Here is a 69998-nt window from a genome sequence, read left to right as displayed (position 1 = left end):
GGGCAAACAGAAATGAGGATCTTTTTCCTCCTCTTCTCTGCCCAGATCCCTGATTGGTGTCCGCTCACCCTGCTCTCGGAGGCGCTGCTGGAGTTTCCCCCCACAGCTCCGCATGGTGTCTCCCAGCTCAGCGGCGAGCCTCACTGACGCCCTCCCTCTTGTCTCCCCTCCCGTGTCCTCAGGCTGCGGGGTCCGGGACGGCGTCAACCGAAGGTGCCCCAAGTGCCACGGCACCGGCATGGAGTTCCACGTGCACCAGCTGGGGCCCAGTATGATCCAGCAGATCCAGACCATGTGCTCACAATGCCAGGGCCAGGGCGAGTGGGTCCGACCCCTCGATCGCTGCCTGGCCTGCAACGGCAAGAGGGTGATGCGCGAGAAGAAGATCCTCAACGTCCACCTGGACAGAGGTGAGGCCGGGGCGATGTTTGGATCCTGGGAGCTTGAGAGAGGGTTGACGGCAGCGTTTGCCGTCAGGGGAGAGTCAGGTGCCCAGGGGAGACGGCAGCTGCCCAGGGGAGAGTCAGGTGCTGCCCAGCTGATTCGCAAAGCGCCCGCGGCTGGCAGCATGTTCCTGTTGGTGGTTCACATCCACACGTCTTGGTGCACATAACAAAATTTGTTCTGCACAGGGATGGTAAAAATATTGGCGGGCGCCCTGGTTGGCAGTGTCCAGCCGTCTGGTCTAGCACCTGGCGAGCCAGGACTCCTGGGTTCCGTTCCTGCCTCCACGCATTGGCGTGGTCCCGTGCCTATGACCAGTGTTCCCCGTAGGCTGAGTACTTGGGTGGCTGCCCAGGAGAGATTCAGGTGCCGCCCAGCTGATTAGCAGAGAGCCCACAGCCAGCAGCGTGTGTTTCTATTGATGGTGCATGTCTGCATTTGCTTTGGTGCACATAACAAAATTTATTCAGCACCTGGATGGAAAACGTTAGATGGAACACTGCTTATGGCACAGGACTCCCGTCTTCTAGCTTCTGCTCCAGCTCTTCCCTGCGTCCTCCTGCTGTGAGGCTGAGCTAGCCCTTAATCCCCGATGTGCTTCAGTCCCTTGCTCTGGCGCGAGTGACGCCTTTGTAACATGCTTGGAGATCCCCAGATGAAAAGCCCTGTACAGTGACCAGTAGGGTTATTTTATTACTGTCACGCTCTGGGATCCCATCTGTCCTTCCAGGTTTCTTGCCCAGTGCTTGAAACAACGTCTCGATCCCAGAAAATCACGTCAGGGGTGTGGCCTGCCTTGGTCTGTAAGAGATGGAGCCTTAAGGTCACGTCTTTCTGGTTACCTTCCGCTCTCCCCTCGCTTCAGTGCTAACGTCGTTCTTACAGCGCCTCCCTTGAGATGCGGATTTCCAAAAGGTGTATGGTGTAAGCCCTGTTCTTTGTCCGCTCCCACTGTACGCTCACCTCAGTTGTTCTGGAGCCAAATTAGCCGTCAACATGTTAGCTCAGTGAGCGGCGGCAGTGTGAACTCATTGGTTCATTAACTATCTGTCATTCTACTTGTATTTAATCAGTGCAACAGGGCAGTATTACTTTTTGCAGTTATCTCTGTGTATCTGATATTCTCACTGCAGGTAAGGTAATAATTTACTGCAAGGTGATCACTTAATTGGTTAATAACATAGTAAGAGCATCCACATTGGCTAATAACCAATGGGTTATTAATTAAATCCCACTGTTTTAACATCATACAATGCAAAGGACTGCAGAAGATGCATTAAATAGCCATTTGTTGCTCACATGGTGTAGTCCAGGTATTTCTGATCTGCTCCGTCAAGATTTTTGGGTCCCAGTGTTTTGACACCTCCCTAGATTCCTCCTGCAGTGTCAGTCACATGGGAGAGTACCTTTGGTTTCCTGGACTGTGCAGTTACGTGTGGCTGTGAACCAGTGCCTGTGTTCCACCCCAGAGGTGGCCGCAAGTCAGTGCTGGCTGAAGTCAGTTTTATGCCAACTAGCCCGTGGGTCGTCGGGGTTGGTTTTGCAGGCATGCAGGATGGGCAGAGGATCACGTTCCACCAGGAAGGGGACCAAGTGCCTGGCCTAGAGCCAGGGGACCTGGTGATCGTCCTAGATCAAAAGGAGCACCCGGTGTTCCAGCGCATTGGCAGCGACCTCGTCATGCACAAGGAGATCAGCTTGGTGGATGCTCTGTGTGGCTTCCGGCAAGTCGTCCGCACTCTGGACAGCAGAACCCTGCTTGTGTCCTCGCAGCAAGGTGAGCCAGCGACCTGGACTCCACTCTCCGTCCAGGCAGGGGCGCGCTTAGAGCAGGGTGACTGGACACCAGGTCTCCTGGGTTCTGTTCCTGCCTGTGCCACTGACCTATGTGTCCACTTCTCCTCTTTGTGTCTCATTTTCCCTACGTGCAGCAGGAGGGTGATATCCACCCTCTCTAGGGAAATCTGACCCCTATTTATTGGTGGGCCCATTACCAAAGGTTCTGGTCGCATGACTCAGGTTACATGCAACCGTGTAGGATCAATAACATACCCTGTAGCCAGTCCAGGAACGGCCCAGCCCCCAGCACATGTTGATCCCAAAAGATGCCTGCTTTGAAGGTCACTCAGGCAAAGCTCTGCAGCTGGGAGCCTGCACCACAGAGATTATTGTGCGGTCTCGTCTAGGGCCCTCCAAACTCCCCAGCCCCTTGGATGTCTTGTTGCGGACGTCTCCCATGCACGTTAGAACAGCCACGCTGGGTCAGACCAAAGGTCCAGCTTGCCCAATATCCTGTCTTCCGACAGTGGCCAATGCCAGGCTCCCCAGGGGTAATCTGCGAGTGATCCATCCCCATCGCTCATTTCCAGCTCCTGATGAGCAGAGGCCAGGGTCACCATCCCTGCCCAGCCTGGCTAATAGTCACCAAGGGACGTGTCCTCCCTGAATTTTTGGACCGCTGTCCTAGGCTTGGCCCTCACAACCTCCTCTGGCAGGAGATGGGTTAAAGAGCCATTTATAGCTTATGAGCTGCAGTTTTCATGCACCCAGGAGCCCAGTAGGCCGGGGGACCTGCCAGGAGCTGCCCCACCTCTGCCAGGCTGTGGGCATGTGGGTTTCCTACGGAGGGGCTGAAACGCTGTCTTTTAATCCCCCATTTTGCCCCCTCTTCCTGCTCAGGTGACATCATCCGGCCGGGCTCGGTGAAGTGCATCCCCAACGAAGGCATGCCCATCTACAGAAGCCCCACCCAGAAGGGCCAGCTCATCATACACTTCCAGGTGGGGGACATCTTCCTAGGAGGTCCCGGGTTGGTCCCCGGCTGGCGTTAGTGGCCCAAGCCCCATCGATGGCCTCATGCCAGGTCACACCACACCCGTCCCTCCCTTTGCCCCGTAGCACTAGAGTGACCAGCCACTCCCAAGAGAAGCCCTGCAAACGCTCTCCGGCTTGAGCGTGGTCAGCCCTGCACCGAGCAGCAGCCTCCAGCCAGGGGCTGAGATGCAGGGCTGGGGACTCAGGAGATCAAGGCTCTGTTCCCAGCTGGGTTGGTGTGGTGCTCTGTGCCTCAGTTTCCCTCTCGGCACCATGTAGCTAATATTACTTCTGGCTGGGGGTTTGACCTCCCCTTTGCAAATGGCTCAGAGACCCGGGGCGGGCAGGTGCCACAGCAAAGCCAGTTGTGCAAATCCAGGTGCTGATTCTCTCTAAGAATTGGTCAGCAGTCGGTCGCTCGCTCCCAGTCGACGTTGGCCTGTGGGTTCCCTACCTGCCCCAGCTCCACCTCCCGCAAGTGGCCAGCCTGGCCCTGCCGTCTCGTGTCTGGAGGCAGAGGCAGGGGGGAGCAGGAGGGTGAGTGCTGCTCCTTCCCTGCAGCGCCGACTCCTCCCCCCCCAGCTCCCACTGGCCAGGAGCGGGGCACTGTGGCCAGTAAGAGCTGAGGAGACGGTGTCAGCAGAGAGGGGCAGCGTACAGGGCCATGTGACCCCGCCCTACCTCGGGCCACAGGGGCACGTTGGCCCCGTCCAGGAGCAGCACAGGGCTGGGGCAAGCAAACAACCTGCCTCGGCCTCACTGTGCCACAGACCAGGAGCTGCCATTGGTGAGAGCCGCCCAGCAGGAGGCTGCACGATAAACCCCCCCTCCCCGTCTCCTCGTGTAGCCAACCCCCGACCACCTCCTGCACCCCACACCCTGCCTCAATCTGACCCCTCCCAGCCAGCCCCCCACCTCCCCCTGCGCCCTAAAGTCCAGTCTTGAGTCCCCTCCTGCGTCCTGACCCTCACACCCCTGCCCCAGAGCAGCAGGGGAAGGGGAGGAAGGGACAGAAGCTGAGCCAGCCACTCCCTGTTTACTTCTGGGGGCTGCAAGTAGCCGGTGACGCTCGCCGACACTTGTCGGTTAGTTATCTAACCAGATCCTCTGTTACATCCCGAGTCCAGGAAGTGATCTCGACCGTCCTCTCGCTGCTCTAGACCCCTGGGTTCAGCTCCGCTTGCCAGCTGGGATACTTGAACTGTTAGAAAGCACCCGCCCAACTTGCCCGGGGCTCTGGCTCATGAGGAGCCCCTGCCTGGGGGGACCTGAGATCCAGAGCCCCACCCGCAAGGGAGCATCCTGCTCGGAGCCTCTGGCGAGAAGCAGGTGGCACCCAAGAGAGAGGGGAGGTCGGGGCTGGGCAGAGCTGCAGTGTCTGTGGCTCAGGGCCTGTCTACACTTCGGGAAGATGGACCCAGTCGAGGTTGATCTTCCAGAGTTCGATTACCGGTGGCGATGCACGAAATGGAGCTGTCACCCTCGACCTCCCTCTGTGTGGACAGACGGTTAAGTCAGCTGCAGAGACGTCGATTCTAGCTGCACAATTGCCGTAGGTGGAGTCGCATATCTGCAGTCGACTTAACTCCCCGGTGTAGAGCGAGCCCCTGCGCCGAGGCAGGTGGGCGGTAGCCCAGTGACTCTGTCTCTCTCTAGAGCCCGCTTCGCGCAAGAGGCTCACGAATCAGCTGCTGCCTCCAGCAACGGACTTCAGGGCTTTGGCTGGGTCAGGAGGCTACGTCCAGGGTTCATCCTTCGATGGGGGGGTCGTTTCCTTCTGGGGGGGGGGGATGAGGGTGGAGCTGGGGTGATGGTGATTGACAGCTCGTGCTATCGGGGAGTGTTCCACTCTCCCCGCACCATTGTCCTGATGGGCCTCCCGGTCTCCCTTTGTCCCCCCAGGTGAAGTTCCCCGAGCCGGGCTGGCTTTCCCCTGAGCAACTCCGCCAGCTCCGAACGTTCTTCCCGCCCCAGGAGGAGGTCATGGCTACGGAGAACATGCAGGAGGTGGAACTGAGCGACTACTTCTCCCAGCCGGGACACTGGTGGCAGCCCCACGCCGGCGACGGCTACTACAAGGACGACTTCGAGGATGCCTCGCACCCACACGTCCAGTGCCACACGTCCTAGCCGCCCGGACGGCCCCCCCCTCCCTGGAGCCGGGGGAGCGAGAGGGCCCATTTGCAAGGTCGTGCGGTTCAGGGATGTAAATAGTTAACATTGCCACTGTCAATCCGGCTGCGCCCGGTTGCTCCTCTAGGGGGTGCCGCGGAGCCCCTGGGGTGGGAGGTGTCCCAGCGCGTCCCCCCGTCCTCTGCCCATGCTCGAGGGAGGTGGAGATTGTGTAAGGGCTTACGATCCAGCCTCCCAGGAGTACAGTGGGGTAAAAGGGGCCCCGGGCAGGATCCACAGCTGCAGGGATCATTCAGCTTGCGGGGCCCGATTCTCAGAGAAGTGACTCTCCCCCACGCCCCGGGAAGCGTTGTGCCGCCAGAGTGGCAGCACAGAACCTTAGTGTCATCGCGAGTCAGGTCCTTTGGCTTACGCCCCTTCCACATTCGCCGCTCGGCCCCAGGGGCCACCGACTGGCTTTAGTTTGCGCCGAAGCTTGATGCAAAATCCCGGAAGTTTTGCTTCCTGGGCTTCGTGCAGCTGCTCTGCACCCGCAGTCGCTCACGTTAGAGAGCTTCTTTGGCACGTGTCAGCGAAAGGGGCTGGTTTTCCAGAGAGGGAACAACAGGGACTTGGTAAAGCCGCTTTTCCTCCTCTCGGGAACCCCAGCAGCTTCGTATGGGTGCGTCCGTCCACCCGTCCCCTTGGGTGTCCCATTGAGTCGTGTCCCCTTCGCGAGCCAGGAATTCTGCGGGGGCGTGATTGGCACTTGGCGGGTTGGGATTCCAGCAGTGGGTCTCGAGACGTGGGTCTGCCTCACAGCTACCTACTGCTGCTGCCTTTGATGGCGCCAAATCCCACACCTGGCTTCCTCATTGCCCTGCCCTGCGCTCAGCAGCCAGTGGGCACAGAGCCAGTGTCAATGTGCGCGGGGCGTAAGGTTGCAGCACAAGCCACTGGTAGTCCTGAGCTATGCGTGGCCCCCGAATAAAGCACAGCTCTGCTGGGTCATACTGCTGCACTTGCTTGGCACTGGCTGGAGAGGGCTCTTGACCCTGCATTGTTTTAATCTCCTTCCTTTCTTATCTGTCTGGGTCATGGCGCATTGTGCTGCTCCCCCTGGGGTCTTTCTGATTGGCTGATCTTCTGACGATGCATTGAGCTTACTTAGCGCCCCGGGACGGGCTACCAGGAGTAAAGGGCTTAGCTTCACTCCCATTGTGACGTGTCCGTCCCAGGCTACCACCCCCTTGCGCCAAAGGCTGCTGTGTGCTGCCCCCGTCTGGCTGAAATGGAGGGGGTGATAAAGGCGCCAGCGTTCACAGGTGGGGCGAAGAACTGGGAAGAAGACCGGCGTTCGACGCGCCGGCAGGACCTGGTGGCAGAACACGAGAGTGCGGTTGAGTGGTTAGAGCCGCCATTTGGGAGGCAGCAGTTGCGGCTTTTGTTCCCAGCCGAACTGTGACTGCGGCGGGGCCGTGCCTCAGTTTCCCCAGCTGTAGAGTGGAGATCATGCCCACCTTGCAGGGGTGAGCTGAGAGCCGGAGGTGCAGGGTGTGGAATCTTACGAAACCTCCCTGCCCGGCCCAGGGCTCCCCTGAACCTGGCCTCATGCGTTTCCTTCTGCCGCCAGGGCTGATCAGCCGAGACATCTGTTTGCAGCAATCTATTTCCTGTTGTCGCCACCGCTTGAGTCATTCTGGGAGGGCCTTGCACCGGGCCACGGTGCTCTGGCCCCGCAGCAGATGCGGGCTGGGAGCGAGCAGACGGCTTCCGGGGAGAGAACAGCTGTGGTGTCGGTTTTCTGACACTGTTGCCAGCAGGTGTGGGGAACAGAAGCACCGGAACATCTCTTCCCTTGGAGAAGCTGCTGGTACTGCCTAGCTGCTGTGAGAGACGGGATATTGGACTAGATGGATCCTGGCTCTGAGCCCAGCTGGCAGTTCTTGGGTGTCCTGGGGCAGGAAGTGAAGGCAGCATCTACATTGAGGGTTTAAACAGTCCAGCGGCGTCACTGTTAACAGCAACTCCATCTTCTGGACCAGGGGGTTAAACCTCCAAAATACGTTGGCCTGGGGGAGGCACACTTTGAAAGGGGACAGCTGCACGGCTCCTCTTATCTAGGCCAAGGTACATACTGAGCCCTGCTGGTTAGGAGCTGCAGCACAGCAGTGACTCCATTTGGCCCGCTGGAGCTGGGGCTTTGGTTCCGACGCTGAGCTCTCCGTCTCCATGCGACCGTTGTGGGACTCGCTGGCTGGCTGCCGTACCAGCCAGGCCCCCTTCGTGGGTAAAGAGGGCGGCAGCTTTTCCTGACTGGCAGCCCAGGAGGGATCTGAGAGTCAAGCTGGGGCACCCACCCATCCTGCACAGAGTCACCCCGTAGCGTCAGCCACCTGCTAACAATCTCCCCACGGCGTGTGACGCCCACAGCTCTGGAATTGCATGTTTCCTCCAGAGAGGGAGCGTTCACTAGTGGTTAGAACATGGGCTGAGCATCCTGGTCTCTCGCCCACGTCCTAGAAGGGGCTGGGTGAGTGTTAGTGGTTAGAGCAGGAGACTGAACTCTTATCCTAACAGGGCCAGGCCAGATCCAGGGATCAGTGCTGGAGCTCAGCTGGCCCAGCCGGATGGCTCTTCTCTGGAACCGAAGCTGCTTGTGTGGGATGCCCTGGGCCAGGGTGAGCCCTCATTGGCAATGCAGTCTCACCAGGCTGGGAACCAGGCTCCCTGGGATGCAGGTGATGAGTGCAGGCTGCTGCCGCTCCCTGTAATTAAATGGGAGCTGGGGATGTGCACCTGGTCATGAGCGGGGCTGGGGGTAGGTAGGAGGTGGAGTTCTCCAGGCATCAGCTGCTCCCAGGGCATGTGGAAAGTGGGGTCTGTTCTCTGTGCCTGGCACAGCAGGACACCCCCACCACAGTCATTCGTGTCCCAGCCAGGTTTGTTCTTAGGCGGAGGATACAGGGTTAAGAGCTCTGCTATTCCCAATGCCCAGGGCCCTTTGGCTCAGCTCTGACTGTACAGGGGCTGGGGGGATTCATGCGTGCAGCCTGGGCTGCCAGAACCGTGGGGCAAAAAGAATCCGGTCCCTCTGCATCGTTTGCTTCACTTCAGTCCGTTGCTTCGCTAAAAGCCGAGGTCTGGCTCTAGGGGTGGCTGGGGAGGAGAGTGTCTTTCCTTGGTGCGCACAAGGGAGATTTTAAAAAGCCTAATTTATTTTGGAGAGTGTTTTAAGTTGGGGTCTGGCTCTTCTTTTCTGTGGGGGAACTTTGTACATGGCATTAAAAGCAAACCTGGGTCTGACGGGGGCAGTTGTCTGCTGCTTTATTTCAACTCAGGCAGCTGTCAGGAGCTGATCTTGGGAGGAAGCAGGGGTTAGATCCTGACCGTGGACACTTCCTTTGGTCAAAGGCTCACAGGGATGGAGCCTGAGAAGCAGGAGGGGAGACAGTGACCTGCTGCAGCTCAGGTTGTACCTGCTGTTTATTGTTGCTGACGTAAGACCCCAAAATGGCCCTACCGGGTCAGAGCAAAGGCCCAGCTGGGCCAGGATCCTGTCTGCTGCCAGTGGCCAGTGCCAGGTGCCCTAGAGGGAATGAATGGGTCAGACAGCCATCAAAGCATCCATCCCGCTGCCTGTTTCCAGCTTCTGGCGTGCATGTGTGACTGGTGGCTGATCCAGTAGGAAAAGTGGTTTAAAAGCATCCTGAGCGCTCCAGTGCAGCTCCCCATTGGTGTTTTAGAGGGAGGGGAGGGGAGGCAATCGACAGCCACGACTGTCCCTCTACCAGTGACCCGCCTGCAACAGCTCAGGTGTTTCCTTTCGTTGCTTAGTGGTCAGCGCGCTGGTCTGTGATCCAGGACAGCGAGGCTGTATCCCCTCTCACCCATTTGCCTACTGAGTGAGCTTAAAATGGTGCCTCAGTTTCCCCACCTGTCAAAGGGGGGCAATGATAGTGCCTTCTCTGGCAGCACCCTTGGAGATTTTAACAAAGAGAGTGTTTCTCCATAGTGTGCCCTGGGCATTTGAGTTAAGCATAGATCACAAGAAAGAGTTTTTAAGCCAAGAATGGGTCCAAATCCCTGCCCTTTGCTGTCAGGTTTCAGTTAGTTCTTTGATGTCAAACCAGTTCTCCAGTCATCCATAGTCCTTTGGGTATCTTGGGTCACTTCTAATGCAAGACCAGATCTCCATGACGGAATGCAGCTTCCAATGTGCTTGGCCTGGCTTGGCTGTTTGGACTGCAAGGTCTTTGGCACGGAGGACTCTGAACACTGCTAAAATCATCATACCTCCATCCTAAACCTGCCATCTACTACTCTCTGCTAATGCTGTTGGCAGCTGCAATGACTCACGCCCTGTGTAGTAAACCTGGGTGCTCTTAGGAAAGGAGGTGTGATTTAAGAAGACTGACAAAATGTTGTAAATCTGACCTGCTGGCTTAATCACCATCAGGAAGGTGCTGAGGCTGGATGAAGTATCTGGAAGCCAGAGGGAGAGAGAACTTAATTAGAGTGCAGGAGGTCACAGGAAGGGAAGATACCTCCGTGCTTTTAATTCTGGAGTGGATGAATAAAAGAATATATGTAAGACTCAAGGGGTAACTCGCCTGCACCACTCAACGCTGGCCAGGCCCCTGCTGAAGAACCCGAGCCAGTTCAGTACCAAGACAGGTGTCAGCAGACGGAAGAGTCCAGAGCAAAGGAATAAAAAGGGGGAGTTTAGAAAGCAGGCGCTGGGAGGCTGGGTTGAAAGGTGGGGGTGCTTGTGGTTAATCTAGAGCAAAGAAGGGAGGTGGTGGACAGTGTTCGCTGTCAGCTGAGCACTTGGGCAGTGGCTCAGGGGAGATTCAAATGCTATCCCAGTGATTAGCAGAGCACTCCCAGCCGGCAGTGTGTTTCTTGGGTGGGTACATCCGCACATGTTTATGTGCACATAAAATTTATTCTGCACATGGGTAGGAAAAAATTGAGGAAATATTGGTTGTGGGGCATGTGGTGGAAAGAGGGTTATAAAGAGGCCAGGGGCCCATTGTTCTCCACTGAGGGGGTGGGAAGGAAGCAGCTCGCTGCATGGCAAGGGAGATGGAAGTGGGAGAATAGGAAAATGTTTCCACCTCTGGGGATAATGAAGGAGGAGTTATGGAGTCCCCGTCCCTGGAGGTTTTTAAAAACACGTTGGACAGATACCTGGCAGGGATGTGCGCTGGTTACTTGTTCCTGCCGTGCTGTCGGATGGGAAGGCGGGGTCGGACTGGCTGACCTCTCAAGGCCCCTTCCAGCCCTGTGTTTCTCGGAGACAGCGTGCTCAGACCCTGCACCCCCCTTCTACCACTCACATGCTCTGTGGTCGGGAGCTCTGCGAGACAGCATCACAGCTGGGCCTGATTCCTGTTGCTGCTGGTGGGAGCTTGGCCATGTCACAACGCTATTCTTTGCCTCAGTTTCCCCATATGTAAAATGGGGATAAAGGTACTAGATGGGGTTAGTCAGTTTCTCTTAAATGGCAGAACCCCACTGCCTAGGCTATTTAAAACCAGACAGGAGAGAATGAGCCACTCATGGGCATACGTCTGCCCTGGCAGGGGCTGCTGGGGGTGGATTTTTGATTCTGGGAGTGATGGTGGATGGAATTTCTGGCTCTGGGTCAGATGATGCTATGAAGTTCAGGTCTAGCAGCATGCTGGTACGTTGCACTGTTTTTCCATCTTTAGCAGGAGGGTGGCTGTAACCAGATGTGTGATTCTTCTTCTCTGGTGACAGCAGAGTCTAGTTAAGAGGATGAGCTGGGCCTCTGATTTCAGGTGTCAGGCCTACTGCATTTACCCCACTCAGCTGGGCTGACTGGGCAGGGCCCAGCGGGTTCTGGGGCAGCAGGGCACTGACCGAGCAGACAGATGTTTTGACCCAAAGTGACATTTCAGCTTCACAAGACAAACAAAGTGGAGAAAAAGGGATTTTAAAACTGGAAGCTACCTACCTGATTTATTAGCTCCCGCCACCCCCGATAGCCCCAGCCAGCTAAGTCGCTGAACTGCTTCAGACCCCTCCGAGGGCGATGGGCTGTGTAAGTCGCTGCGCCCCAGAACCAGCTGCCCATGTTAAAGTCCCACTTTTTACCCAGCCGGTGTTCTTTGTTCTCTTGGCTCATGGGCTGGGGGCCCTGCTCCATGAGCTCAAGGGCTAGGAAAGCCAGCCTCCCCCCACCACCTGCAATAGTACCATTGACCTATAGCAACCCACTAAGGTTAGTGCAGCGATGGGCAACCTAGGCTAATGAGAGGGCCACATGAGTATCCCTCCTTTCAGTGGGGCATAAGCAGCATTCCCTGTAAGCTGAGCACTTGGGCGGCCGCTCAGGAGAGATGCAGGTACCACCCAGCTGATTTGCAGAGCGCCCGCAGCTGGTAGCCTGTGTTTCTATGGTGCACATCCACACATACCTTGGTGCACCTAACAAAATTTATTCTACACATGAAAAAATTAGAGGCTCTCCACTGGGAGAGAACAGTTTTGCCAACTGTGCTGGCATAGCTAGATGCTGCAGGGAGTGCCAGTTGAGCCGTAGCAGCGCTGTGATGGGATGCAGCAGGAGCACACAGCATTCGCAATCAATGTGTGTAATCAGCACATACCTCACGTCACAGGCCCTGACTTTACGTGTGTCACTTTAGTAATACCAGTAGGGAAAAAAAATGATGCAGGCGGAAAAACCAGCAGAATTTGGCAACCCTCCATATGGGCCACACAGAGACCCCCTGGTGGGCAGCATGCAGGCCCTGGATTGCCCACCTCTGCTGTAGCCAGCCTTGCCTGCAGCCCTGTGTCGCCTTCCTCTTTGGGCCCACAGAGCAGCCCCACAGCTGTCGCACTGGGGTTTTATTATTCATCGTCTTCGTTAGTATTTGCGACTCATGAAGTAATGCAGCCCACCGAGCTCCAGCAGCTTGGGTTCAGGGAGCAGGAGAGGCACAAGCCAGTGACAGCGCGCGCGCACACACACACACACACACACACACACACACACACACACACACACACACACACACCCCCCACTGCCTTGGAAATGAGTCAGCGCCCTTAGCCTTGTTGCACAGCTGGGGAAACTAAGGCACCCCCCCCGCCGCCCAATGGCTGTCCTGAGTGACTCAGTGGCCGTGATGGACCTGGCATCCAGGAGGCCTGATTCCCAGGCCCCTCCCGCCGTACAAGAAGTGTGGCACAGCCACGGAGCACTTGAAAGCCGCCCTACGGGTGTCCACATTGACCACCTGCCCACTTGTGGGGCGGGGTAGCTTGCAGCCGCCGGCGAGGCCCAGCACGGCCACCAGAGGGCAGCATTGGCTCAGCAACGCCACCCGGCAGCAGACCCTGGGACTGCAGGTGCTGGGTTGTGGGCTGGTTTGGGGGTGAAGCGGTTTAGCAGGCAGCTGGGGCCAGTGGTTACACCCCTCCCAGCTCATGGGCGAGGGGATTCTGCGCTGGACAGGCCTCGTGGCTTGTGAGAAACCCCCCGTCCTTCCTGCCCCCCAGCTGGAGTGGAGCACCCTAAAAATCCTGCCTACTGCACCCACTTGCCCCTTCGGGGACGCCCCCTCTGCCACAGCAGCATGTAGGGTGGTGTTGTGCCTCTGCTAAGTTTGGGGACATGGGGGGGATGGTTTGCAGATGCCTGGAGTGCTTTGCCTGCGCGCAGGCTGCTGCTGCTGCCTTCTGTGGGGTGATGCTTTGCTGGCCTGGACTCACCCCATGTGCGCATCACTGGGCTGGCGAAACCCTGTGGGCGGTAGCAGAGCCCTCGACCAGTGCTGGGTCGGAGGGACCCCTGACAGGAGGCTAGCCCCACGTGCTGAGGCAGAGCCATGTAAACCCAGCTCAGCCTGGCTGCCCTTGGCCAGAGCCTGAGAGTGAGCCAGAGCTTCCTCATGCACCTGGTCTGTGGCTTGCCCCTGACCCAGGCCATCCTGGCTGGCCCCCTGTGGCCAGGCAACCCAATGGGGTATCAGTTCACACTGTAGGAGCCCCACCCAGCATCTCTCTCTCTCTCACACACACACAGGGTGGGGACAGGTTGGAGCTCAGGGGTTTTGGGTTGGGGGGGGGGGGTTGTAGGACAGGCCCGAGCCGCTCTGGTAGAGCTGAGCCACTGGTGGCAAGAGATGCAGCCTGAGAAGCAAAGAGCCGGACCCCATCCCCCCACGGCTTGCAGGGCGTCGTGCTGCAGGGACAGCAGCTGGCCAGGTGGGGAAGAGATGGCTCATCTCCCTGCCAGGCTCATCTCCCGGCCCACAGAATGGCTCAGGTCCCGCCCTCACCGGTCAGTGCGCCCCCTCACTGGGCCTGGGCATTCTTGGTGTGCGGGTGGGCTGAGCACCCCGGGGTGTTCCAAATAACAAGGGCTGCCCCGTGGGCGAATCCCAGGCTCACACAGCACCTCGCCCCCCCAGCAGGGGCTGGCGGGCTGGCAGCCTGGCACTGGCACTGAAGGTTGGCCGTGCATGCAGGCGCTGGCTGAGCAGTGTGCTGGGTGTACGCACAGTACCAGGGCCAGCAGCTGGCATGGGGCAGGGCAGGGCAGTGGGAGGCTAGGAATGGCATAGCCAACAAGGCGGGGCTGCAGGGGTGGGACTGAGGGGAGCAGGAGTCGGGGGGAGTCAGCCAGGACCACGGGATCTGGGGGTTAACGGGTGTTGGAGTGGGGCAGTGGACTGGGTTTGGAATTGAGGGGCCCAGGGCTGGACGTGAGGGGCATTGGTGGGGAGGCAGGCCTGGACCAGCAGCTGGGGTTGGGGGACGCTCCCAGGAGGGCAAAAGCCAGTGAGTGGGAGGCAGGCAGCCAGCCAGGGACAGTGATTGACAGCAGATGCTGCGGGGGGAGGGGCAGAAAGACCCACAGACTTCTTGCTCCCAGCAGCCAGAACAAAGCTGGCTTGGTGCCCGGGCCAGGAGCAAGCCAGGTGGGGCATTACCCTGCCAGCTGGGCTGGCTTGGGGTTGGGGTAGACCCGATATGGGGCGGAGCAGGACCCCTGGGTTCTTGTCCTGGTGGGGGACCAGGGCAGGGAATGGGGTCCGATGGCTACAGCGGAGGACTCAGACCCAGGGGTCTTGGCCCCATTGTGGGAGGACCACGGTGAGCAAGCTGGGCATGGAACCCAGGCATCCGGGCTCCCAGCGCCCCTCCCTCCTGCTTTAACCCTTGTCCAGAGCTGGCCCTGGAACCCAGGAGCCCTGGCTCCCTGCCTGCACCTGCGCTAAGCACTGAGCAGTACTGTCGCGCTTCGGCTGAGCAGCCACCGTCGCACTGCCAGAGCTGGGCCAGGTGCCAGCTCCCTGCTGCTGCTGCACCCCAGGGAACCCAGCTCGCTTTCTCCCAGCGAGCAGGCTCCGATCTTGGGCAACCCGCAGGCTCCCCGCTTCCTCGCCAGCCCAGCCCCCTGCTGTGCCATGGCTGACTGGCAGCGTGGCAGAGCCAGCTCGCTGTGCCTGATCCCACTGCTGGCCAGGCACTGCACAGCGGGGTCACCCAGCTGCTACCAACAAAGGCTCTTCCCTGTGGGCTGGGGACAGGTGCTGGGCGGGGAAACTGCCCCTGCCAATCACGTCGTTTGGGGGTTGGTGGGGGGGGAACTGCTCAGCAAGCCATTAAGGGTGCCACACATGCAGCGAATCCCACGTTCTCCATGGGAGGGGACTGGATGTCGCTGGGAGCTGGGATGGGGTAATGCTGGCGTGTCATGAGTCTGCCATTCTCAGCGGGGACAGGCTTGGCGCTCGCCTCGGCAGCAATGCCAGGCTCAGCGATTACTCAGAGGGCTGACGTGCTTGAGGGCTCAGAAACCAAACCCAGACCCGGGCCCACCGCTTTGTCCCCCTCCCAGCCCAGATCTGGACACCCCCGAACTTCTGCCGCGTTCACAGCCTCGAAGTCTGGGGAGGAGGAAGCCCAGGATCAGGGTTCTTCAGCTGAAGCTCCCAAAGAAGACACCAGGCCTAGCCCAGTATCCTTGGTTAAGTGGGCGGGTACATGATCACTTTGGAAGGGCTCGGCCCAGCAACTAGCAGACATGCCAGAAATCCCTGGGGCAGCGAGTGCTTACAGAGCCCCCAGCATGGGGGGCAGCAGGCATAGGACATGGGTCCCCCTGCACACTGGCTACACAGAGTCATCCCCAGTTCAGAGCCTCCTTTTCATTCATCCCTGGGGACCAGCACTTCTGGGGCTCAGCCCCACACGCAGCAGTCACCTGGTGCCCCTTCCCAGCTCACATCCTGCTCATTGAAAAACCAGTATCAGCCTCGTCCAGGAAAGTGGCTGAGCAGGCTGTGGGTGCTGGTACGCTGGTGGACGGGAGGCGTTTGCCTCTTGGCCAGCCGACAGCAGGGGCGCAGCTGGCCGTGGGGAAATTCGTGGCCAGTGACTCACTGGACTGGACCAGCCCTGCAGGCAACTAATCCAGTCACCTGCCTCCCACAGTGGCCAGTGGCAGTTGTGAATATCACACAGCTTCAAGCTACACACGCCCCCCCCACCCCCATGCTGCCCATCTCATTTTGATCTCTAATCATTTAAGCCCTGAAACATGACAGGCAACATGCCCTATAAAACTGTGTCATCATGAAGTAGCAGTCTGCAAGATCTTGACATTCTTGTAAATGGCCAGCCCAGGGTCCCCTCCCATTTTTTCCAGCCATGTGCAGAATAAATTTTGTTATGTGCACAGAGACATGCGTGGATGTGCACCACCTGCAGAAAGACCTGCTACTGGCTGTGGGCGCCTGCTAATCAACTGGGCGGCATTTGTCGCTCTCCTGGGCTGCAGCCCAAGCACTCAGCTAATGGGAAATGCAGGTCCAATCCCTTTTTAAAGTCTCGTTAAGTTCTTCACCTCGATCCCACCCAGTGGCAATGAGCTCCCCAGGCCAATCGCACATTGGGTTGATGGGGTCTTTCCTTGGTTTTGCATTTTCCACCTTTTCCTTTCCAGGAGCATAAATGTTCCACTTTTTCCCCCTTTTCCTACCCTTCAGATGGCATAAGCCCTTCAGCTGCTTGGCTTCCCCGGCCCATAGCCAGATTGCTTGTTGGGTCAGTTCTCTCTGTCGTTGGCCCCACTCCCAAAATGCCTGGGAAAAAGAATGATCTGAAAAGGTCACGGGGGTGGTGAGGGCTCACAGCCCCTTCCAGGAATGCTGGCCCCATGCATGGCCAGGCCGCGTGACCGGCAGGACAAAGGGAGAGGGGCCACGAGACGGAGACATCAGAGACAGAGCCCCCGCCAGCGGGACCGTTCTACTCCCGCCTGCCCCAGCTGAACTCCTGACCCTCCTGCCCCATCCCCGGCCCTGCCAGGCTGCCGGCTACTGTGTCGTCAGAAAGCGTTCTCTGGGCTGCCCTTTGTCTGAGCGGCACCTTGAGTCATGGTGGCATCGCCCGGCCCCGGGGCCCAGATTACAGGGTGTTGCAACCGCGTGGCTTCGATGCGGCCCACACAAAGCCGCCGCCCCACCGGCCCAGGGAGGGAGGATCCCACGGGAGCTAGCAGCACCCCTCAGGGCAGCCACGGGCAACATGGCCGACCCAGGGCCATGCCAGCTAACACAAGCCCCTGCTGGGAACCACTTAGCATGGCCGCTGTTCACCCCAACGAGGTGTGAAAAGACCCATGCAGACGAGACCTTGTGTCTGGACCCTTCTCCTGCAGACCAATGCTGCCTCAGGGAGTCAGGCACCTGTTTCCCATTGCCTTAGGCACCTCACTCCCCTAGGCCCAGCCCGGCCCTTGTCCCCGCTGGCACGGCAAAGCCTTCAGAGGCCAGCCTAGCAGCCACGAGGACAGCGGGTGAGGCTCCACAGGGAACGACGCTCTCAGCCCAGGCAGGCTTGAGGGGCCCCTCCGGCATCCAGAGAGGCCAGGGAACAAGCCCCACCACGCAGCCAGCCCCTCTACGCCTCCTGTCAATCCCCCGCTCCGGGCGTCAGCCAAGCCCTGTAATTAGCTGGGGGAAGGACAAAGTGCTGGCTGTGTGGTTTGGCAGCTGTCCCAGCTCCCAGGGCTTCAGGTTGTCAATCTGGGAGCCTCCAAGGCCTCTCTCGTGAGCCTGGTCTGGAATCGGTGCCACCCCGACGCTCGGCAGAGATGGAGGCTGGGCAGAGCTGGGCCAGTTCAGAGGTCGGAGCCATAGACCAGAGCCCACAAGGGAGAGGCCAGGCTGGTCTTGGGATCAAAGCCCCAAGCTGGGCTACAGGAGTCCTTGGCTAATGGCCCAGCTCTGCTCCTGACCCCATCTGTGTCCGGGGGCAGGTTATTTCCCCTTTCTGCAACCCCAGGTGTGACGCGGGGCTGATGAGGCCACATAGACTTCTGGGTCTGATTACCCAGGACTGATGGGCTGGGACACCCCACCCCATCTTGTGCTTGACTCCCCATCTCTAGGGGCCCAGATCCTATTTAGGCCCCTAACGCCTGTTGAAATCAATAGGAGTTATGCACCTAGACGCCTCAGAGGACATGAGGCCCTAACTCCAGAGCTAGCCCACCCCAAACTCTGGGCAACTCAGACCGCAGATGGTAAGCCATGTATACAGCCCACAGACAGGGAGCTAGACACCCTCCAGTACAGGAGCAGGCACCTTTCAAGACATTCTAACCACATGCATCTGAAGTTTGACCCCAAAGCAGGAGACAGGGCAGAGAGACCATGAAGTCCACTAGGTTCCGGGCTTCTCTATTGACATTCATGTTGTTAAAGACATTACACTAGTGAATGATTGTGCAAAACTCTCCTTGCTGGACAACGCGATGCCCCCATGGGGTAGAAGGATGCCTGAGTTACCGAAGAGCAGAGCTTGGTAGGTTTTTTTGTTCTGGTGAAAACAGCGACGTTTTCATTTCCATCAAAGAATCGTCAAATATTTTCAGTTTCTGGTCCGACACCAAAGCTCGACATTTTCAGATCTTGGCACAGGGATGACTGACAGGCATCATCCAAAGCCAGAACATTTTCAGTCGTGTGCTTGGTCTCAGCGTTCTCGGCCGGAGTCGAGAAAGGCATTTTCAGCTCACAGCAGAAACCCAGGAATTTCTGTTGAAAAGACTCTCAGGAAAATGCTCATTCTGCATAAGAACAGCCACACTAGGTCAGACCAAAGGTCCATCTAGCCCAGGATCCTGTCTTCCGACAGTGGCCAATGCCGGACGCCCCAGAGGGGGAATGAACAAAACAAGGAATCATCAAGTGATCTGTCCCATTGCTCATCTCCAGTTTGTGACAAACAGAGGCTAAGACACCCTCCCTGCCCAGCCTGCTAATAGCCATTGACAGACCATGAATTTCTCTAGTTCTTTTTTTAAATCCTGCTATAGTCTTGGCCTTCACAACATCCTCCGGCGAGGAGTTCCACAGGTTTACTGCACGCTGTGTGAAAAAATACTGCCTTCTGTTTGTTTTAAGCCTGCCTCCTGTTCATTTCATTGGGTGACCCCTAGCTCTTGTGTTATGGGAAGGAATAAAGAACTCTTCCTTACCTACTTCCTCCACACCAGTCGTGAGTGCACAGAGCTCTCTCCTATGGGCTGGCTGGCAGAAAGCCATTTTCCATAGAAAAACATTATGAACAAACAATTTCCAGCATCTCAGGAGGAGAAAGAGACAGAGATAAGCCTGTGAATGGAAAGGCGAGAGAGCCAATGCACTTCACCTTCGTCTTCCTACTCTCTTCCATTTTTCAATAGCTCCCTACAACGCATAGGCTCAGATTGTGGGTTGGCCACTGCTCCGAAGCCGTTTAGCCCCACGTGTGGGTGTCCGTCAAAGGGGCAGGCTGAGGCGTGAGGAAGTGTCGCCTTTTCTAGAGGGAGCAAATGTCAGGAATGCCTCTCGCCACAGCCTGGAGAGCCTGAGCCATGAGACACTTTCCCCATTTAAGCACCTGGCCAGCTGGCCCGGGGACGTGCTGCTGAATCAGCTCTCCAGGGTATTTCTGGAAGGCTGAGGGGAGGAAAGGGCTGACCCAGGAGGAATCAGTGTGTACATGTGTCGCTCACACACACACACACACACACACACACACTTGCTGGCTCACACAGAGAAGGGGAACTGAAGAGCAGCTGGCTTGTGTGAGGGGGATCTCCAGGTAGCTCTGACTTCTCATGCCAGAGAAGCAGGTGGAATAGGGTGCACCAGCGTAGTGCCTGACTTGACTGCCCGAGCTGGCGGGGTCTGGGCTCGGCTGAGCCCCTCATCCGCAAAAGGCCTGGAGGAGGTGGAAGCAGGTGTCCCAGCCTTTACCACATGACAGCAGTGGGTTCAAGTCCAGCTCAGCCTGTGTATGACCAGAGCAGCGGATGATCTTCAGAGGCTGAGATGCATTGAGTTTGACAGGTCTCAGCCAAGGCAGGAGCCCAGAAAACCCCCTGGCTGGCATTGCTAAAGGACTGAACTTGTTTCTTCCGATGCTGTTTCACAACAGCAGGCCCAATCCTTCCCAGAGCCAGCCTTGCACCATTCGTTCCTGGCACTGGTTTTCCTGCCACTCCTAGCTGGTGTTACCTGCTCTTGCTTGCTCCATGTGAGGTCAAGGAACATGCAGCCAGAGCAATCCAATGGCAACCAGCCAATGAGGAAACCTGGGTAGCAAGCCCCAAAGCATGAACTCAGCTCCATCCTCTTCCTCCATCTGGTCTGCCCAGCATCAAATGGCTACAGAGCCTTGAGCCATTCACCGACAGTGGTGCCAGCTGGAGAAAGGGTTCGAGCCTTGGCATTCCCGACTTGGTGGGAAGATCCCAGCCAGAGTCAGAAGGACCGGAGCAGCCAGCAAAACCAGCATTCCCTGTAAGCTGAGCACTTGAGCGGCTCCCCAAGAGAGAGGCAGGTGCTACCCAGCTGATTAGCAGAGCGCCCACAGCCGGCAGCCTGTGTTTCTGTTGGTGGTTTACATCCCCACAGGCCTCACTGCACATAACAAAATTTATTCCTCCCATCGATGGAAAACAAATTAAAGGGAACACTGAGCATGACCCCAGCTAATGCGGCACAAGCAGCCATACTCACGTTCAACCCCTGTCTGGAGTGTTGGTAACAAATGGCTCACCACAGGCCTTCCCAACACAGCACCCCCAGGCATCAAATCTGGGCAGAGCTATCTGGAGGGAGAATTGAGCTCATCTGGACCCAGGAAGAGAAGATTTGACGTGCTTTGACTGCAGTGGAGAGACACACGGACACAAGCCGAGGGTCTGATGCTACTGAGTCTGAGCAGGTGGGATTCACACCAGCCGGGCATTTGGCCCATGTGTTGTCTCCCAGCTCTTCCATCCCCCACCGAGTGCACCCTCCCACGCCTTGCTGTGGACACTGGGAGCCACCACCACCCTCGGCTGACCCAACTCGCTGCTGGTGCGTTTTTCTTGCAGCATGCGCCAATATTACTGCTGATTTTTTTTCCATCCCTGTGCGGAATAAATGTTGTTACGGGCCCCAAGGCCTGTACAGATGTGCACCAATTGTATCAACATGCTGCCAGCTGTGGGCACTCTGCTAGGCAGCTGGGTGGCATTTGAATGTTTCCTGGGTGGCCGCCCGGGCGCTCAGCTTACAGGGAACCTGGGTGAGCAGCAAAGCTGGAACTGGAATCTGATCTCAGTCACTTTGGGGTAAACCGGTTCTGACTCCATTGCAGGCAAGGGAGCCAGGCCAAGGCAAAAGCCAGGGCAAGTGACAGCAAACTCAGGCTCCGCAGCAGCGGGGAGATGGTGGCTGCGTTGTCAGGGCGTGTGCATGCTTGTTTCCTGGGTGGGAGGGTGTCGCGCCTGCGGTTGGGAGGATTGCAGTGCAGAGGGCGTGTGTCTGGTGTATAGTTATTTGAATGTGAGTTTTGCACCCATGTGTCTGTTGGGATGTGCAGGGCGTGAGCCCATTGTGCAACTGATTGTGTGTGGGACTTTGATGAGGGCTGGGGTTTGGAGGGGGATGGGACAGCATGTGTGTAATTGGCATGTGTGTGATGTGCAATATGCCCACAGGAATGTGGGTGTGCAGGTTGTGGCTGTGTATATATTTGCTCCATGCGTGTGTGCCTACACAACCGTGTGTCTTTATTTTTGTGTGTTTTGTCTGTCCAGCCCTGTTGTCGACACGTGTTTGTGTCTCTCTCGCTGCGAGGCACGTGCCGCGCCGGGGTGCGGTGTGTGTGTGTGTGTGTGTTGCACACACTCTGCCAGTACTCTGTGGGCGCACACGTGGGATCGTGCCCTATGGGCCTGGGTGCATGTCAGGCTGGGAACACGTAGGCAACTTTTGGCCACCCTGGCTCCAGTCACAGCCCACCCACCACCGTCACTATCCGGCTCTTTCACCTGTCCTGGGTTGGAAATTCCCTGGATTCTGCCATGCATGACCATTCCCTTGGCAGGCCCAGTCCCCCAGCAACCCTGCCTAATGAGGGACACCCCCCATCCTTTGATTACACAGCACGTCATTAACTTACCTTGCCGACCTGGAGCACGCCAGCAACTTGTGCCCATGTTCCTTGCCCGGGCATTTTCCCGCACTGCTGAACTGGGCCAAGACACAACTCTGCAGCTGACACATACTGGGGCTATTATTCTCACTGATGCAGGCTGGCTGGTGGAGCAGGAGCCTGATTAAACGGATCGACACTGTAAACCTCAAAGCACAGCTACGGTCGTGCTTTGACCTGGCAGCACGGCTAAAGCAGAAGCACTGGTGCTCTAGGTCAGTGTTTCTTAAGCTATCTTGAGACCACAGAACACCAAACAATATTTTTAATGCAGAACACCTATGAAAAGTGTCTTTAGAAAATTGTTGTCAGACCAAAAAACCCCAAACAGCAACCTAGCCAGCGAAAACCAAATGAAGCCGTTCACTCAGGTATCGTAACCATGAAGTAGTACCATCGTTTCTGGCTTTAATAACAGAAGCTATAGACCTGTACCTCAGGGCCCTGCTAGCTGCTACAATGCCGAAGCAATAGACGATTAGAGGAGGGGGACGCTCGCACAATGTTAGCCAGCCTTGCTGTGTTGCCAGACTTCTGCTGCTCTTGGGGGACGTGGAAGTAAAATCCTGTTGTGATATTTTCCATGACTGTTATCACCGTAAAATGGTTATTTATTGTAAAACTTGGTATTATTTTGCCCAATGCTTGCGGCACACCTGCGAGTTGGTTGCGGAGCACTAGGGTTCTGTGGAACATAGGTTAAGAAACACTGGTCTAGGGTGCATTAGGAGGAGCATTTCAAGCAGATCTAGAGAAGTAGTTATTCCCCTCTGTTCGACACCGGTGAGGCCACTGCTTGAATATTGTGTCCAGTTTTGGGCCCCCCCCCAGTATAAAGAGGACGTGGATTTGCTAGAGCAGCTTCAGCGGAGGGCAACAAAAGTGATCAAGGGGCTGGAGCACAAGACCTATGAGGAGAGGCTGAGGGATTTGGGCTTGTTTAGTTTACAGAAGAGAAGACTGAGGGGTGATTTAATAGCAGCCTTCAACTTCCTGAAGGGGAGCTCTAAAGAGGAGGGTGAGAAACTGTTCTCAGTGGTGTCAGATGGCAGAACAAGGAGTAATGGTCTGAAGGTGAACAGGGGGAGGTTTAGGTTAGATATTAGGAAAAACTACTTCACCAGGAGGGTGGTGAAGCGCTGGAATGTGTTGCCTAGAGAGGTGGTGGATTCTCCATCGGTTGAGGTTTTTAAGTCCCGGCTGGACAAGGTCCTGGCTGGGATGACTTAGTGGGGTTGATCCTGCTTGAAGCAGGGGACTGGACAAGATGACCCCCTGAGGTCCCTTCCAGCCCCTAGGATTCTGTGATCTAGGTAAACCACCTCCACAAGGGGAACGTGAACAGCACAGGGCGTGTGGTTCCCAGCACTGCACCTGAGTTACACTGGTGCATTACATAGCCTGGGAAATTGCTGTGCTCCGGGGTGGGGGCAGGGGGTTTCACACTCTCGAGACAGAAAGTTACTGTGCAGTAAATCGTCAGTGTAGGCTTAGCCATGATCAGTGGTGTCCCTGGCCTCTGTTTGTCAGAGGCTGGGAGTGGGCTACAGGGAAGAATTACTCAATGATTCCCTGTTCTGTGTATTCCCTCTGGGACACCTGGCATTGGCCTCTGTCGGAAGACAGGATCCTGGGCTAGATGGACCTGTGGTCTGACCCAGGGGGGCTGATCTTAAACTGGGCTGTGCCACCGGCCCCTCTGCATGGGCCCAAAGACGGGAAGGCAGAGCAGGAGCCAGGGAAGGACAGCACAATGAGGCAGGGCAGGGAAGCAAACCCAGGAGTTTGGGTCACAGAGGCTAGCCCAGGAGGGCTGATGGCCACCATAGGTCCTGGGGCTGGCGGGAGGGTAGCTCTGTGCCCTGGCAGGGGAGGGGCCAAAGGTGAAAGGGGTGGGACATATGACAGTCAGCCCTTAACACCACTTGGACCACGGGGCTGGCCCTCCCCCAACCATGCAGAGCAGTGTGATTGCAGCATTTCAAGGGCCCTGGAGCTCCAGCTGCCAAAGCAGCAGTGGCCAAGCTCCAAGTTCTGGCCCCTTTGAAACACCAGGCCCTGGGGCAACTGCCCTCTTTGCCATCCCGCCTCCCCCATTGGCAGGCCTGGCCTAGCCCGTATCCTGTGCCATTGGGGCAGATTTGTGGGGATTCTGTTAACATCTCAGTGCAGGATGGAGAAGGGACCCCAACATCCTGCACCCCAAAAACAGACTCTCTGTGATCCCCTGAGTCTCAGTTCCAGCCAGCACCCCAAAAGAGGAGTCACAGGCATTCCAGGAGCCCTGTTTTCATGACATGGTGCAATGCTGGGAAGGGAACCCGGGTGTCCTGATTTCTAACACTCTGGCTCATGAATCCTTCCAAGCATTTGCAGGTTCAGATCCAAAAAGCTCCTCAAACTCTGAGTGCTGCCCCTCACCTTGAATCCCTCTAACAATTGGCAGAATCCAGCCAGTCTCTCCCAGGAGAGTTGACAACTCCTATGTCTTCTCCTTTGAAAGCGAAGAGAAGACATTACTTGCATCACAAGGGCAGGGGCGAGTTAACCACTCTGTGCTCGTGAGTCCACAGAAATATTTCAGAGTCATTTTGATTGGAAGTCTGGGACAGGGGGAAAATTCTGATTTCATCCCCACTGGTTTTCCCAGCCTTAACTTTGCCCCCATCAGGCTTGGGTCTCAGATGGCAGCATGGACTAGTGGTTAGGCAGTCAGACAGTTCGGATTCTATACTAAGGTTTGGGAAGATCAAGGGGCTGGGAGACAGGGCTGTGCCTGGCCCTGCCACTGACTGGCTGCATGCCCTTGGGGCAAATAGAAGTGTCATCCTCTGCCTCAGTTTCGCCATCTGTAAAATTAGGATAATTGTGCTGTTGGGCCAAAAATAGCCAGGATTCCCTATAAGCTGAGCACTTGGGTGGCTGCCCAGGGGAGATTCTGGTGCTGCCCAGGTGATTAGCAGAGCGCCTACAGCCAGCAGCCTGGGTTTTTATGGATGGTGCACATCGAGACATACCTCAGTGCACACCACAAAATTTATTCAATGTAGATGGAAAAATTAGAGGGACCGCTGGACACAAGATGAAATTAGTTAGCTCTCTGCTAAGTGGAGCAGGTCTTGTGCTTCCTGAGGTGCAAACATTTTTCCATCTGCATCTCAGCAGGTGCCAGTCTCTTGGGTATTAGGGGTGTCTTTAGCAAGGCAGCAGGTTCTTAGACCTGTGTTATCAGACAGATAGTACCCCCCAGGAATGCATCTCCTTTCACAGGCCCTGCCAATCGGTGAACAACCTGTTAAGGAGGAATGGGTTGCAACTGGGGAGTGGCTGTTTACAGAGCAATCCCCCCACTTCTTGCAAGGGCCATGCCAGGCGGTGCTTACTGAAAGCTGATTTGCACTTCCTGCAGGAGGGCAGCGTTTGACCCAGGTTAACGAGCCAACAGGAGCTAGGGGACCATTCACCTTCGGAGATGGGAGAGGCTCAGAGCCCCGTGTTGTTAGCTGGTTGCTACATAGGTGGGGAGCAATATCCCCCCCCCCCTAATTTTTTTTCTATCTGGGGAGGAATAAATTTTATGTGCACCAAGGCAGGTGCAGATGTGCACCACCCATAGAAACACACGCTGCCGGCTGTAGCTAGCTGCGGGCACTCTGCTAATCAGCTGGGCAGCATTTGAGTCTGTCCTGGGTGGCTGTCCAAGCAGCCAGCTTACAGGGAACCCTGGCAGGGAGCTGGGCTCAGAGAGATGCTCTAGACTGGGACTGGGACTGGACAGAGTATTTGCATTGAAAGCGGTGCCACGTGGGGCCAAAGCGACTTGGTCACTCTAAAGGGGCGTCTGTCCATCCCCATGCACTGAGGCGCAGGGAGAGCTAACGGAAACAGGGGAGGTGCTGGTGATCAGGATTCAGTCCCAGTGTACGAGACGGCAGGGCTGCCAATGGCGACCTCCCACCAAGAATATACAGCTGGGAGAACCGGCTGATGTGGCTTCACTTTAGAGCACCCCCCTCCCCCCGCGCGCCTCCACATGGGAAGCAGTGATAGATCAATTTCAGAGTGAAATTTAATTAAAATCTGGGGGGAGGAGGGGGAACGTTGTAACTGATCCACTGAGCTTTGAAGGGTGGGGGGGGGGGGGTGGAGGGCTCCTCTGACACAGGCGCCTGGGAGAACATTGTTGAAACCCATTCCCATCAGGGCGGGAGATAATTATGGCCAGGCTTTGTCTGGAAGGGATGAAGGGGGCGTGGAGGGGGCCCCAATGCCCCATCTCCCTCCCTCTCCTCTGGCCGGGAGAACAGGCCTCTGTCTCCTCAGGCTCCTGCGGGTCTAAGGTCACCGAGGGAGATTAGATTCAGATTCACCGAAAGGCCCACTTCACCCTGCGTGAAAAAGCCTTTGTCGCCGCAAAGGGAGGTGGCCCCCAGCTCTCAGGAGGCAGCAGAAAGCTCATTCACTCTTAGGAGGCAGCTCCGTCACTTACAAGCATGGAACTGGAGGCAGGGCCGGAGAACCAAGAGCCTCCCTGAGGAGCATTTTGTCCAACCTATTCTTAAAAACCTCCGTTGATTGAGACTCCCTGCTCCCCTCAGACCCTCTCCCAGAGCAAAACTCCTCCTGGGCTGGGTCCACACTGCAGGGTTTCTTCCACAATACTTTTGTCCACATCCCAAGGTTGAAACAAGTAAAGTAGAACATTCACGTTCACCAGCCACAGCATGGGGAAACGTAGCGTTCTCACTTACAGCCACAGTTCACAGGCACAGCATTGCAAAGGCAGCGTTCCCAGAAGCCGGTAATAGCTGTGCTTTGTTCATATGCATTCAATTTCGACCCCAAAGGGGTTGTCAAAAGTCATGCATAGAATCCTGGGGCTAGAAGGAACCTCACGAGGTCATCGAGTCCAGCCCCTTGCTTTGAGCAGGGTCATTCACAGAGCTGGAGTTGTTATTTCAAGGGAAAAACCCACTTATCTCGACATTTCATGCATGGCAGTGTAAACGCACCACATTCTGTTTTCTCAGAAAAAGATTTTTCCCCCCCAAAAAAGCCCCAAGAGTAGACAAGCCTTAGAGTTAGAGAGACAAGAGGTGTTATACTTAGAATGGTTTTCCTACAGCAACTAACTACAATCACCCTGGCTTGGGATTAACACCATTCTCACAAAACGAGGTGACTGGGCAACAAAATGGCAGATGAATTTGAAAGTTGCTAAATGCAAAGTAATACACATTGGAAAACACAACCCCAACGATCTGTATAAAATAACGGGGACTAAATTACCTCTTACCACTCCAGAGAAAGAGATCTTGGAGTCATTGTGGATAGTTGTGTGAAAACATCCACTCAATGTGCAACTGCAGTTAAAAAAACAATGTTAGGAATCATCAAGAAAGGGGTAAAGAATAAAACAGAGGATATCTTATTGCCCCTAGGAAAATCTATGGTATGCCCACATCTTGACAACTGCATGCAGAGGTGGTCACCCCATCTCAAAGAAGATGGCTTGGCACTGGAACATTTTAGAAAAGGGCAGCAAAAATGACTCAGGAGGGATGAGAGAGGTCTGTAAAATCATGACTGATGCGGGCAAAAGTAAATAAAGAAGAGTGCTTTGCTCCTTGCCATAACACATGAATTAGGGCCACCAAAAAATTTAATAGGTAGCAGCTTTAAAACAAACCAAAGGAAGTATCTCTTCACACTATGCAGTTAACTTCTGGAACTCCTCACCAGAGGATGTTGTTAAGGGCAAGACTATCAGAGGGTTCAAAAAAGAGCCTGATAAATTCCTGGACAGGTCCCTCAATGGCTATGAGCCAGGCAGGGCAGGGATGGTATTTGTCAGAAGCTGGGAATGGGCGACAGGGGAGGGATCACTCAATGAATACCTGTTCTCTTCATTTCATCTGGCGTTAGCCACTGTCAGAAGACAGGGCACTGGGCTAGTCTGCTTATGTTCTTCTTGTTCTACCTTTAAGTAGAGAATGAACCACTGTCTTCTTTAAAATGGTGCCTTCATATCCAAGAATACAAATCTCTCTGCCTGACCCACCAGACCATCCTGTTAGCTACTTTTGATACCGTTGGTCTTCAGTCTATTCTCAGTCTATTCCCAGGGGCTGCAGCACATGACCTATGAGCATAGGCTGAGGGATTTGGGCTTGTTTAGTTTATGGAAGAGGAGGCTGAGGGGTGATTTAATAGCAGCCTTCAACTTCCTGAAGGGGAGCTCTAAAGAGGATGGAGAGAAACTGTTCTGAGGGGTGGCAGGCTCCAGAACAAGGAGTAATGGTTTGAAGTTACAGAAGGAGAAGAGTAGGTTGGATATTAGGAAAAACTACTTCACCTGGAGGGTCATAAAGCACTGGAATACGTTGCCTGGGGAGGTGGTGGATTTTCCATCCCTAAAGCTTTTTAAGTCCCGACTTGTCAAGGTCCTGGCTGGGATGACTTTAGTGGGGGTTGATCCTGCTTGAAGCAGAGGGCTGGACTGGATGACCTCCTGAGGTCCCTTCCAGCTCGATGAGTCTATGATCTGTGAATGGCTCCAAGTGGCATGAAAAAGACAGCTGGCCTTGCAAAATGTTAAAAAACACTCTGGCACCCTTCCCTCTCCAAGGAGTCTTGCAAACAGGCTCACTCCCAGCCAGTATTAACTCAAACAACCCAGGGGAAGGAATTCTCTTTTGTTTAACAAACAGCATGATCACGGAGCCAAGGTTGAATTCAGCTGTGCAGCCCTGTTAGCAGAGGAACCTGACTCACGCAGAGGTTGGCAGTGCTTTTCTGCATCGCCTGGGAACCCCTAATGGGAGCTTGGAATGCATCAGAGATCTGACCATCTGTCAAAGAAACCTCGGGCTACTAATTTATGCCGACAGCACACGCCCTGTGGGTCTGATCTGCCTTATGCTGCAGGAGACCCAACGGTCTCCATCAGCTTCAGTGAGCTTTGCATCAGGGCTTGCCTCCCCTGAGGAAAGTCCCTGGGCCTCTGGAGGCGGCATGAAGGATACTGGAGAGGCACCTGATCAACACCCACGTACGTCAGAGCCAGATCAAGCCCTTTGGATTAATGCTTTCCACACAGCAGAAATATCCTCTCAAGCAGCACCTCTGGCGGGCTCCATGGCACATGGCAGTACAGACACATTTGAAAGATGTGCCTTGGACCGGCAACTCACAGACCCAGACCGGCTCCTACCCAGAGTCCATGATAGTTGGTCTATTACCCAGAAGCCCTTGGGACCCCTGCTCAGAGCATTCTCCATTACCCAGCCCGAGGGGGGGATGAGCCCTCCCACTTTTTAACAAAAAATTACACGTGCAGAATTCATGCCCTCGCAGCATTTTGTTTCCCCGCCAAATAGTCGGTGATGAAATTCCGCCTTCCACCCGCCAGGGGCTGGCACAGCGTCAGAAGAGAGGGCACCTGCCTCTCTTCCGGAGCAGCCAGCCCCAGCGCAGGAGGTGGCACTTTGGCCTTGGCTCCCCACACATACACTTCCACAGAGGTTCTAGTATCTTTGCCCGGAAGCTGCCAGAGCCTCTGTCCAACCTCACCTCTGAATGCTGTTGCTCCTCAGGACTCCTGCGCCAAGCCAATGCCAGTGCCATGACAGAGCAAGAAGCATGAGTTGGGACGCTCCTTAAATCAGCTTTTAAGACTTCTGGGGATGGTTTTAAGTTTCTTGCAAAACAAATCTTGTCCAGCTCCAACTTTTGTAATAAGTTGGGCGATGCGCGTGGAGGGAAGAGTTTTATCTGCTTCCAGATGTCCAGTTCATCAGCCTTCCAGTGGGCACAGTAAGAACACTTCACGTAGCAAGCAATGGCCTAATCCAGTAACCCCCCTTTCTACACTCTGAGAGTCATGGGGCAGGACAGTGAATTTTACAGGCTCAGCAGAGTCCCACTGATCTCAGTGGAGGTTCCTTGGGGTAAATAGGCTCCCAACCAGACCCTACGTTTAACCTATGCCAAGCATTTGCCTGGGGGAACAAGTGTGATTTTTTGGTGAGCATTTCGGTGTAGCTATCATCGTTATTACCTCTTCTGGCGCGGTTCATCTGAGGGTCTCAAAGTTCTTGCCTGCGTATTAATGACACCCCCACCAGATACGATTGCACCGCTCATGCCACTAAACACCAGGAGGCAAAGGAACATTCCCAGGACAATGAAGAGGAGAAAACCGAGCAGTCCCTCCCTCTCCCCAGCCACTCACAAGACCATCTCCTCCTCCAGAGCTGGGAACAGATCCCATGGTTCCTCAGACCCCTGGTCTCATATGCAGATCATGCTCGGGGGGGTTGGGGGGGGGAAGAAAAGCCAAATGTCCTGGCTCCCAGTCCTCAGTGCAAAACTCATAGACAACACACCTCTCCCAGCCCTGGGGAAATAGCCCAGGTGTTCTGGCTCCCAGGCCTTGCACTCTTGTTATGTTCCCCTCTCATGTCAGGACAATGGCACTCAGGAAATCACCTGGGCTTTATTTGCAGGGAAGTGCAGCTGGCACAGACCCTGGGAGCCAGGCGAACCTCCCTGATGTAATCTTGAAAGGGCTGTTTTCCTGTTCTTCTCCAGTTTCTCTGGCATAATCTGGATTTGATCTAACTAAACATGCCTCCGTGCAAAGACAACATGAAGGCTGATGCAATAATGCATGGCCATTCCCTCTCTGCTCTGACCTAAGCACATTCTACTGGGGCGGAATCAGCAAACCACAGAACCCAGAGCCCTGACCTCTCCATATCTCCTGACCAATGTTCCCTCTAATTTTCCTATGTCGGGGCAGAATAAATTTTGTTCTGTGCACCAAGAAATGTGTAGATGTGCACCACCAGTAGGAAACACATGCTGCCGGCAGTGTGCACTCTGCTAAATATCTGAGTGGCTTTTGAATCTCTCCTGGGCAGCTGCCCAAGCGCTCAGCTTACAGGGAACACTGCCTGACATAAACCTATAAAGCCTTTTCTGGAAAATGACCTGAAATCACATTTCTATCATGAGAGCTTTCCCACCTGGTGGGAGAAGACAACTGGAGCCACGGTTTTGGTTCTATTAAAGCCAGTAGCAGAGAAACCTCAGAGCCAAGCTGCAATAAGTATTTGTTATGGGGAGTCAACAGATGGCACTGTTGCTCACTGTCTTACAAATTTGTTTTCTGGGCGAGTGTGTGAGAAAGTTTTTAGTTTTGGAAGACATGCAGCATTGGGGTTAATTCTGTGATTTTTCTCTTCTTCTAGGGGAAGTTCTTCCACTTAGCGAAAGAGTTTGCTTTTTGCCTTTGTTACTCCGATGAGCTGAAGAAATGGGTCTGGCCCACAAAATCTCTAGTTTTTAAAGTACTACATGACTTCTGAATAGTAACAGAGAAGGAGCCGTGCTAGTCTATACACCATCAAAACAAAAAAGCAGCCAAGTAACACTTTAAAGACTAACAAAATAATTTATTAGGTGATGAGCTTTCATGGGACAGACCCACTTCTTCAGACCAGAGCCAGACCAGAACAGACTCAATATTTAAGGCACAGAGAACCAAAACAGTTATCAAGTTGACAAATCAGAAAAAAAAATTATCAAGGTGAGCAAATCAGAGAGCAGAGGGGCTGGGGGGGCGGGAATTAAGAATTAGATGAAGCCAAGTATGCCAAAGAGCCCCTATAATGTCCCAGAAAGTTTGCCTCCCGGTTCAAACCACGTGTTAATGTATCGAATTTGAATATGAAAGAGCGTTCAGGAGCTTCTCTGTGTAAAGCATGACTTCTGCTTTGTTTGATTTGTTTCTCAATTAGTGTCAAAATTTTGGGGCGCAGAGATGCTCTCTGGATACCTGAGTGGGATTTTGGAATGAAGGGATTGCCCGAGTTCATTTTGTGACCGCCTCTCTACCAGGGCTGAGATATGAACTCTGAACAAACAAGTTTTGCTACACAGATCTCCAGATCCCACACCACAACCTTCTCCTCCAAGAAACTGGGAGGCAAGGCCACCCTCTCCACGGCCCTGCTGCAGCTCAGCAGAGGACAACAGTACAGGAGGAATTCTTGGCCAGGTCAGGCTGTAACCCAGACAGTCTGGTTTCCCAATAGTTTGGCCTCTCTCCAGGACTGGGGCTGCAGGATGCCATTTTGAAGAGCACACTGCTCTATCCCCACTGACTTGACCTTGCCCTGCATGATGTGTGCCAGGTTGCAGGGGGATGAATCCTCCGGACTGCATGACCTCAGAGGCACTATGACCTCCTGTGCCTGCAGGACACTGATGCTCCCCACTCAGCTCCATGGAGAATGCTATTACAGTCACCTGGAGATGCAGTAAAGCAGCTTCAAGAGGGGTGAACTGGCTCTTTAGGGCTCAGTTCCCCAAACTGTGAAACATGTTTCCCTTAACTCCTTTCAACTGTCTGGCTGCATTGCTGCAAGATGCAAGAAACCCTGTGGGTGGCAGCTTTAAAATAAATTAGCCAAAGAGCAATTAATTCCTTACTCCAGTTAGAAGTAGAAGTGCTAATTCTGCTGTTCTAGGTAAAGTCCAGTTACGATACCTCTCTATCAGAATAAGCCCCTCTCATACCAAAAGGAGCATCCACACACTGGTTTAAGAACTGCTTTGAGGGCCAGTTTGCACAGTTTCGGTCTCAGTTTAAGGACACATGTGGATGAGTCTGATGTTAAATTGATGCCATTTGTGCATGGAGACCACATCAGGCCTTAGCAACCATGGTGGCAGATGCATCAGGCCTTGATCTGTCTCTCTTCATGGGATTAAATCTTCCCCATCCAGACTTCAGGCCATGCCCTGGCAAGAGAGGGCAGAAACCAGGTGCAGGGACGCTTACTGGATTAAGTGGCCAGGACATCAGGAGCTGCTACAGCTGGTATTTGTATTGCAACAGTGCCCTTCATTGCACTCACCACGAGAATGAGCACAAAACCGCAGTGCTTTGTTTTATACTCCACAGGGGCTCCCATCATGCCCTGCTCTTAAAGAGGAACCCACCCCTGCCAAATTTTGCGTTCTTTTCCCTCTACGTAGCACCCACTGGTAAAAGGTTACTGCCAACACGCCAATGGGCAGAAGAAAGACCGGGATCCTCAACAGGTGTAAATCAGCCTTGCTCCATCTGGGTCAACACTGATTTACATCAGCTGAGGATCTGGCCCCCTGTCAGCCGACGGGCCAAAGACCGGCATCGTTTCAGGGAGCCCAATTTGCTTGGGCATCAGGGCTGGGGCTGCAGCCTCCTTCAGCTGCAGACCATGGTGTGGCCTGGCCATTCTCAGCAGGGAGCCACACTCCGTGGCTCCCACTTTGGCTGAGGTGGAGAGCACACAAGCAGGAGCAAAGGCCCAGGCTGGAAAAGCCACGGAGAGGCCAGCGAGCTAACAAAGCAGGAGAGCAATGAGGGAGGATGGAGACAGATCCTCAGCAGTGCAGCCCTGCCAGGAAATGAGCAGCCAGGCTCAGGCTCACTATACAAATGGCAGTGGGGCCGGGCTGGTGTTGACTGGTGCCTCCGGACCGCTGCATGGGCTTACGCTTTGCACCAGCCAGGTTATTTCATGCTGGGCTGGAAGAGCTTGTGCTGGAATGAGGCTTGCAGAGGCCCAGCCATACCCAGTCCAGGAGCTGGGGTATGAAAGGGGCAGGAGGAGTGGGAAAGTAAGATGGAAAGAACCTCTTTTCCCCATCGCCTCCGTTTCAAACCAGGCTCTAGAACAAGGACACTGGGCAGCAGGACTGTAATTATGGGAGTTCTAGTAGCACCCCCGCTGAGATCAGGAACCCGGTGTGCTAGGGGCTGTACAAAAGTCCCTTCCAAATAGCTCCCAGGCTACAAAAGAAAGTGTTATATTGTCCCAGACACACAGGTGAGGAACTGACCAAGCAGCACGTGGCCCTGGGGCACAAGACCACCTTGCTCACTGATGGGGATGGCAACATCTTCCCTCCCCCCATTGCTTTTCTCACAACAGCTCAGCACAGGCTTCCCCACTCTTAGCAGGTACATCAGCCCTTCTAGGTCCAGCACACCCCAGGCCTTGGGTGCTGCCCTCCCTTCTTGCTTGCCACCTGCAGTCCAGTCCCCTTCCTTTAATTCTACCTGGTTACAAGCATGCACAGGGGAGGGATAGCTGAGTGGTTTGAGCATTGGCCTGCTAAACAGAGGGTTGTGAGCTCAACCCTTGAGGAGGCCATTTAGGAATTGGGGCAAATAGATGTCAGGGTTGGTGCTTAGTACTGCCAAGAGGGCAGGGGAGTGGACTGGATGACCTCCCATGGTTCCTTCCAGTTCTAGGAGATGTGTATCTCCATTATTTTTTTAAGGCTCCAGTTGGAGTATTGTGTCCAGTTCTGGGCACCACATTTCAAGAAAGATGTGGAGAAACTGGAAAGGGGCCAGAAAAGAACAAGCATGATCAAAGGTCTAGAGAACAGGACTTATGAAGAAGGGCTGAAAGCACTGGGCTTGTTTAGTTTGGAAAAAAGATTAAGGGGGAAACATGATAGTGGTTTTCAGGTATCTAAAAGGGTGTCGTAAGGAGGAGGGAGAAAACTTGTTCTTCTTGGCCTCTGAGGATAGAACAAGGAGCAATGGGCTTAAACAGCAGCAAGGGAGGTTTAGGTTGGACATTAGGAAAAGTTCCTAACTCTCAGGGTGGTCAAACACTGGAGTAAATTGCCTGAGGAAGGTTGTGGAATCTCCATCTCTGGAGATATGTAAGAACAGGTTAGATAAATATCTGTCAGGGATGGTCTAGACAGTACTTGGTCCTGCCATGAGGGCAGGGGGCTGGACTCAATGGCCTCTCGAGGTCCCTTCCAGTCCTAGCATTCTGTGATTCTGACCTGCTTCCTCTGTCAGGGGGCCCTGGCTCTTTAGATTCCCAGGACTGTTTCTCTCCCACACCTTAGTACTGCTGCTGAGCTGGGCTAGGTCCACACCTGGGGCTGCAGCTTTGCCTTCATCCTAGCCTTGAAGCAGCATTAAACTCTGTGGGCTCTCATCTGGTGCAAATTTGAGCTGGGGCTGGATCCTCAGTGGCAGGTGCAAATTGGCTCAGGCTTTGGCAAGTGGGAAGAGATCAGACCTTAGACCCTCCCACAAGTTTCCAGGCCTGGTCACCTTGGTGCCAAGGCCTAACTACACCACCCCACTAGCAGCAAGGTAACACTACCAGTGCTGCTACCTGAGCTGTGGAAAGAGAAAGTAGAGCTTTGGGAGAGAGAGGTGGCAGAGCTAGTGAATTTCACCACTAGGGGAACTTGGCTAATTCCCAGGAATGAGCAGGACAGACATATGTTCATCAAATGTTTATTAGAGGGATCTGGGTCAGGAGGACATTGTGTTCCAGGCAAGATCCAATGCTGAGCAGACCTGTGTGAGATAGGCTTGTCCTCAGTTTCCTTTTTAATAAAATATTAACAAATAAATACTCAGAAAAAGCTGCAGCTACTGAGAGAGGAGAGAGAGAGCGCGGGCCCTACAGGGGCAGAGGAATGCATCTCAACTACATTACAACTCCTTCCCATGGGAATATGAAAAAATATTCTGTATTAAAAAAAAGCCAGTTTAAAAAAATGCTCTCCACTTTTCATCGCCAAACTTGAAACTATCTGTGCAGAAGGATGCAAGAGGGAAGTGTCAGAGGCGGTGAGTTACCCCAGGCACAGGCCTGTGCATAAAGTCACCCAAACTGCAGCAGTGTTGATTTTACCAACCACAGCCTTCCAAAGGACCAGCTATACAGACCAAGCGAATAAGTGAGAGGGGTCACCGTCTTAGTCTGCATCTGCAAACACAAAGAGAAGGCTGGTGGTGCCATAGAGAATAACAGATTTATTTGGGCATAAGCTTTCATGGGCATATCCCACTTTCACCAGACACATTGGCATTGCCTCTGACGTGGGTTTTCCCCATTACATTTTATACCCAAATAAATTAGTCAGTCCTTAAGACACCACAGGGCTCCTCTTTGTTTCTGCAAGTCAAGGAAGACCAAGTCCCTTCCCAGTCTGATAGTGTCAATGCACCAGGAATCACTATGCAGTGATCTGCAGGACAACAAGAAAGCAACATTGGCTGTGCTGGAAGTAGAGAGAGAGTGGAGTGTGCCCGCTAATTTTTTCCATCTGGGGTGGAATACATTTTGTTCTATGCACTGAGGTATGTGTGATGTGTACCACCCAGAGAAACAATCTGCCAGCTGTGGGCACTCTGCTAATCAGCTGGGCAGCATTTGATTCGCTGCTGGGTGGCTACCAAAGTGCTCACCTTACAGGGAACACTTGTGTAAACCCAGCCAAGATTATCTTTAATTGAGCAGAATCACTAAGGGGTGCTCTTTAAACACCTTACCTGGAAGCATCATCTTTGTTAATGATAGACACCTCCTTCTCCTCCCCCTCCCCCCAGTGTTTTCAGGCCTCTTTAAGGTCTAGCTGCATTACACTATACTGTAGTTTATGCACCAGGCCTACTGCCAGTTGGAAGATGCTCCATTTTACAAACTTTTCCATTTTATGGGTTCCTCAAATTAGTTCAGTTAGAGGTTCCAAAAAAAAAAAAAAAATGCAAATGATTTTTCACTAAAAAATTGGCCATTTAAAAAAGGCCATTTCCTGATAACAAAAATCCCTTTTTGTTCCCCAAATTTCAAAGTATAGCAGAGGCCATGCTAAAATCCCTGTCCACCCAGCATAAAAGTACCTCTGAAGACAAGTCCGGCTCAAAGGCAACGCGCCAGTTCACTCACCGACGCTCCACTTGGAATGGTGTTGGGTGTGGCACATATAAAAAACAAACAAGCGATCACTGAAACTGATCATTTTCCACCCACCCTGCATAAAGGTTTATTCAATGCCATGGCTACAGTTGTGTGTGTGTGGGGGGGGGGAAAAATGTGAGATTTTATTGAAAAATAATTTCTTTTCATGAAAACCTGAAATGTTGTGTCTATCACTATTTTCCCCCTGTGGAAAAATAAAAATAAACCATCCTCTGTAGTCCTAGGTATTGATCAGCCTAAATAAAAGTCACACAGTGGAACTAAACCCAGAAGCAGGAGCCTTTGGATTTTGCCCCAGTCTAGGAGGGATTCTGATCTTCTCAGCAGGTGGCTACTGCACTGTTTGTCCCATGGGAACTAAGATTTTTGTCTACATGGGAAAGCTGTGCCAAATTTAACTTAGATTGGTTTTAAAAGCAGTTCACTTTAATCTCAGCAAACCGCTGTGTGTGGATGTTCTTCTTCCAGCTTAAGACCATCCACTAAGGGGTTTGGGCCAGTTTAAATTCACCCCTCTAATTAAGCCCAAGGAAGAGTCTGGGGTCCTGCTGAGCCAGTGTGCAGCTGGGGCAAGGGCACTCCCAGAGAATAAGGAAGCGGGGGGGACACTGCAATACAGAGTGATACTCCCTACATCCGGGAGGCCAGGGGCAGCAGAGCACACAGAAGAGCAGCCCTGAGGCTGCTCTAACTCACAGCAACGGTAGGGTGCAGCAGTGGAATATGAGGAGGGCACAGCCACCTTAACCCATCCCTCCTCCTCCCTGTTCCAAAGGCAGGGATTGGGAAACTCAGAATCAGGCCTTTGGAATAAAGCTTGTGGACGGGCACACGCCTGCTGGAACCGCCAAGCATTTCAGCAGCTGTTGGATAAATTCCAATCCGTGTCAAGGTTACTTGTGGCCCCCACACAGCTCATATTCCAGGGGCCAAAAGTCACTTGCAACTGGCAAAGCAGACCCCTCAGCCCAGCAAGTCGTGGTTGGCTAATTCACGGCTTGATTCCTTGGACTGCAAGGGACGGCTGGGTTTGCTGAGCACAGGAGCCTGGCCGAAGCCCAGGGAAGCTGGTGGTAGGCAGGCATTGCCTCAGGGCCACATCCCAGCAGAGCACAAAACAAGCTGGGTGTCCTCCAGGGCCTTTGGGAGCCAGCTAAAAGAGGGGTCCCTTCCCTATCCTGGTGCCAACCAGGCAATCTCCCTGGCAGGGAGTTACAGCTGTTACTGTCATCTGCAGCAGAGGGGCGGGTAGTGGTAGTGGTTCACCTGTGCAGATGAAGGGCTGGGAGAAGCCCGCATTGCTCTGCAGTTGGCTTTCAGCCATCTGTGCATGGACAGAGAGTCCGTGGGGGCAGGCTGGAGGTGAGGGAAGGAGACTGGCTGATTGAGGAATATGAACTGGAGCGGCGCCACTGGCCTGCATCACGTAGACGGGATACTCTGGAGTCGGTGGAGGGGTCACTAAGGGTTGGTGGAAAGGCTGCTATGGGCAAGGGGGGCAGGGCCAGGAGCAGCCACTGCTGACCAGTGGGGCACTTCACTCCCGGACGTAGACCCTCGTGCAGACCACATCGTCGGCTGTCATGATCTGGAACAGCAAGAGGGGAAAATGAGCGACAGGAGCAGACTCCGGTGATGACGGCTCAGCACCAGGTCACAGAGGCTCTGTCTACACTGCAACATCTCTGCCCAAACCCCAGCTTCCATGCGCACTCCAATCCCTCCGGCTCAGAGCAGTTAAGCAAAGTGGGATTTCGGTGCAAACCCCCATCATTTTGCTAGGCGGGAGCCCAGACTTGTGTCCTGGATGCGTCTCAAACCAATGTTCCAATTTTCTTCCATCCACAGGTGCAATAAAGTTTTGTTTTGTGCACCGACACGTGTGCAGACATGCACCACCCCTAGAAAGCGCACACTAATGTGCATGCATGTTCTGCTAACCAGCAGGGCTGCATTTGAATCTCTCCTGGGTGGCCGCCCAAGCATTTGACTTCCAGGTAACACTACCACCAACCCTATTACCCAAGCCACTGTTCCTGGACCTATCCCCAAACTAGCCAATTGACCCCTAGGAAATAGAAGCAACCTCCTAGTTTAAGTACAGCTGCTCAGCATGAAACCCCGCCATTTTATTCTGACTGCCGAGCTGTGGGCAGGTTCTCAGCAGACAAGCACATTGGCCCAGACCATCACAGGCTCCTAACTTCCATTGAAGGCAACAGGAGCCTAAACACCTGTCCTGCTGGGAAATCTGCCCGGGCTCCTGCACAGCAGCATCAGCCTGGCCAAGTCACAACCGGCTGTGCTCTGCAGCAGCATGACTGGCCTCGAAGCAGCAGGCATCACGGCTGACGTGGCACAGAGCAGCCCTGTCTCTCTATCCCGGGAAGTCAAAGCGCCGTGGCTTTGCCAACAGCTGGAATCAGAGCAAATTCCCACTTCGGGCCAGACCACGGGTGGCTTTTGTGTGCAGGAACCCCCCAGCACCCCAGGCAGCCATTTACACCAGGGCCAGCTGGGGTCATGGTGTAAATGACTGCACACGGGGCAAGGTGCTGGAGTTAGGCCTTGCTCAGATGCCCTAGCTGAGCATGACCCCGGGAGTGAGTCTGAGGGGGCAGTAGGTGGAAAGCCGTGGTGGTTCGCCACGTAAGCGGGACCCTCTCCCAGTACAACCAGTTTCGCTGGGCCTCCTCCTTCCCACGATGCATTGCTTCAGGCCCTATGGAATCACTGCCCAGACTTTCCCAGAATGCACCACTCAGGCAGCCCACCCACAAACAGGGGCAGCCCCAGAGGAGCTGCCCTCTGGCTCCTGCTCAGAAGCCGGTTCCAAAAGCAGCTGTAGTGCAGACAGGGGCTTTCACTCCAGGGGAACCCCTGCATTCCCAGGGCTAGCTCAGCAACCCTACGAAGGGGGGGGGCGCAGCCACACAGGGTTAACCCTTTGCATGCTGAGACCAGCCTACCAGAATAAGTTCTCCATCATTGGTCATTTCCCGGGACCAGCTGGTCTTGGGCCCTTCCCCTTTCAGCAGCCTTTGTTCACAGACCATTTTGTTCTCACTTTCCCATTTGGCCAGGCTCTAGAAAGAAGGAAGAAGATAAATGCAACCGCCAGAGAGAAAGGCGTTTTGAATAAGAGCCCCTGCCGTGCCATTGCTAGCACAGGCAGAAAGGGCTCATCCGTCAGGCCCTCGGCAGGCCTGGCCCTTGTCAGAGACACGCTGGAGCAGCCTGACACTTGCATGGGATCATCAGTCACCAGGAGAGATGCGATGCCAGGGGAGGGAGGATGGCAAGGACAAAAGGAACGTTTGTCACGTCGGGGGAGGGGATGGGCTGCTTGCTGCAGAGGCAGGGGTGTGTGTGGGTGTCGCAGTGAGCAAATGCAATCCAGAGTTTGTATGGGTGTGTCACAGCAAGCACCTGCAGTCCAGTGTGTGTGTAGGTGGGTGTCACAGCGATCAAGTGTGGTCCAGAGGATGTGCACGACAGTTACCAACTGCAGTCCACAGTGTGTGATGTGTCGCACATAGAGGTGGAGTCCAAATTTGTGTGGCTGTTTAACACTTAGACCAGGTGTGGTGTCATGTCAGGTGACTACAATCCAGAGAGAGAGAGAGAGAAACGGAGCGTGTGTGTGTCAGAGAGAGACACACACACACACTGAGTTGAAGTTCAGAAGTGAATGCATGTCTGACACTTGGTCCGTGTGTCTGTCTCACACTGAGCTGGAAACTGAGACCCAGGAGCTGTGACCAAAGCCTCCTTGGACCTCCCAGCCACGGACAGGGCAGCCACCTGGCCAGGGTCTGTCATCCCAGATAAAGAAGGCAGGCAGCCAACAATGGAGCAGGGAGATAAGGAAAGAACAGTGGGGAATGCCTGTTGGTTTTGGCCTGGTAGAGAGCGCACAGATGGGTCTTTGCGTACAAGAAGCAGGACCGTGCAGGGTTACAGCGGGGGGAGGTAGATACCAACAGGCCAGGCTCTGGAGGGTCTCCCCGCATTTACCTAGGGTGCTGCAATATTTATTTGCATCTCTGCTTCCAGGAGCCAGGAGGATCATGGGATGCAGCACAAGGAGGCCTCGGCCAAGCTTGCCCGGTGCCTTCTACACATCAGCTTAACACCCATCATGCTCCTGGGCAGAGCTCTTGTCCTCCACTGGGATGCCATCTTGAGACACATCAGCCTAACCACAGATCCCTACCCCACTGCCATGGATATGCGAGGGACTATTTTACCCCCTCTCTATCAGAAGTGAAAGCTGAGCCATCAGAGGAGGTGGCGGCACACATGGGACAGACTCAGCCTTGCTTCTGAGGAGGTGGGATGCCATCTTGTGACTCAGCACTCACCACGGGGTATCCCTGCCCCATCCGCTGGGTTGCCAGTGGGACTGTTTTCTCCCGCCCCATTAACAGAAGCAAAAAACTGACAAAGGCTGAGCCACAGCAAAGAACATGACCTTCATGCTACTGGCACAGCCCTGAGCGTCCCCGACTCCCGGGGCACCATCTTGTGACTCATCACTTACCATAGTTATCGCTACACCACTGACCGGACACCCAAGGGGCTATTTGACTCCTCCCCATTAGCGGGAGCAAAATGGTGACCCATGGGGCAAGTGTACTCATGAGGGTCTTGCCCCCCAGAGAGAACAGGATCAGCGCTTCAGCCAGGGCCTCAACTGCCAGGGGGTCCCTCCAGCTCCCCCCTCACATACAATAAAGGGGGATTAACTCCAAAAAAGGGACAGTAGAGCCCATGCTGCCCACAGCAGCTCACCCTACCTTACAGGGACGCCCATCCACGGTCTGCTCCTCGAATTCTTCCCCAATCTTGAAGTTGATCTCGGTGGTGCGCACCGTGGTGGAGGTCTTGATATAGAAGGTCTCGCCATCCTGTTTGATCTCCACAGCTGGCTTGGAGGCCGCAGCCACGGCGATCTTCCTCAGCATCACGTTGACGCCTGCAAATGAGATGGCATTGTGCCACTTAACGTGGGGCTTTAGAGGAGAGAGGAACCAGGGGTCCCCTGGGAGGTGGGGGTGAGCTTCCAGTTTCACATCTCTCAGGCAGCTGTGCATAGCAGGGATAAGCTGGGCTAGGGATAAAGCACCTGACGGGGACTCAGTGCAACAACATACAATATCCCACTACTAGCACCAACTGACACTTCCACTTGCTGCGTCTCAGTTCCCCACTTTGTAAAACTAAAGCTGCTCATTCTTCCTTGCCTGGTTAGACTGACCTCCTCAGGACATGAGCGGTCTGTATGTGTGCAGCACCTGACATCAATATTTTGTGAGCTGTGCGCTTGTGTGGTGGCTCTGGAATGAATCCAGTGCCACCCAACTGATTGGCAGGGTGCCCGAGAGCTAGGTTTGTGTGTCTCCAGGTGGTGCACATCGGCATTGTCTTCAGAATCACAGGGCTGGAAGGGACCTCAGGAGGTCATCTAGTCCTGCCCCCTACTTCAAGCAGGATCAACCCCCACTAAGTTATCCCAACCAGGACCTTGTCCAGCTGGGACTTAAACCTCGAGGGATGGAGAATCCACCACCTCTCTAGGCAATGCAGAGAATTCCAATGCTTCACCCCCCGGCCCCCGGGGTAGTATCTAACCTACACCCCTCCCTCTTCAACTTCAGAGCATTGCTTCTTGTTCTGCCATCTGACACCACCGAGAACAGTTTCTCACTGTCCTCTTTAGAGCTCCCCTTCAGGAAGTTGAAGGCTGCTATTAAATCAACTCTAAGTCTTCTCTTCTGTAAACTAAATGAGCCCAAACCCCTCAGCCTCTCCTCATAGGTCTTGTGCTCCAGACCTTTAATCATTCTGTTGCCCTCCGCTGAACCGGCTCCCACAAATCCACATTCTTTTTATACTGGGGAGCCCAAAACTGGACACAATATTCCAGATGTGGCCTCACCAGTGCTGAATATAGAGGAATAACTACATCTCTAGATCTGCTCAAAATGCTCCTCCTAATGCACCCTAGTATGCTGTTAGCCTTCTTGGCTATAAGGGCACACAGTTTACTCATATCCAGCCTTTCATTCACTATAACCCCTAGGGCCCTTTCCATTGTACTGCTGCTGAGCCAGTCAGTCCCCAGCCTATAGCAATGCTTGGCACACACAGGACAATTTATTCTGCGCATTGATGAAAAAAATCTGCACATGGATGGAAAAGATTAGAGAGAACATTCCCTGGCATGATGGGGTGTAGGTCTCAGCTGGGGCTCATAGGAGCAATTGTAATGCAGATAGTTAGTGGGGACAAACCACCTGCAATGAAGGAGAATATGCAGTCGAGGGTTTAGGACACACTATTGAACTTTTCCAACACTTTCCACTAGGAGCCAGTGGTAACATACACAGCAGCTGCTGTGTTACAGTAAACGCCTCACGAACAGTGGCATTGTGGAGGAAAACAATGTGGTAAGAGACAGAATTCTTGCAGCCACATTACTTCATCTGCCCAAGAGACAGAGGGGGAAACCTGAGACAACTCCTGGCCTGACAAAGACATCAAGGAAGAGCTAGTCCTGCAGAGAGATGTCACCTTCCTTGGGGACCAGCTTGCCCTGCACAATGGGAGAATGAGGCCTTTGTTAGCCCATGTCCAGCAGAGCTGGTGATGGGAATCCACCCAGCTGCTCTGTGCAGCTTGCAGGATGTGGGAGAACATGTGCAAGTCAGGCACCTGGCTTCATATCCAGGCAGGTAGCTAGGGATTGCCCACCCACATCTACATGGGGAAAGCAGGAGTATTTTCTCCTTCCCCATCCAGACAGGTAGGGGCTGGTCCTTGTCTCTGGCGCCTTCATTTCCAAGGCAAAGAGGAAAGATGAACTCTGGGATTTGTTCGATTCTCTCCCACCACTCACCTGGGCTACAGCCTGCTGGGGATCTCCGTGGTCAGATTTAGTGCTTTGGGGTTTCACAAGGTGCTAGCTCAGGCCCCCTAGGGAGGGGCATGACATTTCTTAAGGGGAGTACAGCATAACAGGCTGCTGAGACTCAGGCTCATTCATCTCATTGAAAACAAACAAACTCGGTTATTGGTTTTGTGTCTGTGTATTCACACGGCTACACAGCTTCATCCAGTTAAACGCTACACACTTAATTTTCTTACACGGGCTGAAAAGGTTCATATGAACATCACTGATAGTCCCACTGGTTTGGAGGACATTAGACAGGTTAGCCAGACTCTGCTACTTGCAGGGATGAAAAGTTTGCTCTCCCCTGCGCTAGTTGAATCAAACCACTATTAGCTGGTCATAAAATGGACTGTAAGGTCTGGCCTCCATTCAAACAGCAGCATAATCGCACTGACAGTCACAGGAGGGATTCTACCCAGGCTATGCCAAACAATGTCTTGGAGGAGGGGAATGCTTCACAGCCTGAGCAACCACCAGGGCAAGCTAATTTTGTTGGGCAGACCAGGCCTTAGTATAAGATGTCACGTAAGAACTGCGGAGTCACACCCGTTTTATGTACAAGATACACGGTGGCCTAGTGGACAGCATGTTCGCCTGACACACCAGACCTGCATTCTCTTCCTGGCTCTGACACAGCCTGTCATGGTCCTGCTCTGTGCCTCAGTTTACCCATGTGTAAAAGATAATGATACTGACCTCCTTTGCGAAATGCTTTGAGCACTCCTAGTGTTAAAAGAGAGGAAATGAGGTTATTGTAACAAACCATGTCATCCGATCCTAAGTTCTCCCCCTTTAACAGCAGGGATGTTCCTTGGGTGTGAACCCAGCACAGAGGTTAAGTGACTCTTCTCAGTGCGGAGCAAGGAAGTAATGATCTCTCCCACAGGGAATGTTTTATTGTTTCTGAAAAGGCTGTTTTGAAACCTGAAGTTGTTCCAAGCATCAGATGCTGCCAATTCTCACTATTTGACTTTCAGGCTCCTTGATTGCTTGATGCCAACAGAGATGGTTGATTTTATTCAGGGCGTGGTCTGGTTTAGACTTATAAAAATTGCTTCATGATGTGAGATCATAAAAATAACAGTTCTGGCATGTAACAGCATCTGGTATCCAGCCTGATCTCATAGTAATGGCTATATGTGGATCATTTCACTTGCCCCCGTGCTGGGACTATGTCTGGGGTGGAACATGGCAGCTGTTGAGAAGCAGTGCACAGCAGTTACTCAACTAGAAGACCTCCCAAGGTCCCCTCCCATTCTAGGAGATGTGCATCTCCAGTTATACAACTATAACTCGCACAGAAATGCAGCCACTTCTGGGGTGGACCATGCCCACACTAACAAGGCAGAGCAATGTTACCTTGTGCAGCCATTGAGTGGAAGTGAAGGATGTTCCATGTTGACAGAACTCCAGGGGGAATTTAAGGGACCCCTAGTGCAGCCATCATGACTGGAATTTGACGACAATATTGAGCAGCCAGACAGTTCTTGTTTTACATCTCATCAGCACCCCAGAACCCATGGGAGCACAGCACCCCTTAGTGTCAACTGGGAGCATTGGGGTCAGCACTGACATACAGTGATATGCAGTCCCCTCCTGACCTGTCACCCCCCTCCCCCCCGCTTCCTGCTGCACAGCACCCCTTAGTGTCTCTAGGCTCATTTGCAACAAAGAAACCAGAAAAAAAGCTTCTGACATATTACATTAACCCTTTTCACCTAGCAAGGTAGTGAAAGAGTGCGATCCCGTTTTATAGACAGGGAAAAATGGTGGCAGAAAGCAGTCAAGGCCCAGATTTTCAGAAGCAGCCTCTTACCCAGAGTACTGGGCCCGAGATGCACAGGGCCTGATTCTGGGAGATGCATAAAGCAGCAGGTGCTGGGCAACCTGGATAGAACAGGAGTCTCTCCTTGGGCACTCTACAAAAAGAGACCAATTCTTGGAGCTACACCATGGCTTCTGATCAGCCACACAAGCCTGGAGTCAGCCAATGCCAGTGAATGACCAACCAGCACAACCCCCCCGCCCCCTAGGACAGGCCAGGAGATGCCCAAACCTCAGCCCAAGCCAGCAGTCCTCTGGTTTCCTCTGAGGAAGATACTAAACTGGCCCTGCTCAGTAGGTCTCAGCTCTTGGGAGCTCTCCCAGCAAGCAGCCCGCAAGGGAAATAGAAGATTTGATGTTCCAACAATTAAGCTACAGTCTCCTCACCTCACTGATTGGCCTGGGTTCCTGCTGCAGCAGCAAAACTACCTCTTTGCATGCCTGGGACTTGTCTACACAGACATTGACCAGCAGTGACATCCTAGTCCAGCACCAAAGTGATTTTAGTCCAAGATAATTTCTGCACTTAGAGTGAGTTAAATTAACCCAAGTTAAAGCCAGTTTTATTCTGAAAAAGAAACCTTGCAGCAGGGCTTCCTCTAGTTTAAATGGACACTTTGGTTAACCCGCATCAATTTCCCCATGCAGATGGGGTCACTGGGCAGGCACTGACTGAGATTCTCTGGCCTGTGTTGTGGCAGTGGCAGGTTCCAGGGCAGTTGTAGTTCTGAAATCCCCAGCCCCTGCAGTCCTGCAATACCATGAGTCTTGGATATTATCTACATGCAAAACTTAGCACAAGCTACCTAAGCTCTAGCATAGAAGAATGCTTCCATCAATCTAGCTACCATTGTCTGGGGAGCAGGGTTCCCTCTAACTTTTTTTAAGAGGTGCTGCCAGAGTCTATGGTGGGGGAGGGGGAGAAAAAAAACCAACACAAGGGGCTGGAACACAAGACCTATGAGGAGAGGCTGAAGGATTTGAGCTTGTTTAGTTTATGGAAGAGAAGGCTGAGGGGTTATTTAATAGCAGCCTTCAACTTCCTGAAGGGGATCTCTAAAGAGGAGGGTGAGAAATTGTTCTCAGTGGTGTCAGATGGCAGAACAAGGAGTAATGGTCTGAAGTTGAAGAGGGAGAGGTGTAGGTTGGATATTGGGAAAAACTTCCCCAGGCGGGTGGTAAAGCATTGGAACGTGTTGCCCAGAGATGTGGTGGATTCTCCATCCCTCGAGGTTTTTAAGTCCTGGCTTGACAAGATCCTGGCTGGGATGACTTAGTTGGAGTTGATCCTGCTTGAAGCAGGGGGCTGGACTAGATGAACCCCAAGGCCCCTTCCAGCCTGATGAGTCTATGAGCTGCAAGGAGCCTTAGAAAGGCCCTTGTTTATCACTGTTTGCACTTAGCTGCGGATGGGGCCATCATCTTCACAGCTCCTCGATCAGGCCCTTAGGACTCAATGGATCTGCGAGCCACAGCCAGCCCCATTGTGGTCCGCTTTAGTTCAACCAGCAGCGCATGGTCATGCTACAGCTGCCACGAATCTCAGGCTTGCAAAGATCTGGGCAGGAGGCCTTGTTCACATGGAACAGTTGCGTTGTTCCTAGTCTAGGCAGAAGTCTCTCGGCACAGAAGCAGGGCTAACCTTTGGGTGCCAAAGGCCGTGTTCCCATTGAGGGAACTTTCTCCTCCTGAAAAGCCCCAGGCACGAGCCTTGGTGGAAGAATAGACACCCCCCCCCCCCCCCCACACACACACTCTGCCCCACCACCACGCACACACTTTTTTCAGCATTCCTATCTCCTCACAATAGGGGCCTGGCTGGCTGGCTGCCCTCCTCCATAGGACATTGTTCTCAATGCATTCCACATATTGTGCTGGGGCATTGGGTTAGGGGCTCCCATGCAAAGTGGGCAAAGCACTTTCCCCAGAGCAAGGAAACCGAATGGTGGGTTCTTCTGAGTTGCAAATCCCACCTCCCCCTGGTGGTTTGGTTTGCACCCTGGCCCCCACCTCTTCTAGGGGGAGAAACTAGATGATCTCTGCAATGCCATATGACCCATGGCCATGCCCATAGAACTCTTGGCTATAACATTCTGCCATGGCCAAGGGTTTAGCAGCATTCAGAAGTCTGCACACATATGATCATGAAAACATCCAGAGTTAAGGGAAGGATTTAAGGGAGGAAGCCAGGAGCTTTGGATATAAAGCCTCAGGGAGGCATGTTCCTCTGTGGGTGAGCCATCTCTTCTGTGTGTAATAGTTTTCACTGCAGCTGCCAGTGGTGGCCATGGCAGACAGGGTCCTGGGCTAGATGGATGCACTGGTTTGGCCCAGTCTGGTAACTCCTGTGTGCCTCTCTCAGAAAGCTTATCTGCAGAGTAATTGATTGTAAAGCCAGATAGGACCTTTAGGATCACCCAGTCTGACCCTCCCTATACAGGGCAGAGAGGCCCAGAGTGTCACCCAGAGATTCAGGTGCTGCCCAGCTGATTAACAGAGCACCATTGTCCCCAGCTAGCCTATGTTTCTAAGCGTGGTGCATGTCTGCACAACCCCCCATGCACATAGATTTATTCCTCTCCCAGATGGAAAGGGTTAGCAGGAACGTTGGTCTCACCCAATCATTAGATACCTTCTATCCTGCTCTGCAGTTGAACTGAATGCTTTCCAAGTTGGCAGAGATGAACTGCCTACACAGCCAGATGAATCTGAACCCAGGTGAGGTGTCCCAGTTCAATGATTTGCAGAAATAGCAGCTCAGGGTTGCAAGTTGGGAGGAAGTCAGCTCTCTTTAGCCACGTAGCCAACCATGGGAATTTTTAATCTTTAACAGGCTTTCTGCTTCAAGCCCAAGCTCCAGGAGTCATGTTAGGGCTTTGGCTTTTGTTTTAAAAAAAGTCCAACTCTCTGGTGCACAAAAGGAAGCTTTAAAACAGAACGTTGGCGATACCTGAAAAGCTGAGGAACCAGAAAGCCAAGGTTATGCTTTTTAACAAGTCTCACTAGTTTTGGAGTCCACAGTTTTCAAACATGGGCCCGGGTGCTTTTACACCCCCTCTCCAAACTGAGCATCAAGATCTAATAAGCATCTTATGAAGCAGGTCTTTACCCATAAAAGCTGATGCTCCAAAATATCTGTTAGTCTATAAGGTACCACAGGACTTCTTGCTGGTTTTGACTTGATGTACCACAAGTTGATCATAATTAATCCCAGATCTTGCACTAGTTACAACTCACTCATGCAGGTGAGTTACTACATTAGTGACTAAAAAAGGCAGAAACAAAAAAAGAGGAAGTGAAACTGACTAAGTTCAGCTAACTAAACAAAACTTAGACAAATGCAAAAGGTATAACAGCAAGACCCAGTGGGAAGCCAGACCAATCTTTACATTTCATAGCTCATTATCTTGAGTGTCCCTTCCCCTTTACAGCTGTGCAGTCCCCCACAAAACAGGAAAGATCCGCTTTACTTCATGCTGCTAAGATGCCAGTGAAATCCCATGCCTAATAAAAGTTGGGACCCCTGTCGGTTTTGTGGGAAAGCCCAAGATTTACTCCATCAGATGGCAGATTTATTTTTCTGCTGAGGTTTTTCCAGCGTCTGTGAGTTTCGGCTTCGGAGACAGGGAAGGGTGGGGGTGAGGGGGGAGGGCACCAAGTGAAACATAAGTAAGTGATAATTATACTGAAGTATTTGTTACATATCCTCTAACCTGGAAAATATTCTGCTCCCCTAGCTTCTCAAATCATTAAGAAGGGGTCAAGCAGAGGGGAGAGTGAGCGAGCTCAGGAAATATGGGGCTCTTTCATCCCACTGCCTGGGGAGGGTTTAGCAGGAATCTTGAGGATTTTGTATTTTGGGGCAGATACTCCAAGAGGCCCAGAACCCACCTGCTCCCCTTGTTCTCAGTGGTGGGGGAAGGGCATTCTCCATTGTTCTCAGTAGGGGGAAAATGGAGGAGAAGGGGATTTTTCCATTGTTCTCTAGCACAGGAAGGGGAGTGGTCTATTGTTCTCCAGTGGAAGCTCCAGGCACTGGGAAATCAGACCCCCAAAGGCTTCCCCCCACCCCACACCAGTTCACCTTCCAGGGTCCTGATCCTGCAGAAGGTGCTTGAGACCTGCCTGGAGCAAGGGGTTTTCCCCCCCATCTTTAAAGTCCCAGGATCACATCAGGTGCCCTGAGGCCCCTGCCCTCCACCTCCACCCCACATACCAAGGCTTCCCTTGCTCATCCTCTCTTTCTGGAAGGACATCCAATCCATGCCTGTTTCACTCACAGCCTGCCACCCCCTGGGCCCTTGCAGCAGCCTGGATCATGGCACCTGCACAGCCACCCCAGCACTAGTTTTGTGGGTGGGAGGGCTGGCTCTAAGAATGCTTTTCTCACACACACCACCAGCTGCCCCCACTTCAGTGCAACTTTTGAGGAGGGGGCTGTGAAGGGGTGGCCCTTCTGCCCCCACAGCAACAGCTCTGGGAAGTCCTTTGCTAGGTTAACCGGCCTGCTGCAGTCCAAAGGGGACCCACCCACCACTGGCTGCGTGCAAGGGGTTATTCGGTCACAAGAGGCACTGTGCTCCAGTGGGTAGAACACCAGAGGGCCAGGAACCCCCTGGTGCTGTTCCCTGCTCTGCAGCCTATGTCCTTGCTTGGTGCCTCAGTTTCCCCACCCGGGAGCTAGGAGAGAATAATACTTACCCAAGTCAGACAAATTGGTGTGCAGACAGTGGAGGGAAAATTGGGGGATTGGGCTCAAATCTGAGTCTGAGGCCAGCTTTACAAGGCAGAGTAAGTGTCCCCACAGGGCATGGCAATGAAGAAAACAGGACAGCCTTGCAGCCCTGATCAGTTGACTCGATCTCACAGGGCCCAGGCTGAGGGGCTAAACTGCCACACAGAAGTTCGGGGTGGGGGGGGTGCTTCCACCTCCCAGCAGCCCAGACCCCAGGCTCCAGCCAGACCCTGAATGGCTGCACTGCCCAATGAGCTCTCATCAGGCACCCACAGACTGTTAGTGCAGCACAGATGGACCTCAGACTCCCTGGGGTGGGATGCTTTGTCACCCAGGCTGGCGTGCTGGGCTTCAGTCACCCATGACTAGATCACATGGAGCACTGTAACAGACCTAGCACCACTGGCAGGATCTCACCCCACTTGGATCCACAACTCCTGGGGCCAACAGCCACAGCTGATCCAAGCAGCAGTATCAGCCCCTTAGTGTGGGCAAAGCAAAGGCACCAGGGTCTACATCCCCCACTGAATCTTTGCCACCCATGGGCAAATTCCCTCCATCCATGTGCGGAATAAATTTTTCCTGAACCCAGGCATGTGAGAATGTGCACCAGTCACACAGAAAAGCCTTAGCTGCAAGTGCTCTGCTAACCAACTGGGAGCTATTTGAATCATTTTTGAATGGCCACAGAAGTGTGCAGCTAGCAGTCACCACGCCCCCCTCAGAAGAGACCACCAGTTGCTAAGGAGAGAGGCCTCTTGGAGGAGCAGACACATACTGGGAACCTTGAGGCTGGGGTGTCCCGACCATTAAGAGCTTGTCATCATCCACTCAGCCACTGTAATTCGTCAACTATTTTTAAAAGGCAATAAGCACCTTTAGTCCCATTTTATAGATGGGGAAACTGAGGCACAAAAGGGGATGTGAATTGCCCTTGGTCACCTGCCAGTCCACTTGTAGGTCATAGCTAGCAGCCAGGTCTTACATACAAGTCCAATGCGTTGTGATCTAAGCCAGCCTGCCTAGACCCTTTGCTACCAAGCACACAGACGAGCTGTCCACACAATGAGACGCACCACTGGTCTGCGCTAGCCACCTCAGGCTGCCCAGTTGGTGCGCACACCTGGGAGCCTGTGGGCACAGCCCCTCCCATTTTCCCCCCATCCATGTGGGAATTAAATGTTGTTAGGCATGTGTAGATGTGAACCACCTGTAGAAACACAAGCTGCCAAGTGGGGGCACTCTGCTCATCAGCTGGGTGGTATTTGAATCTCTCCTGGCTGGCCACTCAAGTGCTCATATTAGCTGGAACACTGCTCTTGGGGGCATGGGCCCCCCTCTCCCCCCCCCCCATTTCCCTTAGCCCCCAGTGGCACTCCCATCCTGTGGGCCCCCACCCCCCAACCTCTGCACAGTGCTGCCTTCACCCCTCACATCCACCCCAGAGCCCTGCATCCAGCTCAGAGGCATCCTGGCCAGAGCCCAGCTGTCAACACCCAGCCCATCCTGTTGTGACTTCCACATTGTTTGCAAACCCACCCACCTCCCTCCATGCAGCGCTGGGGCCAGGGCAGGACATGTCACCACAGGGTGGCACGCTCATGCTGGCTGCTGTCAGGCAAGTCATAAGCAGCTCCACAGCAGCCCTGCAGGGACATGGGCGGGTTCTCAACAAAGCTGGTGCCAAGAGCTACAGCCTGTCTATGACCACGCGCCAGCATTGCTCAGGGCTGGTGGGCAGGGAGAGAGGAGAGCTCGGTGCATTCAACAGGTAGGACAGGCACGAGCAGCCCCAGAGCCAATGTGCACATAAGAGCCAACTCCAGAGGGCCCAAGGCTAGAAGCCACTAGGTCCAGGAGGGCAGGGGTCCAGCCCTGCCACAGGTTAAGTGCTGGTGGAGCAGAAATTGGCAGGGGGCAGTGGTTTGCATGCAGGACTGGGCATGAGGACTCCTGGATTCTTCTCCTGGCCCTGTGAGGGCAGCTGCTTTTAATTCCCATCTTGGCTCCTGCTGAGCTGACTCAGGCAAGCCACTGTTCCCCATCCCACCCTCTGTGCCTTGGTGTCTCCATCAGTAAAATGGGGATAACCATACTTCAGGGTGTTTGTTAATTCTCCCCCCACACCCACATGCTTGACAAAGGGCTGACCACTTAGTTATTCAAGCTGGTCTCTGCCCATCTGATTGGTAGGAAGCCCTTTATGGGACATGTAGGATTCTCCATCCCCTGTCTAAAGGGGTTTTCACACTGGCCTCTGCTTGTTTGCCACAGGTGCTCTGCTTACCTAGCTCATGCAGCAGGGCATCCCTGGTCACACACACAGGTCCAGCAACACCTGCTGCTACAGGAGAGGCTGGGGAAGGTTCTGGGGACTGCCCTGGGCAGGAGACCTGACTGCTCGCTCACAGGAGACCCTTCTGACCTTAAAGTCTAACCACCAACAAGCCTGGAGAGTACTGCTGATGCTGACAAGGGGCATGCAACAGGGGCAGCCCAATTACACCCCCCTCCCCGCATTCCCTTGGAGCCCTAGGACTTCAGCAGGGCCGGGGGCACAGAGGATCAGTTGCAGCCCCTATAGAAATGTCACTGATATCCTGAAAAAAAAAAAAAGGAGGCTAATGAACCATTCCAGGCTTCTGGATCCCAGCACACCCCTGGACAGGCCAGGCCACTGTGCAGCATCAACACCCCCCACCCTCACCTTCACTGCACAATTGAAGCCTGGGCTCCTTTTGTCTCACAACCCCCTGTAGGAAACTGGTGTTAGATGGGGAAACTGAGGCACAGGGCCAATGCAACCAAAGTCACAAGCTGAGCTCACGACAGAGCCTGCTCTCCTGCTTCTCTCCCTCAGGTGTGCACTGCTCCCTTGCACACTCACCCCCCACTCATCTTTTTCATCCCCCTATCGGGTTGGAAAGTCCCATTTCCTGCCTGCCACAGCCCTCGTGGGAGGCACAGGGCAGAAAAAGACAGTGGGGAATCAGGGTGGAGGCTGTACAGAGCTTCCTCATGTGCTGATGGAGCACCTTGCACCCAGGCCTGGCAGCAAGAGCCAGAGGGTACGGCTGGGCTCTGCCTCCTGCTGGGGATGGGGGGAGGATTCCAGTGCAGCTCACAGCTGCTCCACCCAGCACCCCAATGGGACGATCCACAAAGCTGGTTGCAGATGCCTCAGCCAGGCCTAGCTTGGCCACCACCTGATGTCTTGTGGCAAGGACCTGCCAGCTGCTGTCTAGATCCAACAGGAGTCGGGGGTTGCGTGGAGAAGGACAGAACCCAGAAAAGGGAGGTGAAGCAGAGGGGGGAAAAATCCCCTCCCTCTCCGGGCAGGTTAGGCCCCCAACAGCTAACCTAGTGGGGCCAATTCTCCACTTACCCATCAGGGGAGTTTGCAAGAACCCCTCCTGATTTACACCACTTTACAGTAAGACCCTGCAGGCCCACTTAGCTCATTGTTGAGGTTCACTATAATCCAGCAAGACTGCCTCCAGTACCACCCGGGGCCAGATCCTGATCTCCACTGCCCTGATATCAATTCACAGCCATTCCCCTGCACTTATTCCAGATTTGCACTATCCCCAGAGCAGGAGATCAAGGGGAATGGTACCCAGCCACATCTATTGATATGAGCTCCAAGCTGGGTCTCTGGTCTCAGCTCCTCCTGGTGTTGATACAGAGCAGTTTCCATCAGTGGTGGGACACCCGGCGGCAACTCAGAAAGTTTACACCCAGTTACAGGGCAGCCAGGATCAGAGAGGAACCGTGTTAGTCTGTAGCTTTGAGAACAAGAAGAAGCCCTGCAGCACCTTGTAGGCTAACAGCTATTGTGGAGTATGAGCTTTCATGGGCAGAGACCCACTTTGTCAGATACACAAGTCATGATGAAAAGTTATGCTCCAAAATAGCTGTTAGTCTACAAGGTGCCACAGGACTTCTTGTTGTTCATGGAAGCCAGTGTCAATCTGGAGCAATTCCACTGAGGCCAACTGAAGCAGCCCTCGATAGTGGAGCGACTCCAGATCAAGGGGGCCCGGGAGAGGGAGGCCAGGGCGGGGCAGGGCAGCGCCACTCCGGATCAAGGGGGGCCCGGGAGAGGGAGGCCGGGGCGGGGCGGGGCGGGGCAGTGCCACTCCGGATCAAGGGGGGCCCGGGAGAGGGAGGCCGGGGCGGGGCGGGGCGGGGCAGCGCCACTCCGGATCAGGGGGGCCCGGGAGGCGCACTTTCCGCGCTCCGCAGCAGGAGATGCCCCCGGACCGGCCCGACTCACCCAGCGCCTTGAGCAGCTCCTCGAAGTTCTCCGAGTGCTTCATCCGCCAGTTGCCGGCGAAGTTGGGCATCGCGGCGGGCGGCAGCGCCCGGCTCCGACCGAGCCCCGGCGAGTCCCCTGCGAGCCCGCCGGCTGCGCCCCGCACAGCTTCGCCCCATCCCTTTATGCGCCGCGGGCTCGCTCAGCCCCCGCCCCCCGGGCTAGCCCCGCCCCCGGCCGCGGGGCGGGGACAGCGGCGGCCCCGCCCTCACCTGGCGGGGGTGGGGGTGGGGTGCCTGGGCCCAGCTGCGCGGCCCCCCCCACCCCTCCCCTCCAGGGGCTCCCACCCCGCCCGCGGCGCGACTCCCCTCTCCGGGGTTCGGCGCCTGGCAGCACCCCAGGGCGCCCGCCCCGCTGCTGGGCAGGAGGCCGCCGCCGCTGCAGGGGCAAACCCGGCTCTCGGCGGTGTGAACCCAGCCGGGGCCCCGGGCGGTCGATTGCTCGTCCGGATTTACGCCCATTTAATTCACAGCCCTCAGGACACACAGCCACGGGGCCGGAGCGGGGTGCGGGGGGCGGGGCGCTAACACCAGCCCCCCCCCCCGTTCCCATATCCGTGGGTGACCGTGTCAGGCTGAACCTGCAAAACCAGGGAGAACCTCAAGCAGCCCCGTGGCACCTTAGAGGCTAACGGATGTCTGGGAGCAGGAGCTTTCGTGGGCAAAGACCCGCTGCCCCAGATGCAATTTAGAGATGCCACCTCAAGAGTAACAGATTCCCTGGACCCGGGGGGAGGGAGAGCTCAGGGGCTTGAGCATCGCCCTGCTAAACCCGGGGTCATGAGCTCAATCCTTGAGGAGCTGATTGGGGCAAATAGATGTCAGGGATGGTGCTTGGTCCTGCCAAGAGGGCAGAGCGCTGGACTAGATGACCTCCCAAGGTCCCTTCCAGCTCTAGGGGATGCGTGTGTTTAAGCCGCCATGCGCAAAAATTCACTTCATCACCTGCAGCCAGACTCCCAAAGCACTTCTTGGCCGGGGTCAGAGCTGAGCATCAGCTTGTCATCAAGGAAACTGAGGCATGGGAAGGGAATGGGGAAGTGACATGGCCAAGGTGTCCCTGCAGGTCAGTAGCAGACCCACAAATACATCCCAGGGTTCCTAACTCCTCATAGCACTAGGTCTGATTCTGCTCAGCTAGTGAATTCAGTCAGATCATGAGCTGGTGTTAGCCAGGTTGGGACAGAGTGAGATCCCAGAACTGGGGAGTGTTTGGATCCAGTCCAAATCTCTACCCCACACACTCCAGCCTAAGCTGTGCAAAAATCCAATTGGAAGTAAGAGCCAGGTCGTGAGATCCAGATCCACATTCCAAAACTCCCAGGAGGAAAGGGCCCAGGTTTTTTGGCTCTGACAATTACAGAGATACAGGTCACTTGTAAAACCTGGGTTGGATTTTAATGGATTTGAAATGCCATAACATGACGATCTGGAGTTCTGGTTCAGTCCCATTACAAGTAATGTCCCAGTTGAACCCCCATCCATCTGCTAGATAGCAACACAGCAGCCCCAGGGGCAAAATCATCTCTGGCTAGTGAAACCCTTGGGTGTTTCATCACTGACTTCAGTGGGCCCCATGTTCAGCTTCCTCTGACCTAGCAGTGGGGCAGTTTTGTGGGCAGGCCCTTACCTGGCACTCAGCAGACTCAGCATTTGATTCTCTGCTACAGTGAGTGTGGGTGACCTTGGGCAAGTCATTTAGACACTGGCATTGCAGCCCAGATGTAAATGAAATAATCTTCTGCCTGTATGGAACTTTAGACTGTTCATTGATCTCTGCTACAGGTACGTACAGCACCTAGCACAGGGGGCAGGATTCCCTCTCATTTTTTCCATCCACAGGCAGAATTTTGTTATGTGCACCAAGGCATGTGCAGATGTACAGCACCAATAGAAACGCAGGCTGCCAGCTGCAGGCACACTGCTGATCAGCTGGGAGGCATTTGGATCTCTTCCTGGGTGGCTACCCAAGCACTCAGATTACAGGGAACACTGCAGTAGGGTCCTTCTGATTGCAGCTGGGGCCTCTGGGTGCTACTGTAAAATATGGAGTAAGACCCTCCTCTGGCTAGGGGACAGGCTGCAGTGGAATAAGTCCTTCCCAGGTCCAGATACTGCAAACCTTCACCAGGACTGTGGCCACCTCCTCCCTGCGTACAGCTGAGGTCTGTGATGGGGACAGACATCCCCAAGGGAGAGTTAAACACCTCTCCGGACTGCATAACTGTGACACCAGCTGGCAGGAGCAGCTTGGAGTCAGGCTGCATAGTGAACCAGAGAAGAATAAGATACAGCTATACTACACTATAAACCAGGCTCTACTTCATGCTTCTCAGGTCCGTGGCTCGAGCTTCACCTACTCTGCAATGTGACAGTGTCCTAGTGGGACTCTGACTGTCACCCTCTCCTGCTAGCAGGGTCCCAGAACCAGCATTCTCTGTAAGATGAGGGCAGCTGTTCAGGAGAGATTCAGGTGCTGCCCAGCTGAATAGCAGAGCACTGTGTTTCTATGGGTGGTGCGCATCCACACATACCTTGGTGCACATAACAAAATGTATTCCACACAGAGATGGAAAAAATTAGAGAGAACAATGCCTAGGACTCGGGTCCTGAGTGCTCCCTGACCAGAGTCAGACTGATCTGTAAGTGACGTGACACAGGGCTGTGTAGACAGCCCCTGCGAAGGAAGATGAGTTTTTCTTTAGGATCAGACTTGGGGTGCAGAAGGGTTGGGGAGATGTCAGACCCTCCAATGAAGCAATAGCACTGCCTGGTGGCGGCAAACAGAATTGTCCTAGGCCAGAGGCATGCTGAGCTGAAGCCACGGGGCAGAGAGAGCTGCCTCTTGGAGGAGTAATGAGGGTTCTTAAAAGGACAGTGTCCCGACGACAGAGGGAGGGGAAGTGGGATGAGGTGTGGGAGGGGAGCATAGCTGTAGAGAAACAAAAGAGCCCTCAATATCTGGATGGCGGTCTGTTTCAAGCAGAGTGCCGCAAGGCTTGGTTCTGGGGCCTGTGTTATTCAACGTCTTTATTAATGACCTGGATGAAGGACTGGATTGTACCCTCAGCAAGTTTGCGGATGACACAAAACTAGGGGGAGAGGTAGATTCCTTGGAGGGTAGAGAGAGAATCCAGAGGGACCTGGATAAATTGGAGGACTGGGCCAAAATAAATCTGATTCAGTTCAATAAGCAGAAGTGTAGAGTCCTGCACCTCGGGTGGAAGAATCCCAAGCATTGTTACAGGCTGGGGACCGGCTGGCTCAGCAGCAGTACGATGGAAAGGGACCAAGGGTTATGGTGGGTGAAAGGCTGGATATGAGTAAACAGTGTGCCCTTGTAGCCAAGAAAGCTAACGGCATACTAGGGTGCATTAGGAGGAACATTTTGAGCAGAGCTAGAGAAGTAGTTATTGCTCTATATTCTGCACTGGTGAGGCCACATCTGGAATATTGTGTCCAGTTTTGGGCCCCCCAGTATAAAAAGGATGTGGATTTGCTGGAGCAGCTTCAGCGGAGGGCAACAAAAGTGATCAAGGGGCTGGAGCACAAGACCTATGAGGATAGGCTGAGGGATTTGGGCTCGTTTAGTTTACAGAAGAGAAGACTTAGAGGTGATTTAATAGTAGCCTTCAACTCCCTGAAGGGGAGCTCTAAAAAAGAGGGTGTTCTCAGTGGTGTCAGATGGCAGAACAAGGAGTAATGGTCTGAAGTTGAAGAGGGAGAGGTGTAGGTTAGCTATAAGGAAAAAACTACTTCACCAGGCGGGTGGTAAAGCACTGGAATGCGTTGCCTAGAGAGGTGGTGGATTCTCCATCCCTTGAGGTTTTTAAGTCCTGGCTGGACATGGTCCTGGCTGGGATGACTTAATGAGGGTTGATCCTGCTTGAAGCAGGGGGCTGGACTAGATGACTTCCTGAGGTCCCTTCCAGCCCTGTGATTCTGTGATTCTCTCCTGGATTTGGAGCAAGGCAGCTGGTGACAACATCCCTCAGCCCAGATCTTCAGTCTCCACCTTGAGAGGAAAAAGTCCCTCCAGGGATTGCTTCATTATGGAGTTGAGTTATTAATTTGTCCATCCAAGACACTGTCACAAGGTGGGCCCTGACAGGAGAGAGGTGGGCATCTGGGTGAGACCCCTGACTCATCCTCCTGTTCCTAACACTGCTGCTGCTTTCCTCTGTGCCTCTCCAGCAAGTCACTGCACTCGGCCTCAGCATTTCCATCTGGAAAAGGGACCCAAGAGGCTGCAAACACTTTGGGGTAGAGCCTGTCACTATGTGTCTGCACAGTGCCCAGCACGAGCTTAGCTGGCTGCCACCACAATATGAAATACAGCTTCCTTGTCTGCCTCGGCTGTCTCTTTTTAGTGGCATCCTTGAAACAGCAGCACTTCTGAATCTAAAGTAGGCCTGAGCTGACATGGGCTTTAGAATGGCCCACAACCCCCGGTGGAGAACAAATGGCAGTCCTTGTACTTCCATCTCACACTCTGATTGGCAGCTCTTTGACAGAGGGATCACTGTTTTGTTCCATGTTTGTACAGCCCCTAGCACTACAGAGCTGAATAATGAAGCAGTGCCAGTAGATGTGGACATTCCCCACAGCTCAGCTGATCAGAGGCTGATTCTCAAGCCCTTCTCATTAGGCACAAAGAAGAGTCCCCCCGTTTCTGGGGCGAAGCACCCGGGGTGTCAGTAGAAATCAGTCCCAAGAAAATCAAGTTGTTTCTGAAATTAAACGGAAGTATCCAATGTCGCCAGGAGGGCCGGGCAGGCTCAGGTGGTGAGATCATCCACTCCGATTATTCTCGCTTGTCTCCTGTTTCCCATTCTTGTTCTCTCAGCAATTGCTCTCTGCAGCCCTCCTCCAGCTTGTGAAAGCTCCCTCCTCTGCCCCAGTCCTGGGGCACGGTTTGGGGAAAGCAGAGGGCAGTCACCACTGGCTGGATCTCAGGGGCAGGAGGGGGATTCCACACCTCACCCTCTTCCAAAGCCAGCCTGGATGTGGGTTTTGGGCTGTCTGCCTTTGGAGCCATCACTTGCAAAGACGGAGCTTTGCTGGGCTGTCATGCCTCTGAGGGAGAAAAATAGCACAGCTCCCAAAGTATTCCACTGCTTTTCCACCACACATGATGGCGAGGAGCAGTGGGGGCTAGTGGCTCATGCGAAGGGCTGGGCAGCGGGAGAGGTGAGATCTAATCCCATCCCTGCCTCTCTGGCTTGTCACTTTAGCTTGTAAGCTCCCCTGGGCAGGGCCTGGCTCTGGTGCCTGAATAATGTGCTCCTGATCTCCACAGGAATCTCGAAGCACTGTGCTACCAGCATAGTCATGCCAGTGTCTCTGTTTCCCCACCTCTGTCCCTGTGCTATGGGGCTAATGACACTGACCTGACTTGGAAAGGTGTTTTGAGATGTCTGGAGGAAAAGTGCAGTGTCAGAGCAAAGTGTTAGTCTCAGTGCTGGTGTTAGAGGCGTACCCCAGCTGAGAGCAGGGCCCTGATGTGTTGGATGCTGCATAGAGACATAAAGGGACATAAAAGTCCCTTCTCCAAGAAGTTTGTAATTTACATAGAAAAGAGTCAAAGTGTAGGTGAAAGAAAGGAGCGTTCTCACTTTACAGGGAGAAGTGAGGTACAGGAAGAGTAAGTGAGATGTCCAAGGCCACACAGGCAGTCTGTGGCAGAGCACTTCATTGGTGTCTCCAGGCCATTTGGAACATCACAGCAGCAAAGGGGCACAGGACTCAGATCCCTCCCTTTCTTGCCCAGCCTTCTGCCACTTGAGGTAGGGAGAACCCATCTCAGCCCCTAGCAGTACTGCGTGCAGGACAACCCATTGGCCAGTCGCACCAGTAGTAGGCAGTGACAATACACACTAGCCCAGGAGTGACACTTCTGAAAGTAATGCTGATTGATTGTTCTGGGGTCAGGGGCTCAGCTTTTTTGGTGACAGGCATAGCATTCTCACTGGAGAATTCCTGGAGCGTGTCAGCTCTGCCATTGTGCCTTTAAAAAACGAGACTTTACTGAGCTGTGTAAAGTTTGCTTTGGCTCCAGGCCTGGGGTAAAGAAAGAAGATTAACGGCTAATGCTGGATTAGAAACATGGAGAAATTAGGCTCCACTCTAGTGATTAATTATTTGCTGGGGTTTCTCCGTATTTATTTAAACATCGACCGTTTTTGCTGCCTGGGAGGGGGCCCTTCTGCTACAGTCAAAGGCAAAGCAAAACTCTATCCTCGTATTACTCATCTTCAGGCCCAAAGCTCTAGCCTCAGGGCAAGCCTCGCACAGTGGCAATGGGAATGTTTCAAGAGGAGATCTTAACTAGTGTGTATTGTCGCTGCCCCTTACTGGACGGAATCAGACCCAGGCCAATGGTGTGTCCTGCACCCAGTACTGCTAGGGACTGAGGTGGATTTTTACCTAGCTCAAGTGGCAAGAGGCTGAACAAGAAAGGAAGGGATCTGAATTCTGTGCCCCCTTGCAGCTGTGACGTTCTGAATGACTTGGTGATAACTGTGAAGTGCTCTGCCACAGACTGCCTGTGTGGTCTTGGGCATCTCGCTTACTCTTCCTGTACCTCACTGGCCCGGCCACCGAGCACCTCACCATCACACCCTCACAACCCAGCTCAGGGAAGGTTTCATCTTCTCCATGTCACAGATGGGGAAACTGAGGCACTGAGCAGCAAAAGACCAAGATCACTGTGTGGAGACAGGATCAGAGCCAGGTAAATAACCCAAGTCTTTTCAGTCAAAGTTATTTAGGCACTAAGCTCCCAGGTGAGTTTGGTGCTTAAATATTGTTAAATACCTGGGCTTAACAGTCTTAGCCACAAGGCTGGGGAGACCAAACTGCAGGGGGAACGTCATTGGCTTTTATTCGTATCATAGTATTGCCTCACTGCACCATTGGGCCAGGCACAGCACAGAGAAAAAGAGACCGTACCTGCCCCAAAGAGCAGTCCATCTACAGAGACAAGGCAGACCAAGTGGGGCTTGCTAGCCAAGGAAGCTCAGAGACATGAAGTGCCATGTCCACAAAGTGCCCATCCCAGAGCCAAAAGCCATCCCAGTGCCCCCAGTCCACACCCACGTTTGGCCCAAATGCCATCCTGCATAAATGCAACAAATTGCAGTCCCTGTAGAAAACCAACCCACCTGCTACTGTTTACTGGCCAAACGCCGAATGCAGGCTGGCTAGCGTGTTCCTGGGACAGCATGATCATCACTAAAGAAATAGGTTGCAGATCCCCAGCTGAGCATGACTCCATCATCCTGGCGTGATTTGGAACATCGTCTCATCAACGCAGGGCCAGATCTGGATGTCTGTGGATTTTGCTGCAGGCTTTACATCTCATGGTACATCTTGAAGCCAGGATAAAAGATGTATTCACAATGGAGAAGTTGATTAAAAGGCTGTTAGCTAGACAATCTGATACAATTGCATAGGTTATTCAATTAGACAAGCAGTATTAATTAAAATTAGCTGCACTAATCTTCATTGTGCAATGCACCTTTACTTCATGGGAGTCTCCTGGCTTCAACATCAGCCATTTGTGTAGCAGAGCCCATGCAGCTTGTTAGAGAAGACACACACAATATGCTCTCTCCCAAGGAAAATTGTCGTTTATTTAGTCATGGGTTGGCTGGCTGTTTCCACATTAATGGCATGATTTCGCATCACCCTGTATGTCATGAAACATGCCCACCTCAGAATGGCTTCATTTTACACCCTTGGTGCCCTGGGGTAAATGAGTGTCCCCCTGCTGCAAGAGCTGCAAACTTTGGAAAACCTTTTCTGATTGGGAGCATGCAGCTGCTATAAATCTGGCCCTGAGGTTGTCTGAGCATTGCTCTCCGGGCATTAGTTTCTCCCTGTCGGTCTTGTCAGTTGAGGTTATAAGATCACCAGGGCAGAGACTGGCTTTCACGGTGGGGCTTCATTAGCTCACCACTGGGTCTAAACACCCAAATTAGCCCAGCCTGGGTGCAAGCATCCTTACACAAAGCCCTTATGCCTGTCCCATTGCATCCTCCATTTCTGCACCTGCCCAGGCACATCTGGGAGCGTACCCCATGGATCTTTATGCTGAGATGCTCTGGGACCGCTTCCCCGTCTCAGTCTCAAGAGAACTTGCTCATCCTCTGGGGGAAACATGGGAAGGGCTATAAGCATTTGGGTGATTTAGTTGGAGTCCTCCCAGCAAACAGCTGGTCCAAGTCCAAGTGAGACCAGTGCCTGGGTTCTAACCCACTGCCCAGCTGAGCTTGGCTCACTCCAGAGCTGACTCAGAGCATGTGCTTATGGATGGTAGGAGAGGTTGGCTTAAATTCCCGGGTTACAGTGGGGAGAGGCCTTGTGTGTTCACATGACAGTACCCCAATCTGTGCCTGCCAGGGGGCAGAGCCTGCCTGGCCCAAGCCAAGAGGAGGTCTTCTTTTTAGGGTTTCCCTTCCCTCCTCCCAGTGATCACAGACCCCCTCTTGCCAGGCCACTTTTGCACCTTATGTATCATTGTTGTTTTCAATTATAAAAATATTAACCGAGAGGAGCCAGACGACTTCTCCACACTGGAGAGCCCGCGCACTTAAAAAATAGCAAGTCATTTGCTGCTCTCAAGGGAGCTTGAAGATTGCAGATTCTGTCCTCCCCTTTGAAAGCTCTTTGCAGGATTTCTGCTTCAGCAAAACAGATGGATTGATTGTTCCCCTCCCTGCCCCCACCCCGTTACATTTCCCCCTGCCCACATCCCTCCACCCCAAGTTTCTGGGCTGGGAATTTTGCGAGCCAAGTTTTGGCCTGAAGTGCATTTTTTACTGTCAAGCGTTAATCCCCCAAAGAAAGGGATTTATAACAAAAAGGGCTGACATAACCCTACCTACAGCATCGCAACTGCAAAGCCGTAACAAATGAATGGAGGGAAGGGATGATGTTACCAGCGAGCTGTGATGCAAAGAGGACATTGGGGTTACAGGAGGCACTGGTGCAAGTGGAGTTTGGGTCAGATATACACAGCACTTAGCTCACAGCCAAATAAATGAAACCCAACTGACAAATACACAGCTCCTCTAATGAGAACGTATATTTAGATAGCACCTCTCAACCCACAGCCCATTCTATGCAGCTGTCAGTTAAGTCATGGCCTCCTCTGGGGTGGAATGTGGCAGCTGTTAACCTGTGTGCAGTGATGCTGTACAGGGATCGCTCCCGCAGCACTAAAATGCAGCTACCTCTGGGGTGCGGCATGACAGCAGCTGCCCAGTACCGCTGTGGATTCAGCCAGGAAGTGAACACGAACCCCAGATATCAGAGGCATTCTGTCTAGGACGGGACGCAACAAATATGGTCGCCAGCTGAAGAGGAGATTTAGGACAGGAAGTGAAGCAGAAGCCAATGGAAATAGAGGGTGGACCAAAAAGAGAAGGACTCAGTAGCCCAGATTTTTGAAAGCCGAGCCCTTTCTTAGAGAAACAAAGGCCATTGCACCCTGCACCAGGCTTCCCTGTAAGCTGAGCATTTAGGAGGCCACCCAGGAGAGATTCAGGTGCTGCCCAGTTGATCAGCAGAGCGCCCACAGCCGGCAGCCTGTGTTTCTATTGGTGGTGCACAGCCGCACGTGCCTTGGTGCACGTGACCACAAACCTCCTGGGTGTACGTCACTGTCCCATGTAGTGGCACCCAGCCCACTTACAGAGAGAACGACCGACTCTCCTGTACAGCATTAGCTGGGAGCCAGCTGGCTCCTTGTGCCAACTATAGAGGCCCCTGCACTAAGCTCCAGAAGTCCCAGGTTTGAGCCCTCCGCTGGGGTCATATGGGTGTAACAAAATTCATTCTGCCTATGGATGGAGAAGGTGAGTGGGAACCCTGCCCTGCAGCCCACTCCTGCCCTACATGTTTAGGAGTGCTCACTCAGTACCCAGATCCTTCTTCCCATCAGCGACCAGTGAACTAGCAACCTTAAGGTGTCAACTATCCTTGCTGAGTCAGACCCTGTTAAAGTGAATGGGGCAGCTGGCACCTTGGAGCTACAGTCAGAGGCACCCTGCAACACGGGCAGAGGTCCATAGGTGGAAGAGGTTCTGTAGCATGCAGGAGATCTGAGATCATAATGGTCCCTTCTGATCCTAAGGTCTGTGAGCCCCCCATGTTGGGGGAAAGGCCGGGGAATAAAGGGAAAGGAATCCTGCATGCAGTTGAAACTCTGCAGGGAAGAAGAGAGCATCCCCAGCTAGTGAGTCTGGATGGAATTGGCTCAGCACCCCACAGATGACACCCCTGCCATTATGAATAATGCCGTGACATCTGGGCTCCCCACAAGCAGCCAGGACCTGAGTCAGAGGCAGAAATGCTAACCCTAGGAGTTCTGCAGAATGGAAAAAAGCTATTCATCAACCCCAGGCAACTCGGCACCACTCCCTCCAGCCGCAGGATAAATGTGAAGCAGGTGGACACGGCCCAGGCTCCAAAGAGGATGCAAATGGAAAGGCGGTGTTCCCACACAGTCAGTCCCCCTTTGTATGCTTAGATCAGCTCTGCAGCAAGGGGACTAAAACCTCACAGCACATCTGCATCCTCACTCCCATTAGACAAGGAGGGAAGCAGCTTGTCTCAGCTCAAAAACAGAACCCTGGAGGCCTGATCACCTCCGCCACCCCGCCAGGGCTCCTTCTCATTTTTTCCATCCATTTTCAGAATAAATTTTGTTGCATGCAATGACCACGTGCAGATGTGCACCCTCTGTAGCAACTTATGCTGCCAGCTGTGGGTGCTCTGCAAATCCGCTGGGCAGCACCTGAATCTCTCCTGGGGGCTGACCAAGTGCTCCACTTGGGACTCTGCCGCCCTCCCCTCCTGGAGCTCTGAACAGAAGGCAGAGCCCTAAAGTCCAGCTTTAACCATTCAGCCCCCACGGCTCGGAACAGAACCCCATGTCATGACTCAGTTCCTCTCCCCACCCACCGAGCTCTAACCACTAGGACTCCCAGCTCCCTCCCAGAACGGGAACCAGACACCAGGTGCCCTGGGTGCCAAGCCCTCAGCTCTAACCAGCAATCTGTGCTCCTGCCCTTTTCCTTGTTGGACGCAGCATGCTGATTAGATCCACTCCCACCCGACGGAGCTTCGGCTGTGCTCAGCGAATGGGACAGAGGAGGGAAAGTTCCCTGGCACGGGAGTCGGAAAGCCTAGAACAAAGAGAGAGCGCGAGCTGGCGGACTCACATCTGGAAAGAATTCTGCTTTTCAGGTCCGCTAAACCCTTTTCCTAGCCTTTCCATCACCTCCCTTCTCTCTCCCCTGGGGAGCCCCAGGGGTAGGCAGGATCTTCCAACACACAGGCCTGACTCCAAGCTTGGATTAAGACAAATAACGCTGTAAATAGATGTGGAGGCCGGGCCCTGGGAGCAGGCGGGAGCCACTAGCCATGCTACATGCAAGGAGCATCTATTCTTGCAAGCAGTATTGTTCTCTCCCCGTGCCAGGCCCGAGCTGTGGCTGACAGAGGTCAACCGCTAGATCTGCCCGGGGGGGTGGCCCTTGCTCAACTCCCGGCCCCGTGGTGTTTACAGGGCTCCGTCCCTCCCACTCATGGCCCCCCTGCAGGCAGAAACAGTGCTGGCATGTGCTAAAGGCCCTCACGTGTTAGCTGCCCACCCCCATGTGCCTCCACCCCTAAGTCCGGGCCCTCTGAGCCAACCCCAGGGACCCAGACTCTGCAAATCCACTGTGAACAGAGAGATTCCATCCAGCGTCCCCTGCCAGCACCTGAAAATCCAGCCACCAGCACCAGTCATCCAGTGTTCCCTGGAAGCTGAGAGCTTGGGCAGCAGCCTAGGAGAGATTCAAGTGCTGCCCAGCTGATTAACAGAGCATCTACAGCTGCCCACATGTGTTTCTATGGGTGGTGCACATCTGCATTTGCTTTGGTGCACAGAATGAAATTTATTCTGCTCCTGGATGGAAAGAAAATAGAGGGATCACTGCCCTGATACCAGCCTCTGCCCAGTTCCTAGACCTTCCTCAGCCTTTCCCAGCTCTGCCGCTCCTCCTGCTCTGCCCAGCACCACAGTAGTTTAAGCATTCCCCCAATGAGCCCTACTTCCAGCAGCAAATCCCGTCACCTCCCCACAGCCACCCAGCACTAACCCTCATCCCCCTGCCTTCTCTCAGCTTTCCCAAACCCCTCCAGGATGGGATGAAGCTGGCACAAATAGCTGCACGTTGCCAGAATTAACCAGGCTGTTGGTGCCTGAAGCAGTATTGCTTTCAAAATGCACCCCCGGAAATCTGCAAACAAGCAACCGATTTCAGCGTGGGACTAAGGAGCAAGTAACTCCAGCCTCTGGCCTTGATCTGAGCTGCAAGTTTAGACACAGATGCTTTTTATTAGTGCGTAAAGTAGTGGAGAAGCTAGAAAAATTCAGACTAGGGGAAAAGAGCCCCCTCCCTTTCACAAGAAAGGTAACTCGTGTTGTCAGGTGCTGGAGTTTTGTCACAAATTTCACAATAAATGAATGTGTTTCTTAAAGCTCCAGGTCCTGGAGTCCTGGGAGAATCTCAGACATCCTAGAATCATAGAGCTGGAAGGATCCTCACGAGGTCATCAAATCCAGTCCCTGTACTCATGACAGGACCAAGCACCATCTTCTAGAGACCATCGTGGCGGGTGTTTGTCTAACCTGCTCTTAAAGATCTCTAATGATGGAGATTCTATAACCATCCCAGGCAATTTATTCCAGTTTCTAACCACCTTGACTGTTAGGAAGATTTTCCTGATGTCCAGCCTAAATCTCTCACTGCAGTTTAAGCCCATTGCTTCTTGTCCTACCCTCACAGGTTAAGGAGAATAATTTTTCTCCCACCTTCTTGTAACACCCTTTTGGGAACTTGAAACTGTTACCAAGTCCCCTCTCAGCCTTCTCTTTTCCAGGCTAAACAAACCCAAGTCTTTCAATCTTTCCCTCATGCACCATATTTTCTAGACCTTTAATCATTTTTATTGCTCTTCTCTGGACCTTCTCCAATTACTCCACATCTGTCCTGAACATTGGTGCCCAGAACTGGACATGGTATAGTGGCTGAGGCCAAATCAGCACAGAGTAGAGCGGAAAGAGCGGTGCAGCCTCATTTCACAGATAGGGAAACCGAGGTGCGGAGCAGCAAAGTGACTTGCTCATGGGCACACGGCAGGTCAGTGGCAGAGCCAGGAATAGAACACTACTGGGCTCCTGTGTCCTGAGCCGGTGCTTTCCACCCCCAACACCCTCCACAGCTGTGCAGGCACTAAATAAATAAATCTCTCTCATACAGAAGTTGTTTCAAGCCCTTGAGGCTGCAGGCAAGACTGAAAACAAGTATGACCCAGCACAGAAAGATTTCGTAGGCTGCAGAGCTGACACATGATTTTTAAATGGAGAAGGTTGGCCATACTGGGTAATTAACCATTGGAACAAATTTCCTCCATGACTCAGTGTCTGTACTTCAAACTCAGGTCTATGCTAAGCTAGTTCCCCTGGCAAATCTTTCCCACATAATAGACACAGCTGATATTGCTCAAGTGCTTTCACCAGAAGAATCTACACTCATTCCCTGAGTCATTGGACAGGCAGGAAGTGAGGCTCCCACCTCAGGAAAATTTTAAAGACTTCAAAAAGTCTAAAGCTCGAATGGGGGAAAAAATTCAAAATCTTGAAAATTTTTGCACCCCGTCCCCCTGCTCCTTATCAGTCGAGACCCGTGGTACATTCTGAGCCTTTCAAAAAGCTTCTTTTCAATGTTGACCTTGTTTAGTTTTCAAGAGGGGCTTCACGATAAATGAACTTAAATGTTTCTGCACAAAAAGTCATTCTGAACGGAAGAGTGGGTTGGCGGTTTGTACAATACTAAACGCATTAGTGCATCTAAGCCCTGGTTTCCCAAACTGGGGGGGCCTGAAGAAACTCTGGGAGGGGTGCAAGGCAATCCAGCCCCCTGTCATTCCCCGCACCCCAAGAAAAAGCCAGCCCTTGCTTCCAGCTCTCAGCCGCTGACATTTTACGTGGGTGACCCAGCGCAGCCGTTATACAAAGCAGGCAGCCAGCGAAGACCCATGTGGAGCTAGCTGCCTCCTGCAAAGGTGAGTGTGTGCGGGTGGGGGGGATGGGGTTAGATGAGGTGCTGGCAGTGCCTGGCTTTGTGGGAGGGAAGGGGCTCAGGCAGGTGGCTCACAGGCGGCTGGGGTGGCAGGTCCATGGTAAAAAAGAGGCGGGGGGGGCATGAGGGTTTCTCAAAAATCGAAAGGGGGGAGTGATGCCAAAAACTTTGGGAACCACTGAGCTAAACAAATCAATATAAATTCATAAAAATAATGATGGCTACTTATTAACGATTGTCAGCACCACATCTCCTGCAGTGCTTTTCAGCAGCAACTATCCGCTTCCCAGCATCATTAGCTCCCTTTTACAGAGGGGGAAACCGAGGCACAGAGCAGGAGGGCGACTGGCCCCCAGTCACCCAGCAAGCCCGTGGAAGAATGGGGAGCAGGGGCCAGCCTCCTGTGTGCTATCCACTAGGCTGCACAGCCCTTTGCGGAGCCCCATACAATTATGCAGAAGTATCATAATTAATGATAATTGTGGGAGGGGAATATTAAACCTCACGTTTCAGGGTACAAACACAGCTCAAGCCTTGAGCGACTGGAATGAGCCCTAATGTTCAGGGTGAAAGATTATCTCACATCTGCTACTGCAATGTTGTGGCAGCTGCTAGCCGCCAATGGGACACTGCATGAGACAGACCTCAGGTCTCCCACAGCCCGGCAGCGCCTAAGGTCCATGACATGCCAAGCCCCTGATTCCAACTTTGCAGAAAGTCCTGGACAGGTGGAGCCCTGCTGTCTTCAGAGGGACTGAAGCTTTGGCAGGCAAAGAATCCATAGCAGGACGACACCCTGTTCAAGGGGGATGGATGCTAATAGATAAGGAAGTAGTGGTGCTCAGTGGATAGGGCACCAGTGTCCTCTGCTCTGCCACTCACCTTAGGCAAGTGACTGTGCCACCCTGGGCCTCAGTTTCCCCCTTTGTTTGCCTTGTCTCTTTAGGCTGTAAATTCATTGGGGCAGGGACAATCTCTGGTTATGTATATTCAGCTCCTAGAGGAAGGGGCACAGGCCCTGGCCAGAGCCCTGTGCGTCAGGCAGAGCGCCGAAATTTGACGTTTTGTCCTCTATGGAAGGTCCCGGTGCCCGTGATACTTTTTAAAGTCCCTAATCGTCCTACTTACAACAGCTTCATTAGTAAGTAAATCTGGAGGCAGAGCTTTACCGCTCAGGGGGTGGTTGGCAGCATTAGCTGGTCTTTTGTGAATCTGCAGGTGGCCCGGCTTTGAGCAAGCTCCTGGCTGAATGGAAGAGGAGGAGCGGTGCTGAAAATCACATATGCCAGTCTTGGTCATGAGCTTTGGTGGGGAAAACCTCCTTCATCAGATGG

The 69998-nt window shown here is 53.6% G+C and overlaps 2 protein-coding genes across 4 annotated transcripts in view; one reads left to right on the top strand and one right to left on the bottom strand.

The window, feature by feature from the left end:
- Positions 1 to 8675, top strand: part of LOC142003789 (dnaJ homolog subfamily A member 1-like) — a 16030-nt gene extending 7355 nt beyond the window's left edge. For all 3 annotated transcript variants that reach the window (XM_074981062.1, XM_074981064.1, XM_074981063.1), the window contains exons 5-8: positions 183 to 410; positions 1991 to 2221; positions 3124 to 3224; positions 5161 to 8675. In XM_074981062.1, the coding sequence (XP_074837163.1) occupies positions 183 to 410; positions 1991 to 2221; positions 3124 to 3224; positions 5161 to 5388 (788 nt within the window). In that variant the 3' untranslated portion in view covers positions 5389 to 8675. The remainder of the gene's footprint in view (positions 1 to 182; positions 411 to 1990; positions 2222 to 3123; positions 3225 to 5160) is intronic.
- Positions 8676 to 35214: 26539 nt separating this feature from the next.
- Positions 35215 to 54634, bottom strand: CRABP2 (cellular retinoic acid binding protein 2). Its single transcript, XM_074980722.1, has 4 exons — positions 54489 to 54634; positions 41498 to 41676; positions 39668 to 39784; positions 35215 to 38286 (listed from the first exon to the last, which is right to left on the bottom strand). Exons 1-4 carry the CDS (start codon positions 54556 to 54558, stop codon positions 38236 to 38238), a joined length of 417 nt encoding a protein of 138 aa, XP_074836823.1. The 5' UTR covers positions 54559 to 54634; the 3' UTR covers positions 35215 to 38235.
- Between the last annotated feature and the right edge of the window lie 15364 nt (positions 54635 to 69998).

The sequence above is a fragment of the Carettochelys insculpta genome, chromosome 30, assembly GCF_033958435.1.
Source record: "Carettochelys insculpta isolate YL-2023 chromosome 30, ASM3395843v1, whole genome shotgun sequence".
NCBI lineage: Eukaryota > Metazoa > Chordata > Testudines > Carettochelyidae > Carettochelys > Carettochelys insculpta.
Note: the sequence above shows the minus strand (reverse complement) of the source record. Positions and strands in the feature narration are given on the sequence as shown.

What these genes read in the sequence shown, in the direction of transcription:
- CRABP2 (XM_074980722.1), bottom strand. Translation starts at nt 54,558, where the DNA reads ATGCCCAACTTCGCCGGCAACTGGCGGATGAAGCACTCGGAGAACTTC. An exon ending in GGAGCTGCTCAAGGCGCTGG is followed by an intron (nt 41,677 to 54,488) that starts GTGAGTCGGGCC and finishes TCTCATTTGCAG; the next exon opens with GCGTCAACGTGATGCTGAGG. An exon ending in TGGATGGGCGTCCCTGTAAG is followed by an intron (nt 39,785 to 41,497) that starts GTAGGGTGAGCT and finishes CCTTCTTTCTAG; the next exon opens with AGCCTGGCCAAATGGGAAAG.